Genomic DNA, 62,606 nt, shown 5'->3' on the forward strand with positions numbered 1-62,606 from the left:
ATTGAGATTCCAGAAGCAAAACCTCAATTTCTCAACCAACTCATCTTCGACAAAGCCTCCACCACCTACCACTGGGGAGAGGAGAACCTATTCAGTAAATGGTGCTGGGAAAACTGGCTGACCACATGCAGAAGATTGAAACAGGACCCCTATCTATCCCCATACACAAAAATTAACTCTAAATGGATCAGAGACGTAAATGTAAAACCTCAAACCATAAGAATCTTAGAAAATGAAGGACATACCCTCATGGAAATTGGAACTGGCATCCAATTCCTGAACAAAATCTGAAACCCACAGGCCATAAGAGATAAGATAGACAAGTGGGACCTCATTAAACTGACAAGCTTCTGCAAAGGCAAAGAAACCATCAAGAGAGCAGGGAGACAGCCTACAGACTGGGAAAAAATATTTGCCAACTCCAGGTCTGACAAAGGCTTAACATCTTGGATCTACAAGGAACTCAAACATGCTGAAAAGAAAAAAACAAACAACCCCATTATAAAATGGGCAAAAGATATCAACAGACACTTCTTGAAGGAAGACATCTGAGCTGTCAACACACACATGAAAAAATGTTCAACCTCATTAATCATCAGGGAGATGCAAATCAAAATCACACTGAGATACCACCTAACTCCAGCCAGAATGGCGATTATCAATAACTCAAAAAATAACAGTTGCTGGAGAGGGTGTGGTGAAAAGGGAACACTTCTACACTGTTGGTGGGAGTGCAAACTAGTGCAACCTCTGTGGAAAACAGTATGGCAATTCCTAAAAGCTCTAAATATTGACCTCCCGTATGACCCCACAATCCCCCTACTGGGAATATACCCTGAAGAACTCAAATCACTCTATAAAAAAGATACCTGCACACGTATGTTTATCACAACATTATTCACAATTGCAAGAACCTGGATGCAACTATGCTGTCCATCAAAAGAGGGCTGGATTTAAAAAATGTGGTACATATACATGATGGAATACTACGCAGCCATAAAAAAGAACAAAATCATGAATTTCGCAGCAACCTGGATGGAACTAGAGTCTATAATACTGAGTGATCTCTCACAGAAACAAATATCTGAGTATCACATGTTCTCACTCATATAGTAGACCTTGAACATCCAACGTAATACTGTAAGAAAATGACTGACAGTGGTGGGAAACTATGGGGGTGAGAGGGAAAGGGAGATGGGATTAAGGTAGTAAATATCTGTCTGGGGACGGGGAGCCACCTCTTATCAACAAGGGTGCCTGAACAGAGCATATGTGTATACCTAACCCTTAACTGTACCCCACAATATCATTTTAAAAAATTGATTAAAATAAATACATTTTTTAAAGAGTTGTAATTTCTCTTTTAATGCAAAAACCTACATTTGCCAAGTTTATTATACAAAGTTTTTATTATCTTTTGAGTCTTAATAACATCTAATTTTTATTATGTGTTCTTGGTAGCCTAAGGATCATTCAGAATATGCATTTTTTAGTTTCCAAATATTTAGAAAGAAAGCATTTCAAACTTTTATGTTGTGGGTGTGTTATAGGGATGGGGAGGGAGTTGACTTCATATTTTTATTTGTTTTGGTCAGATAATGTTGCTTATATGACATTAATACTTTGGGATTTGTTGAGGCATTAGACTGTTTCATGGTCTAAGAGAGTCAAAGTTTTAGAAATACTATAGACATGATTTTATTGAATGTGTTTTTATGTAATACCTGGGTGCAAAGATTTATACATTTCCATGATATTACAAATGCAAATTATGTGGTTCAAGTATTTTATATCCTCATTTATTACTAATTGAGATATATAAAACCTCTGCTACAGTTAATTTGCTAACTTTTATTTGTATTAATGCAAAATTGTGTTTTATGTATTTTGAGGCTCTGCTGGTGGGTACCTTGAGATTATTATCCTTTGCTGGTGAATGATTTAACCATAAATAAATTATTTATTTATTTATTTATATAGTGGCTCTTCCCCATCCCCTCATCCCCATCATGGTTTTGCTTTGAAGCCCATTTTGTCTAATAGTGCATTCATTTTCTTTTATTGTGATTTTCCTGGTATATTCTTTTCCACCTCTTCATTTTCATCCTTTCTGCGTTAGTACTTTAGGAATCTTTTGTAAATAGAATATACTTGGACATATTCTAATAAAGAATCTTTGTCTTTTAACTAGTAAGTTTAATTCCTTTATTTCTCCTGTTACTAACATTATTTATTTTGATTCTCAAATTGCCTATGACTTGGCCAGTGAGATCCCCTTCAAACAGGTTTCTGTGTCCTTTTGGTATGTCCTCACTCTTTGAGCATTTCCTTGTTTTAGTAATAATATAGATCAGGGCTGGGTGCGGTGGCTCATGCCTATAATCTCAGTACTTTGTGAGGGTGAGACAAGAAGATTGCCTAAACCAAGGAGTTCAAAACCAGTCTGAGAACATGGATATTTAAATCAAAAAATTAGCCAGGTTTGGTGGCACATGCCCGTAGCTACTTGGAAGGCAAGGCAGAAGGATTGCTTGAGCCCAGTAGGTCGAGGCCATGGCAGCCATGATCATGCCACTGCACTCCAGCCTGGGTGAAAGAGTGTGACTCTGACTCTAAACAAACAAACAAACAAATAAATAAAATAAGATAGTTCAGTATCATCTTGCGTTTTCCCTACTCCAGACCCGGAATCAATGTGAAATGTTGGTACTCCCAGGTCTTCAGCTCACACACAGAGATAGAAAGTCTGTGTGTGTGTGTGTGTGTGTGTGTGTGTGTATACTTACCTTTATTTTACACCACTATCTCTGATTCAACTCCAACACCATAGGGATCATTCTAGTTTTCTTTTTTTCCATACTTCTCTCTTTTCTAAAGATAAGAAAAATGGTTCCTGTTGTAAATAATCAATATATTAATTACTTGACTAGCCACCCTGTATGTAACCAGTTTTCTGTAAATGCTACTGCTTTGTGCTCTGTGTGAATGCCCTCCTGATCATTTTATGGCTTAGACATTCCCTAGACTCACCTCTGTATTCTTTTACAATATCTGATTATACTTTCAGACAGGAACCCTTCTCACTCCACCAGCGCTCTAATACAAGGTCCTGAATGTCCCACAGCATGTAAGCTTTCTTGCCCTTCAACAGTCCGTGCCAGACCGTTCTTGGAAATGGATGTCCTCCTCCTCCTGTTCAGCTCTGACTCCCCACCCCAACCCCCCACATCAGGGCTACCTCCTTCATTGTTCTCATCCCTCTTATTTTTGAAGCATATCATTCAGGATGCTTAAAAAAAGAAAACAATTTTATTGAAGTATAACTGACATGCAGTATAATTGTGTGTATACATATATGCATTTAAAGTATAAAATGTGACAAGTTTTGATGTATGTATACACTGATGAAAACATTACCACAGTTAAAACAATGAACTTATTCCCCCACTCAAGTTTACCTGTATCTTCTAATCTCACTCTTCTCTGTCCCTTCTTTCTATCTTCAGGCAATTACTGACTTGCTTTCTGCCAAATTGCTTTCCACTGTACACTCCTTCCATCAGTGTATGAGTTCCAGGTGCTGTACATTCTTCTTAACACTTAGTATGGATCTCTAAAAGACATTAGATATTTAAATAGGTTTGTAGTGTTTTTGACAAGCCTCTGGGAACAATTTTTTACATGGATTTCTTCACATAGGGATTCTGGCATTATATAATAACTTTTTTTCTTTCTTCAAACTCATTTGTGATTTAGACTTAGATATTTTTCTTGGAAGATTTGGAAATTAGCTTTCTCCTCTTCCTGAGGCAGTAATGGTTTTTTTTTTTCTGGCTCATGTTTCATCAAGCAAGGCTGCTTCTGAAGGCTTTGCTTCTTGCCCTTACATAGGGATGAACACTCAAACTCTTAGCCAAAAAAGCCACATACTAACTCAGCTTCAGTACCTACTATACTAGTTTTCAGGTTCCCTTTAGTTTTTTACTCCTTGGGATTTTGTAGCTTATTTATTAACTTGGTCATGAACAATAATTAGAAATATATGTATAACACATTATTTCTCTGTATTTGAAGCACAAGAGATCCACGTTCAGGTCACAGTGTTATTGAAACCAGAATTCTCCAGTTAGCTTAATAATACGTTTAATATGTGTAATCCTGGTATTTGGAATTGCAATGCTCAGAGCATTACCTATAAAACCTTGGTTGCATGGTGCTTGGATATGGCAATTAGGATAATACAAGTGTATTATAGACTAGATAGACTGATGGAATGGCTTAAGAAGTGAACCATGGGAAATTAGGTGCTGAATTCCAAACAAGGGGACTACAAGTAAAATTTGTATTTATGGTGTCGATGCACATCCATGTTTATTTTTTTGTGTGTGAGTACATAATGTAACTGTATATCATGATTGATGTGTACCGTAAGTGTTTAAAATTTATATTTACCTTTTTGGCCCTTTTGTACTAGAAATCCTGCAGAACAGAAAGTTTTCATTTTCTTGACTTTCTCAAAGCAAGTGTGGGAAATATGATTGGTATCTTTTTTTTCTTTTATCTTTAACATTTTAAATGGGGTTAAATATATACTGCTAACTTGAATCCAAAAATTATTTGTATTTCAGAAAAGAATGCCCGTCTAGGAAAAACACTGAACTCAGTGTTTTACAAGATGTAATGCACAAATCATTGTGTGACATTTTGGGTGGTCACAGGCAACATCTTTTGATAATTATGTATTTATCGTAACCTTTGCACCTAACACGTGAAGGTAGTGATTTTATTAAAAATATTTTATGAAGACACCAAATATAAAAATAGTAAAATAGAATTATTATTAAAAGTAGAATATGACAGAAATGATAGTCATACATCAAATTTTGAAGATTAGGAAGCACTGTATTATGGAAAAAATTTACTTTTTAGTAGCAAATTCAGCAATTTCAGGAATTTGTTACCTAGATGAGATGATATTTCTAGGAATAGTCTACAAAGCTGTCTTTGAATTATACTGTGTAGACAGCTCTGTTTTTGAGAGGCCTAGCAGGGTTTGGAGTAGGTGGGATCGCGCCGTAGGAAGAAGTGGGTGTGGCGTGGATAGATTATCCCTATCTTTTTCTTCACCAGTAATCAGAATTTAGGAAAAAAGCCATTTTTCTTTGATGGAGTAACAGTGTGCATGGTAATTCCAATGGCTGATGATTACCTCCTCCTCTAATTGATGGGGAAGTACCCTTTTTCCCATAGCCCTGGGAGAACATGTTGTTAAAGTTTGTGTCATCATAGATCCACTTTGTGATATTATCAGTTTCCCCAAATTGAAGAAAGGTGATCGTGCACATTTTATCCCTGCTCTCTGTGTCCAGGATTCACCCAACATGAGAACTTTGCTGCAAGCAGTGGCACTCTGGGGGAAAAAGGCCCCTTCCCACAGCATCACTGCCATCATGATCACTGATGATCAGCGAACAATTGTGACTGGAAGTCAAGAGGGTCAACTCTGTCTCTGGAATCTCTCACCTGAACTAAAGGTTAGTGAAAAGTATTGATATTGAAAGAGACGACACTCACAAAATAAGCACAACTTGCTTATTGTACCTGTAATGACCGTGAAAGTTTTGCATAATTGGTAAAAGATGCCTACTAAAGTAATAAATTGGCTTTGTCTCTGAATTTTGAGAAAGTAAAGTATTATAGGATGGATTAAGATTATATTTGAAAATTATATTATGAATATTGCTCATCTTAGCTACCAGCTGAGTGTTAAGCTACACTGAATTTTACTATTTTATACCCTGAATTATATGCTTAAGTAACTGAACTACAGACATATAAGTATAATTCTAAAAATTATGGCTCATTAATCTAAACAAAGGGCACTCTTGAAAACAACTATTAACTAAATGAGTAATATCTTAATTATCTGGGTGTTTCTACTGGTTTGGCCTTCTTGCTATTCTTTTAGTCTCTGCTTGTCTGTGATTTTTACAGATCACATCAAAATGCTTTAAATCCAATTTACTATTGTCGTCCTCCTATTTCAGAACCTGACCTCATCTAGGATTTGGCCCATTGATTAGCAATTAATTGTCCCTGTCCCAAGTCATAAACATTTAACATATTGGAATAGATATTTGCTTAACTCTAGTAGTCTTTAGATCCAATTTGAACATTTAAACTAATGATGTACTTAAAGTATACTGGCCTCATTAAGAAGCCTTTTAAAGATCAAGGACTATTTTTAGCCTTTAAAGTTTGTCACTTTAAAACCTAAATTAACAATTAATTGTAATTCTATTTTATAGTGTAATTAATTAACATCTCCCATCACTGAATAGTTCTACTATAGGACTGCTAAGAACTGCAGAGCAGACCAGCTCAGTTCAATGTTAATGAACACTCTTGAGTGAAAGAATGGGTATTATTGCAACAGTTGTGCTTTGAAAATGGTAGCCCTCATATTAATTTCCTATTATAGTTTAAACTCAGACTTCTAAATGGTTTAAAATGTCTTGCTACTCTTTTTAATGTTGGAGTGTATTATTTTCTAACCAGAGTACATTGTCTAGTAATATGTAGGTTGCTATAAACTTAAGAAATTTGGAATTCCAGCATCTGTATTTTTAAAAATATATTCCTGGTATATATTCAACATTTGTTCAACACGCATCTTTGAGTGCCTACTCCGTGTTAAGCAGTATGCCACAGATTCTCATTCACATGTTCAAACACGAATAATATTATGTGGTACTGGCTGCCCAGGAGGTTGCAGTAAGGTAGAGGAAAAACATAGGTTACTATGGTGCAATTAGGACATTAATACAATGTACTCTAAGTAGGGAATGGTCTTCATTGCCTATTCAGTGGGAAGTTATGCCATGCTTCTCTTAGGAGCAAGTTTTTTGCTTGGAATTAGAGTGGTGGTTCTTAACAGGGGGCAGTTTTACCCTCCCAAGAGATATTTGCTAATATCTGCAGGTGTTTTTTATTGTCACAATTGAAGGAAGAGAAATGCCACTAGTATCTAGTGGGTAGAGGCCAGGGATGCTATAAACATTGTATAGTACACATGATAACTCCTTATAATAAAGAATGTTTCCATCCAAAATGCCAAGAGTGCCATCATTGAGATATCCAAGGTTAGACATACAAGCTAAGAATGAGAATTAGATCAGCAGGAGTGGAAGAAAAAAGGACTTTCTGCGTTAAGGAAACACCCTGTGCTTGGAGAAAAGTAAGGAGCTCTCTTTTACTAGAGCCTATTGTGAACAAGGATCAGATAGAGCAAAGGTCAGAGAAGAAGATGGGGTCCTAGTTGTGGAGACGTTTAGATAACAAGTGAAGTTCATGTTGATTCCTCTAAGCAAGGAGAGTCATTGGGTTTTAAGTTGGAAATGAGATCAACTTTGTGTTTTGGAAATTCACTGTGAAGATATTGTGAAAACATTAATTATTGAGTAAGTTATTGATTAGTACAAATGTGACAGACTCCATGTGAAGGTTTTACGTAACATTTTCTATGGCTAACTATAGAACTAGAAGAAATGAACAACTTCTCATATTTCCCCATTAATCTTGTCCCTACATCACAACTGATCAACTATTATCAGGGAAAGTTCCAGACTATGCAAAAATCAAGGACTGTACCAACTTAATATTCCCATCACCAAATAAGGTATTATAATGGTTTCAAAAGGGTAATACTTTCTCTTGTATTATTTTGTAAGTTCATTTGAAATTCTGAAATCTGCACATTAATATGCTACTATCATTTGGGAACCATTTTGTGCATAATAAGCATCAACACTGACTTATTTGTATTCACAACCTAGATGTTGTAAGACAGGTCTGGCAATTTTGCAAGTTTCATAATGGATACCAAAACAAAATAAGCAAAATATGTGTACAACACAATTCCTCTACTTAGAAGTTCATTATTCTGAGGATTTTGATATGTCATATGTCAGTTTTCCTGAAACTTATGTACAGCAAACACATAATATAACAGGATTTCCTAATCAGAATTATGAATACTATATAATGTTATTTTTTTTTCCTTTAGTTTACAGTTATTTAAAAACTCACTCTCATTGTTTTCAGATTTCAGCGAAAGAACTCCTATTCGGTCATTCGGCTTCGGTAACATGTTTGGCAAAAGCCAGGGACTTCTCTAAACAGCCCTGTATTGTTAGTGCTGCTGAAAATGGGTAAGACGTGTGGAACTTTGCCCCATTCTTCACTTCTCTTCCTATTTAAAAAACTATGATGGGGTACAATTTTAGCTCTGAAGGAAATCTTTGTGATCAAAATGTGCCTTTTATATATAGGAACATTTAGACAGTGAGGTTTTGAATAACTTGTGTGATGGTACCAAAGAATGTAATCAATACTGTGACTTCCCACTCGATACTCTTTTTTGCTGGATTGTGACAAGATAAATATTTCAATATGTGTATCTACACTTGTGATACTCTGTGTGAAGGATAGTGACAAATGCTTAGTATTGTAGAATTCAAAATAGAAAATCTAGGTGCTTGTCTTTTTTCATGTAGTCACTCACTTTGAGTTGTTAAAAAAAGACCATTCAAGCTTTCATAGTTTTACAAAAACAATTCAATAGTTACAATCTTTGTGTTGCACCCTTGTCTGATGCCATCATAAAGCTAACAGAGGAGCGGACTCAAATGTGAGTAGAATAGTGGGAGAGAAAAGGGAAAAGAACATAGTCATTGATTTGGGTGCAGTTTTACAGAAGTGAGGCCTGCTCCCATGAAATTGAACTTAGCTGTAGGAAAAAACCCCAATGATAGAAGAATTACTATGAACTAGACTACTGATGAGTTATTTTCCAAGGTATACCCAAGAATGTGGCATTGATTCAGCATACTTTGTGAATGAGGGATTGGGTTGCTGGTTGAAATAAGAGAAGCCTCTCATTTGTTTTTAACCCAAAGAGAAATTATATGCCTCTGAATTCTGAGAACAAAAGAATGAGGAACAAGGTTCAACTTGTAAAACAGAAGAGTTTTAACAAAATGGCTAGTAGAACAGATATCAAAGAGGTACATTCTCATAGATTATAGTAAAGCAATAATTGTTATATTTAGAGAGATTGAACTTTGGCTGAGTCTAAAGTAAAATGTTCTAGTACATTTTTTAAACATTTGTGAGTAGCTTTCATACACCAGGGCTGTCACAAAGCCTGCCACACATGTGGGGATTTTTATTCTCAATCTAGAAAATTTGAGAGATGGAGAATTTTTTTCTGGGACTACATGGAGAGTTGAGAAAAACTTAATAGGTAAGTAAGAAAAAGATTTGAAGTTACTGAGTTCCAGGTTGAGGTTTTTGCCCATAGTAGTCTGGCTCCAAAAAAGAAACTAGGGTTAATGGATACGTTTTTGATAATCAATGAATTTGGCAGTATGAGCCCTGTAAATATGATGGTTAAAGAGCCAAGGAGTCTGATTAGCTGTATTCCTTTGCCAAAATGTTCTGAATTTTCTAGAACTCTCTTCTTCTGGGATTCACTGAAATTTATCCTGTATCTATAAGATACTTCTTAGGCAGTCCTTGGATTATTTAGCAAATTCTAACTTAATCCACTGGAAGTTATTACACTTACTAGGCTTGCCCTATAATTGTGCAGACAACCAATGTATTTTTAGCTTTGAAGAGTCCCAGGAAGTGACTGTGGGCTTAGCATTTCTGCCTCCATGATTATCAGAGGGAACTCAGAGTAGCTTCATGGCTAGTTTTTTATTTTTTCCCAAAGTATTATTTCATTTGTAGGCATAAATTCTCAGGTTCAGGAATCCTAAACAATTCCAGGATAATGAAAATAAATAAAAAATTGGAGACCTGATGTTGAAACTACAGAATGCAAAAGAAAAAAAAGAAGATCCTGGAAGTAGACCATGGAAATGGCAGATTATTTACAAAAGAATGCTAATTAAACTGAGAGCTGATTTCCCAATAGCAGGATGAAGACCAGAAAGCAGAGAAATCACTTCAGAAAGTGGGGAGAAAATATTTGTCAACTTAGAATTATATATCCAACAAAAATACCCTCAAAAATTTGGGCAAAATAATAAACTTTAAGACAAACAACAACTAAGAGTGTTTATTACCATCAGACCCTCTGTAAGTAGAAAAATTTTAAGTGATATTTTTCAGTAAGAAGAGCAATGATTTCAGAAGGAAGACCTAAGATGGAAGAAGAAATATCAAATAAAAATCAGCAAAGTTTCAGAAAATTTTTTTAAAAGCCCTTTCTAGAGAAACTTGAGGTGAAAATTAAAAGACTATAATGCATAATGTTTATATACACCCACCTACACATATATATGATAGCATGTAATAGTGTAGTGATTGGATTCCACATGTTCTGGAATTCTAGAGGTGGGTAAAGATGTTGATTAACTTTAGACTTCATGCTGTACGTATATATTGACATTTCTAGGGTAGCTATTAAAAGAATAGACAAAATAAATAAAAATGAAAGAAATAGTATAACTTACAATTTAAAAGAGTTGTTTAATCCAAAGGAAGCAAAAAAATCAAGGAAAATATTAGACAAATAGCACAAAATGATAAAGTTGAAATACATTTGAATAAAATAGTAATCTCAATTACATATTATTCGATGTATACTAATCAAAATAAAGTTTAATAGCTATATTAATATATTAATAAATATAGTTAACAAAACTTTAAGATAAAAAGTCTTGGTACTGATAGGGTTATTATTTATTAATAAAAGTTTAAATTGCCAGCAAGAGATAAGACCAGAAAGAAGGCAGCATGCTCCTTAGACCTGAGCATGCATCAGAATCATTTGCAGAGTTTATTTAAATAAAGAATTCTGGGCTTCACTCCCAAAGATAAACATTCAGTTGGTCTTGACTTGGATCTAAAACATGCATTTCAACCACATACCTAGGCATTGCTGGTCCAGAGACTATATTTGGAGTAGCAAGTGGCCCACATTTGGGGCAGTGAGAGGAAGTGTGGGTCAAAAATAACTTGGAAATTTATTAGTGACAATACCTTTCATTGACACAGGAACCAAGGAGGGAAGATACTGTGTTTCATTTTGAACACAAGGAATGTGAAGTCATACAGGTGGAGATGTCTAATTGCTAGTTTCATATGGAGATCTAGAGCATAGGTGAAAAAATCTGAGCTTCCAATAGCTTAGTAACACTACCTGAAGTCATGGAAGTAGATAACTCACTGAAACATAGAATGAAATGTGAGGATGTAAGAAAGTATGAGACAAAAATATCTAAGAAAAACCAATTCCTAAAAAGCAGGCAAAAGAAGAAGAGGAATCTGAGAATGCCAAAGAAAAATCAAAAAGTATAATGGAAGACAAGGGAAAAGAGAATTTGAAGATTGTGATAGACTTCCAATTTAGGATGACAATCCGAGTATTCATGTTTATCTCATCTCTTTCCAGATACTTCATTACAATTTAAGCAAAGCAATAAGTGTTATAAGTATACAACTATAAATCCAAGAGAAGATAGTATTTCTGAAAGATGAAAAGTATATGGGAAAATAATGTATTTATCCATTTAATGAATTTTTATTGAGGTTCTGAAGGATATATAGTTGAATAACACAAAAAAGGCCATTTCTTAAGAAACTTGTGGTGAAAATATTACAATTTTCAATTTTATATATTATATATACTTTCTTCTGTGTTGTTCTTTTTTATTGAAATAAAAATTTAAGAATTTAAAATTTTCTGAAATTTGTTAAATTTAACTTTCTATAATTGAAGATGATCTTAGCTGTGTACAAACTTTGGGGATAGTATTATAAAACAAAGAGTGTATGCATCTTAATAGTTAGATTTCATGTCTAATTGTTACACATGTAACTTGTACAGTTCCAGCTGAAATGTCAATGCTACTTGTGATACACCACAAATTTACTTTTTCAACTTATCTTCTATTAAATATAATTGATAGGCAAAGAGTCAATCTTTTCATTGTGATATTTTTGCATTTTTTTCAATTTAACATAGAAAATAAGATGATAAGCAAACAAACAGAGAAAGCATTGGAATCCAAGATGGTTTAAATATATTAGTATCACTGGGGGAGCCTTAACTGATGCTCAGGCACCAATTATGGAAAATGTAACAAGTAGCCTGATTTGATGCCTGTATTGTCTTAGTCATCAGTATTTTTTTTAATTGTTGAATAAATCTAATATGTAGGGAGGTCAACTGACCAGGAGCTTTTTAAAACCACAGAGCCATGGAATTAGAATCTCTGAGGGTAATTTTGAAATATCTTCAGGTGATTGTTGATGCATAGCTAGAGAGAAAAACAATAGTGATAAACTCAAATCCCTTATAGAGCTAAAATTTTAAAGTGTTAGCTATTTAAGGTTCAATTACTGTAGCTTTGTAATATAATTATTTACCTTATAGATGTATTATTAGTTTATTTACCTTTGAGATGCGTTATTTCAATTTCTACTTTTCTTCCAATTTTATTTTTGAGTACACACACACAGAGACACAGATTTCCCCCCATTCTATAGAATTGCATGCCTTTTCAGTTTTACCGCAAATTGTTTTTGGAATGAGGTTAGATATGAATAGAGGGGAAAAAATTGAATATTTTCGTTTTATATTTGAAATATGGCTTCTCAACCTCAGTACTAAGGACATTTGGGACTGGATAATTCTTTGTTATGGAGAAAGGTCCCATGTATTGTAAGATTTTAGCAGCATCCTTGGCCTCTACCCACTAGATGTCAGTAGTGAGTTCCTAGTTCTAACAACCAAAAATATCTCACAACATTGTCAACTGCCCTTGGAAAGTGGAGGGAGGAAGGAAGAAGCAAAATCACCATACTTTAAAAACTGATTTAGAAGATTGAGTTCCAATGCTAGGTTAGGAAAACAAAAAAAGCCTGAAAATCACCAAATGCATATAGTATTTAGCATCATTAGCCAATATATTTGTCCTTAATATCTATAAAATTTTAATTTTTCTTTCATGAAAAATTTTGCTTATGTGTTGAAACTGTCAAAACTAAAGAATATTACCGAACAACTCTGAAACAGTCATTCTGATTATTGTAGAACAGAAATCATGTAGATTTAAATTTCCCTGCAATGGATGTATTTTGTAACTGTATTTTATAACTGTATCTATGTCTTCATAAAGTCTGTGTGTATACATATGTGTGCGTGTGTATATTATAACCAAGTAAGTGTTTTCTAAACAATAATAGTTTTCTAAATATTAAGTGGCAATGATGATTTCAGGATTTCAGACCAAAGCAAAGAAATAAACCGCATCAATGATGGACCAAATATAGCCTCTTGGTGGCACTGTTTGGTTTTACAAAAATGTTACCTTGGCTCCAGAAGATGCAGCACTTGATGCATTACACTTTTTAGCATATGTAGCTTAAGTTCAGTGAAATAAAGCATTTTCAAGAGGATTCAGTTTCCTTGGAAAGATTATTGTGCTGTCACTAACAGGCCATGATAGCAGTATCCCCACAATTTGTTGTAGGCTAGGTTGGCCCTAAAGTAAGGTTTACAGGCTGGCTGGAGGCAGGGTGTAATTACCCTAACAAAAAGATACAGATACAGTATGTCATTCCTGCTAATGACCACAACATTTTCTTGCCCAGTAATCTGTAACAAAAAGCCACATAAATGATCAGGCTTCACTTAAGTGCGGCACTAAAGAAAAACTTGGTGGCACAAAAATTATTCCAGCCAATTGAGTGGAAATGACAGAGAATAATACAAAGTTATCTCTGCTAGGGAGATGTGTGTTTGGAATGTCATGAACGGACAGTGCGTGGAGAAGGCCATACTTCCTTACAGGCACACTGCAATCTGTGTAAGTACACTTACTTCCTACAGAGCATTTCTGGAATTCTACAACTCATTTAGAGTATTTGCTATATACATGTTTTTAAAAGTGTCTTCGGAGAATGTTCTTTCCTTGAATCTTTATTTAGTCATGAATGTAGACTACTGTCAGTAATTATCTGATACTTTGGTATTTTTATTTCCCCAAAGGTATTATTCAACTAGATTTTTTTCTGATTCTTTCATTTTTGTAGCTTTCTAACAATACATTTGAAAGGCAATTTCCATGTATTTCCTTAATGGCACAAAACACACACACACATGTGCACGTGTGTAAATATTCATTTTTAATGATGTGCTATTTTGTAATATGAGTTTCCTCCTCATTTCTAATTGTAACTTTTTTTTAGTGAATAGCTTCTTAATTTCTGATTTTCTTACTTATAAAAAGAGAATAAGAAGCATAGTTATAACCTTTACAATCACTTCCCAATATTTAAGTAGATCTTGACTTTTCAGCAGGTGAACTTCAAGCATATATAAGTTAGCTGCATGATGACATTAGTTCTGAAAGTGTATATAATTTGCATATTACAATATATATAATACGATATGCATATATGTATATATAATATAATATGACTATATAATATTTACATATTATATATATACTTTTTATCACATTGCTTTTTGTGCTGATGACTTGCATCACAACATTCACAAACTCCTTTCCATTTTTCTGGAACCAAAACCCAGAATAATGAGTGAGTTTATTAAGGATACAACGTATTACTTGATCTTTAATAAAAGCCATTTCCAAAATGTATTTGACACAAGAAATCCTCAAAAGTTATTTTATTTCTTCTTAACATGTGGCAGTGTTGCTAGGGTAAGAAACCTGGGTTGTGTTGTTTAGTTCTAAATGGCAGTCTATAAATAATATACTTGTGTGCTTTCCTTCTTCTGAAAGATCTCGCTTTCTCCAGAAAAATGATGAGATACAAATAAGACTAAAGTGTAAAATGTATACTTTAGGGGTGTGAAATAATGGAACTAAAGGTAATTTTAGTTGCTATTCAGTTACATACCTTAATTGAACAGATACTAAAACTAAAATATAGAGAAGTCTTGCATATACCCAAATATATGTTAATTGCTAGAGATAATTAAATTTTGACTGTGAATTCCATTTACATAGTATTACCACTGCTCATTCCGGATGATGGGAGAAGGCTGGCTTCTTTGTTGTGGAGAATATCAAGATATCCTTGTAATTGATGCCAATACTTTGGCTGTTGTTCACACTTTCACATCATCTCTGTCTCCTGATTGGATCAACTGCATGTGCATTGTTCACTCCATGAGAATTCAAGGTAATTATTTGGTATTGGATAACACGAAAAATTGCATCTAAAAATACCTATTTTTTATTTATTTGTTGAATTATTGGACAAGGGTGGAGTTCATAAAGAATGCCTGTTTATATTTACCTGTGAATGAGGACAACTCCATAAACTAGATCAAAGAAAACTGAGATCACTCGTACCAATGATTCAAGTCCTTGGAAAGTCAGCAAAGGTTAAGATGAAATGGAAAGAGGAAAGAATCTGTGTTTCCACGACCCAGTTCTGCTTGGTACATTTTAAGAGAGACAAGCAGGTTTTTGTTGTGGATTAGAAGGACTCTTGGATTTCACCCTGCTGTATCTTCTGGATATAGTTGTGGGAAGAATTCAGTTTCTGTAATGAGTGACTATACAGGAAAGTGGAAATTGGCTCCTTACTTATTTCTGAAATAGGAAGCTTTAATATTACCAACATGGTGCTTTGCAAGGCGGCTTTACTTTCAGTGGTGCTCTTCTTACACACATGATCACTTTGAAATCTTAAACTTGGAACATGATATAAAATCTTTACTCTTATTTATTTCAAAAAACCCTCCAAATTAAATATTTTCCACCAACACAGCCCTGCTTAATCCTTAAATGACTATGAAATTATCTTTTAAAGCAGCTAGTTCTATCAGTGATCAGATTATAGGTGACCTTTGTTTTTCTTACAGAAGATTCTCTCTTGGTGGTATCAGTAGCCGGTGAACTGAAAGTATGGGATCTCTCCTTGTCTATCAACAGCATTCAGGTTGGTTTGAAAACTACTCTTTTCTCTCCAATTTCAAACATAGTTATTGAAATTTTATGATTATAGGAATATCACATGATCATTGTTAAAAGTTCAAGTAATAGAGAAGTATATACATTTTACCTCCATATACTTCCCCCTATCTTTCTTCCTAGGGATGAACAGCGCTACATTTATTCTTCCAACTTTTTCTCTATGCACAGACTAATGTTTTTAGCTACATATAGACACACACACATACACAGATTACATCTTTAATTTTTAAAAAATCATAGCATAATATCTCTTTTTCTTTACAAAACAAGAGCTCCTTTGTTCTGGGTAAATGTGAGCAGTGGCAGGGAGATGACTATGTACAACTTGGGGGCATGTTTCCTGGGAGTCCATACATTTACCTGCTCCATGGCGTCAAAATACTAGTTGAGGAAATGGACAAAAAAATAGCCATAGTATTTGTGTTGGTGACGAAAATTATTTAGGATTCCCCAAGGAGCTCTGGATCCCTTTAGGAATTAAAGAACCCTAGACACTGTGTTGGCATGCTGAGCTCAAGTACACGTACAGCATTATTAGAAATTTATTGGAAACATAGTATTTTGTGTGTCCACGTTAGCTACTTTTCTGTCTTTTCAAAGTACTTTGTCATTTTTTTAGCAATTAAAATACTGTAGGGATGCTTTTAGTCATCATTTTACTGTTTTTTGTTTGATCTTTCTGCCATGTCTGAAAGTCTGTAACTTATTTTTATCTTTATATTCTCAGCACCCAGTATAGTTCCCCACAGAATGTTTGTTGAATGATTGCATGTAATGAATCCTTGAATCCAAGTGAAATTTCTGCTCACAGCTTCTACTGCAAAGTAACTTCTTAGTTCAAAACACTCAAAGAAACTTGAGTATTATTCATTTTATAATGGTGTGATCTATATCAGGTGTATGAGGAGCAGGTCTTCTCATGGTTGCATACAAATTACCCACAACTAGTACTAAAATGTTTTCTTTCATTTTGAAGGAAAAGCAAGATGTCTATGAAAAGGAATCCAAGTTTCTCGAGTCCTTGAACTGCCAAACAATACGTTTTTGCACATACACAGAGAGACTTCTATTGGTGGTATTTTCTAAATGTTGGAAGGTACAAAATAACATAATTACTACCAGTGATGTACAAATGTAATTTGTTTTTTGCTTTTTTTTTAGTGCAACAATGATAAGAACATGACTTAAATATGATACAAACTGTCTATAATAGTATTACCAGAACATGGAATGATGTGGCTTTTTGACTGATGTATCAGTTTTTAACTCCCTGCATTCAGCAGTTTTGTACCCCGAAAATATTATTTATGTAGTAATGTGTCCTAACTTCATTAACACATCATAATAATAATGAGTATTTATCTCTAAATTATTCTAAAAAGTTGGTGACTGCACTTTAGAACTAAAAATAATAATAATAATACTTTTTGCCTACATAGATTTATTTTTAGATGTTTTTATGTTTTGTCACTCAGTGGGGTTTTTTTTAGAGAGTATAATATTATTTTTCCTTGTGAATATGTTTATTGACATTTCCAAGAAGAAAGTAAAGCTAAGTGGCCATCATTTGATAGCATCCTTTTTCCTTAATATTTCATAAAAATGGCTTAGTTAACAAAGCTATAGTTTTACTCGTCTTACTTGCATGGTTATAATATATTTTTAAACAAAGATTTCAAGTATATTGTCTAAAAAAAGATTTCTGTTATATTCTGCTATAGATTTATATGTGTGTATAATAAATATTCAGATGTTAAACTTGTACTATCTATATGGAAATAATAAAATTATTTAAGCATTTGGGATTTTTGGTTTCCGTGTTTAATGAGCATATTCTGGAGTAATATAACCAGATAAACTTTATCCACTAAAACCTATCCTAGGATAAATGAGAGAAAATAAGTGCTAGTAAAATATCTTGATATATGACTATAATATGGTCTGGTATTCATGTTCACTATGCTGTTACATTATCACTATTCTCTAAATAGTCTTGGTAAGCATAACTTATCTGGTCTCATTGGCAGTTCAGAGTGTAAATTTTTGTTAATGTGCATCAATTTTGTACTTTAGGTTTATGATTATTGTGATTTTTCCCTTCTGCTGACTGAAGTTAGTAGAAATGGGCAGTTCTTTGCGGGTGGAGAGGTGATTGCTGCTCACAGACTCCTCATCTGGACAGAAGATGGTCACAGTTATATCTATCAGCTGCTGAACAGGTGGGCTCAGATGGGAGCGGCATACAAAACATTCAGGTAGAAAATGAACTTTGGGAGGTTTATTATGGAAAAATCCCTGCATGCTGCCCATGATCAAAAACCAGAACAAAACAACTTTGGCACTAGAAGATTTACTCTGGGCTTGGTAGGCTTCAGCCTTTGTATAAAACAGCAGGGGATGAAGGAATGAGATTAACCATGTATAACTTGTACAGCTGGTGCTGGGTTTTCAAAAAGTCACTTGTAATTATTAACCCAACAATTTCTAACTAGAGTTTAGAAACTTGAATGGTACCATCCGGCTTTTGAAAGTGGGAGGAGGGGAAAAAAGAATAAAGAGCCCCAAAGTTCTAAACTTTGCTTTTTATTTTTGCCACGCAGTGGGCTTTCAAAAAGCATATACCCTGCTGATGGACGAGTGCTTAAAGAGACCATTTATCCTCATTTACTGTGCTCTACTTCTGTGCAGGAAAATAAGGTAATGCAAGAAAAGAGTGACTGCCTCAAAGCTGTTTCACTCCCTTTCTTAGATAAATGTTGCTTTGTCTGTTACAGAGTCAGTCTTGAAAAAATTGAATCGAAGCATCACATCAAGTTGTTAACAAGAAAATCAAGTTTAATTGTTAATGGCTCTTGAAGAGAAAACTTTATCTTTAAAAATCTATAATTTTTAAGTCTTTGAGTTTGTAACAATATATACATACTTAATATAGAAAAATTATAAATGCTGAAAAAAACCAAAGGAATTAAAACATCTAGTTTTACCATAGTAAATATTCACTGTGAATATTTTAAAAATTGTTTTATGTATTTACTTAGTTTTATTGGAAAAATTTCAAATACTTGGAAAGGTATCAAATAGTACAATAATTACTCTTATGTGTTCTACCTCGATTCACTAATTGTTATCATTTCCCACATTTATTTTGTCTTTATGTATGCATTTATATATATACATATATGTACATATAGACATATACGCACACACCACACATTTTTTTTTGCTGACCCTTTTGCTAGATGGCTTAACAAAACATTGTTTACATCTTGATGTATCAACTTTAATTTTTAAACTTTATGGTTTTATATCTTGATCATTTTTATCTAACCATATATTGAGATATTTTTCACATGAATTTAGCTATCCTTATGAACAAACTGTCTTGTTAAATCAAATGTAATTATGATTTCCCTGGTAGAGAGTTGAGAATATAACTGTGAGATTCTTATATGACTAAATTATACCTATGACAGTGCAGGGAGCCTGAAAATTTAGGCAGTTATTTTATTTCAATAGTGTTACTTACCCACAGTGTTTGTTTTTTAAACCTTTGGACTTTGTGACCAGTTAATTATCTAGAAAGTTATGTCGTGGAGAGTGGAAGAGTTTTGAATTATTGATGTGTCAACCAAGAAAGCATGCTACTTTTAACAGAATGATGGTTCGCTTAATTAGGCAACATAGCTGTTGGAAATCCTGTAGTTTAGTGATTATCCCTTTAACATATCAGTGAGGTTTTGTCACAAAACTTGATTAAGAAGTTGTCAACCAAAAACTAGAACCTCAAGTGCCACTGGAGCATAGGCAACCTTTATAATTATGGCATGTATCAAGAGCTATTTCTAAAATTGTTTTGGGGCAGGAATAGGGCCTTGTTTTGCTGTTAATCACAGAAGCAATACTGTAGCTTACTCAGAAAGGCATATTGAGTTATTTTTTTAAAGGGTCTGCTCATTCTTCCTCATTAGCTTCAAAATGCATTTTTACGAAGCACAGTTTTCCCTAAAAGCCAAATATAAGTTGTGCCCTTCAGGAACTTCTAGTTACTTCATTTATCAATGTTGTACATAACCATGAGGAAAAAGTATAACGATGTTAAAAATAACTTCAAAATTCTAATTTTATGAGGATTTACCTTGTTTTGTTTCTCAAAATGTGAAGAGGATTTACCTTGTTTTGTTTCTCAAAATATGAAGAAATAAACTTATAGGTCTTCTACCAATAATTCTTGTTTAGACCACCATAATTGTTTCTGTATCTTTAAAGTGGAAAGTGCCTAGAAGTCACTGAAATATGAATAGAATAATCTGAAACTGAAAAAAGCTGGTCTACCTATCCTTACACCCTTTTTTGCTAAGGAATACATTGTTATTATTATTATAATCCAGGGAATAAATTGCAATCAGATATTCGTCCCCTTATTCCAATATCACCAACATTCACTAAACATGAGTCTCTAGTCTCTCTTGTACCTGGTAGGTAACAAAAGCATTGTGGTAGGGTGAGGAGATGAATTTGACACATTCAGTGAGCTTAGAAAAGGATGCTTTGTATTGGTCAGACTCATTTTTCAGAGTTTTACCATAGAATTAAATCTCAAAGTTTGACAGTAACATGTTCTCAGAATTACCATTTGTAAACACGCTGTGAACATCTGCTGATAGAGTTACAGTAGTCAGAATGGGGATTTGTCCTTCTTTCCAGCAGCTGTATGAGTGTCCCCTGACTTCAAATCAAGCCTGGTAATTCCTGAGGCATGTGGCAGAGGTCCTGACTATTGAGATGAGGAACTGGGCTTTCCAGGGTCTCAGTTGTGTAGTAAGGCTGCTGTGCTAAGGTGGAAGTAGACGGGACAGAAACAGTCCAAAGATTGCAAATAAGGAATATAAGTGCACGAACTAAAAACTGATGCTTAGAGAGGTTAATTTCAAGATTTGAACCCAGGCAATCCTTCAGCCTCAGCCTTCCAAGTAGCTGGAACTGCAGATGCACATCACCATGCCCGGCTAGATCTTTGTGATTTATTGTAGAGATGGGGTATCACCCAAGTTGCCCAGACTGGTCTCGAATCCCAGGCTCAGGCAATCCTCTCACCTCAGCCTCCCAAAGCTCTGGAATTACAGACTGAGCCACCGCGCCCAGCCAAGATCTCACTCTTAATGACTGTTTTATTGCCTCCTGGTGTTCCCTGTGATCAGTACCAGGTACTGTGATAAAAAACCAGAACTCATAGGGTAAGGGACTGTGAGGGGGTTTTCAGGTGAATCACAGAACTAGAAAGGAAACTATTGGGGAAAAGAAATGAGTCGTCAAAGGTGACCAATGAGAAGAGGCAGTGTGGAAGGTGAGGGCAGAGGGGATGATAACCACAGGGAACTTCAGCTGCAGGGGCAGAACACTGAGCTGGGAGGAGATGTACTGCCATCAACATCAGTAGCCCATCAGCGTCTCAGAGCCTCATTTTCAGATATAAATAACAAGAGAATTGGAATAACGGCTCTAAGGTTGGGAGAGTTTGAATAGCCAATTTAATCAAATTTTATCAGTATCACTTCTAATATTATGACTGTGAGATATGTAAGAGCCCAAAGTTCATTTAAGTCTAAAAAAAGATTCATTTAGATAACTGACTTCATTGGAACCATCTGTGATGCACTCATTTCTTGGACTACAGAGAATTATATATCTTGGTTGTATGGCCTTGTAATTATTTATTATTTTCTGTCTTAGTTTTCTTATCTTCATAGCATGATAATAACAATATTTACCTACTACATATTTTTGTTGTGAGAATTAAATGTAGTAGTGTTTTGCCCTTAAGAGCCTCTAAAAATGTATTATAGAATTTTCCCACTAATATGTCTAAATCCAGGGCTGAAAGCATGTATTATCTGACTAGGAACCGTCACTTTCCTTGACTTCTTTAATTCTAGCACTGGCAGTTGGCTTTCTTTTCAGGATGCCTTTTATTTGTACATCAAAAGAGGTTTTTGTTTTTGTAATCACTTAATCATTTTGATCCCTTGTGCATAATCTCCATATACAAGCCTGTCCAAAGAACAACTACCCTGCTCTGAGGTATTAGGGGAGACTCTAGATGCATTCCCTAGTGAAGGCATAGCTTTAAGAGCACTGTGCCTGATCTTCATACTCTGCCTCTCTGCCTCAGTAAAATTATAAATTATACATGTGTATCTAATTTATATACATAATATATAATATTATATATAATATATAATGTATAATACATTATATATATGTTATAAATTATGGAATAATTTTCCTTGCGGTCACTTGAGACATTTGAGACCAAATATGTTAATCTGAAAAATAGTCAACAGAAAGTGCAAAGCGTATTAGTAACACAAAATTGCCACACAAATATTAGTTGTTATTTTAACTGACAATGGGAACTGAAGGAACAGTAAATAAATGAGGTTTTCTTGGGGGACAGTATTATCATCAAGATATTGGCTCCTGAGTCAGAATTACTGGACTCAAAGCCCACTGCTGTTTCAATCACCTTAGATAAATCAACCTCTTCACTTCCATTTTACTTGTCTATAAAATAAAGACAATGAGAGTACGAATTTCACTGGATTACTGTGAGGATTATTTAACTGAATATGTGTAAAACCCCTTGGAGTAATGTGTACACATAGCGTATGTGCACATATATACATAACATGGTCAGCAAATGTTAGGTACTCATTAACTCTCTGAAGTCTATGACTTTACTTTTTGTTTTATGAAGACTGTTTTGTCCTACTTGATAATTTTGAAATAGTGGGAAATAAGTTGAAAATATTTATTTCTGCGATTAATTCTTTTTTCTCCATTTAAAAACAGTACCCATCTCTCTATAGGTAGAAATTTCCTACATAACTCGCTTTTTGTTTCAAAGCAGAGTTTTCCATTTGTTATGGGCTACATGAATGAAAGGAAAGAACCTTTTTATAAGGTACTGTTCTCTGGAGATGTCTCAGGAAGAATTACTTTGTGGCACATCCCTGATGTTCCTGTATCCAAGTTTGATGGTTCTCCTAGAGGTAAGACAGCTTCCATTTCTAATCACAAGTCTTTTGTGAACTGATTTCTAATTAACTCAGTGTCCTTCTAAAATGAGTAACATGGGGCTACAAACAAGAACATTTTTGTGTGTGTATGTACTGTTATGTATTAGATGCACACATAAAAGTAGGAATAAACAGGAAGTTTATAGATCTTCTACAATAGTATAACAAATATGATTCAAATTAGCATCAACCGAACATAACAAAGGATGAATGCTGGCGATATGAATATGGGTAGGCTGTTGTACTATATTCATGTTTTTGAATGAGGGATGTCTTGATAATATTTTCTGTATCCATGATGAATTCATAAACCAAGTTATCTTTTCACATGTGTTTTCCTTTTAGAGATACCAATAACTACTACCTGGACTCTTCAAGATAATTTTGATAAGCATCATACTGTGTCACAAAGTCTTACTGACCATTTTTGTGGGGTTAAAGACGGGACAGAAACTGCTGTAGTCACTTCATCAGAATATGTTCCAAGTCTTGATAAACTAATATGTGGCTGTGAAGATGGGACAATTATCATTACACAGGCTTTGAATGCTGCCAAAGCAGGACTTCTAGAAGGTGGTTCTTTGTTAAAAGGTTGTTGAATTTCATTTGACTCTCTTTATTTGCTCTATTTAAGTTGCAGTTTCGACACGTTGCAGTAAAGAAGGTTTAAAGGCCCAAAGAATTTGTAGGCATTTGCTGATAAATTTGTACATATTTTAATGTTAAACTAAAGCACGTATATAGGTTTTTTAAAAAGCTTAAGCAGCAGGTTATACAATGAGAAATAACTTTTTGCTTTTACTTGATCTTCCAGTTCCCTTCACCAAAGGCAACTGCTAATAATAGTTTCTTCACACCCTTGTTGAAATTTTCTATGCATATACAAGCACATATTAGCAGAGCAATGTACATTCTTTTTACTATATTGCACAAATAGAAACCTACTCTACATACTTTACTAAAATGCCCTTAAACAAATCTTAATAAAATATTGTGGAGTTTATTCTTTATGAGCTCACTTTAAATGATTAATAATAATCAAATTTTAATTTACTCTCATATTGTCGTGTAGGTTTCCAAATCTTTAGCTACCATGGTCAATGCAAAATGGCTTATCTTTATACATATCTGTGGGTATATCTGTAGTATTAATTCCTAAGAGCAGAATGACTGGATTAACGTTTGTTTGTATTTTTAATTTTGAAAATATGCCTAAAATGTCCTGTAAAGAACTTTCATGGCCTATGAAAATCCTTTTCTTCCCAAACTTTACTGACTTTGTGTGTTATTAATTTTTTAAATTTCTGTTAATCTGGAGAAAAATACTGTCTTCCTGTTCTAATTTTTATTTCTTTGCTAATGAAATATGTGTTCTAATACATCTTTGTACTTATAGCAACAAATACCTATTAAATAACGACCATTAAGCAGTAAGTTGTCTTATGTAAAGTAAGAAAATATAGGAAGATATTGCAATTTTAGAGTATGTAGATAAAATTGGTATAACTTTTTAAAAATTATATGAGTCCTATTAAAGTATAAGACCCTTAAGAGTAAAGGCTAAATCTCAATTTTAAAAAATCTTCTTACGTTGCCTACTATTGTTCTCAGCTTACTTTGGCTACTTACTAAATGTTACTGATTTGTGCCTCAGTGACTGAAGTAGGGGAGTAAATGGCAATGAGCCAGGCAGAGGTAATGTACTGGTATACAGCTAAATGGCTGCTGTTAAAGTTAGTGCAAAAGCTAACACCGAGCATTTTTTAACTAGGTTGATTTATCCTAATATTCAGCAAACAAGCAGAAACCTGCATTTGACTTGTAGCATCTGAGTTGACATTCATCATGGTTTGTTAGGAGATAAAAAGTGAGGATGTGCCTGATGGACTAGACATAACTGAAGTAGAATTATGGTTCTTTGGAATTTATTTTCAATTTAAATAAAGAGAGTTTGTGGTTTATGGAGCTCTCCAATTTTGAGAAGTTTTGCTAGTGATGAAGAAGCAGTGTGGTTAGTGGGAAGAGCAACCCCGCAATACAGTAATGTGTCAGTAGCCCTGCATTCTTGTACAGCTATGATTTGAAATGTGCTTACCAAAAACAAAGCAGAGTGCTAAAAAAAATTATGGATATTATCTTATTTATTCCACAAAATAGTCTTGTCTGAAGTAAGCACTATTATTATCCCAAATTTTAACCTTCATGGTGACACATAGAATAAGTGATAGACCCAAGGGAATAAAAAAACAGATTTTATTTTTTAAACAGCAAAGCTATGTTCTTAAATATTATGCTTTGCTTTATCACACTTGGATGCAAGTTGCTTAACCTTTTTGAGCTCAGATACTTTATCTGTAAAGCAAAGAGATGGAACTAGATTACCTCTGACATCTTTCAAAGCAAAAATATTCTGTGAAGTGTTGCTGTTCTTGTGTACTTGACTTAGTCATGCTAATTTAAATAACAGCAGTGATATTTTGAACTGCTTTTTATGGAGGAAAAATGTATGAATTGTTCACTGTTAGAACAATGTTTACTATTTCATGGCACTGGAATTGGTAACTTTCTAATGTCCTTAGAGAAATTATAATACACTTTGAACAATCAACTTTAGTGCTTCATCAAAAGCATAATCTGGCTTCCATGAGGCATTTATCTTTTAATATAATCTAACGGATTGTTTGCTACTTTTCCTAGCCAAGGGCATGCTTTAATTATATGTAGTTTCCTTATGTTAAAAATTTATAAAATAAAATCTCAAGACTATATCTTGAACAAAAATAATATCTGTATTATTTGGTGTTTGATTGTTTTCCAGATTCCTCTCCTCACAAAGTTCTTAAAGGCCATCACCAAAGTGTCACTTGCTTACTTTACCCACATGGTCTGTCTTCAAAATTAGACCAAAGTTGGATGGTGTCTGGGGACCGAGACTCCTGTGTCATCTTGTGGGATATTTTTACTGAAAAAATTTTGCATAAATTCTTTTTGGAAGCTGGTCCAGTAACAAGGCTTTTGATGTCACCAGAGAAGTTCAGAGTAAGTTAAGACAGAGTAAAACATATATAACACATAAATTTGAAAGTTATGTAGCATTACAGAACACTTAATAAAATAAGGACTATATATACATAGTCCCAAGATTAGAAAAACAGTTTCTGTGTACCCATGATACAACTGGATAACTTTTATATTTTTGTTTCTAATCTTTTTATATGAATTGTATAATTATAATTTACATCTTACTGATAACTGAACTTCAAAGCAAAGATTTAATCAATTCTTAGCTTTACACAAGTCACTGATTTGTGTAAAGCCATTGTTTCTCTTCAAGTAGCTACACATTTTTCTTTTCTTTCTCATTATATATCTTAATTTGTAATGGATTTATCTTTTTATTTTTATATTTTTTACTTTTTTTTTTAATTGGAGTCTCACTCTGTTGCCCAGACTGGAATGCAGTGGCATGCTCATGGCCTCCCCAGCATCAACCTGCTGAGCTCTGGTGATCCTTCCACCTCAGCCTTCCAAGTAACCGGAACTACAGGTGCACACCACCACACCTGGCTAATTTTTTTATTTATTGTAGAGATGAGGTTTCACCAAGTTGCCCCAGCTATTCTCGAACCCGTGGGCTCAGGCAATCCCCTCACCTCGGCCTCCCAAACTGCTGAGATTATAGGCTTGAGCCACCATGCCAGGCCGAATTTATCTTTTTAAAATTTTTAAAAGTAATGTTAAATGCAAAAACAATTCAAACAATATAGAAATATATAAACTAGAAATTAACTTTTACTTTCAGTGATTTATTTTGTAATAACACTGATGAAAATAGTTACATTTTCTTTTTTTTAAGTCAGGGTCTCACTTTATTGCCCAGACTGAAGTGCAGTGGCACATTCACAGCTTCCTCTAACCTCGACTTTCTGAACTCAATCCTCTTGCCTCAGACTCCTGAGTAGCTGGGACTACAGGCACGTGCCACCACTCCCAGCTCATTTTTTGACTTCTTGTAGAGACGAGGTCTTGCTATGTTGCCTAGACTGTTCTCAAACTCCTTGGTTCAAGTGATCCTCCCACCTTGGCCTCCCAAATTTCTGTGATTACAAGCGTGAGCTACCACACCCAACCACATTTTATTTTTCTTAAACAGATTTATATTTGCTCATTCATTTAACAGTTAATGAATTTAACAAATTTATGAGAATCTATCTTCTGCTGGGCAAAATTAAATAGTTTTAGGTATAATTTTCTCATGAAATGGCAAAATTAAATAGTTTTAGCTATAATTTTCTCATGAAATGGCAATTTTAAATTCAGCTTTTGTAGAACTGATGATTTTTTAAAAATGTAAACTATCAATTTTTGAGTTTCTTTTGTAGTAAAAGCACATAGTAACATAGGTAACATGATTTTGTAAATTAGTTCATTGGCTTATAAACATTATTTCTCTATAATATTATTCTAAAAATTAGCTCCAGATTAAACCAGGAGAAAATTTACACCATATTTTTGTAGTAAGACATAATGAAAGCAAAATTTCAGCAACACAAATGATTACACAAAACAGGAAACAAAGTTAAGTGATTTTTTTTTAACTTCTGTTTTGTAATTTGGAATGCCTTGATCTACCTTTTATTCCTAGGGCTCTCCTCCTCCTTCTTCTCTTCCCCTTCCCCTTCCCCTCCTCCTCCTCATCCTCTTCCTCTTCCTCCTCTTCTTCTTCTTCTTCTTTTAGTTCCAGAACAGCAGTCCAAGTCATTTCCAGTTCTGACCCCTTTTACTTCAGTCACAGATTATTTCACTCCAAGGACCATTTATACCAAGTCAAATAAAAAGGGAGTTTGTTAAAAGAGTAGAGAGGCGATCCTTCAGACATCCAAAACAAAACACTGCAGCAAGGTCTCAGTGGAATTTGAACTATAATTTCAGAAACCAAGGTCTCCTACCTCAAAAGATTCTGTTTTTCTGTGATTGCTTCCTTTTCTTGCTTCTTCCTATGAAGTCTTTTAGCTTTATAATTTTAAATCTAGAAAGCAGAATTTGGCCTACCGTGGATCACTAGTCTATGTCCTCTCTGGCCATAAGGTTTGTGTTCACATGGCATATGTGTGTATGCTTATATAAGTTTCCTGAAGCACATTGAGCTGCCCATTCTAGAAGCTGTGGGATGGGCAGGGACTCCAAGAGGCAGAGGAAGAAGTGCCATATGATCCATTCTACAAGTCTAGGTTCCAGATCTATTATGCTTGCCATTTTGTGATTTTTTTCCTCTTCCCTCGGGATTTGTGTAGCCTACTTAAAATGAATTAGAAAACAAAACATGTACCCTAATGCCCCCACAGAGTGAATAATAATGAGTTCTGGGAATCTTAAGGGATCTCAACTGGTACTTTAAAATAAACACAGCAACTAAAATTCTAGCTAGATCATTAGCACCCAGCATACATGGTTATTGTCCTAAACTATTCAGGGTAAACACATACTGACTTTTGAAAAAGTGTCTTAAGGATTGTTGTCCTATGAGCCTATTTTGATCCTCGTGTCTCTGAGGCTATATATTCAGTTGGAACTATCTAATAATGCTTACTTCTTTTAGGTTGTGTCTACACTGGATTTCCTCTTTGGATTAGAATATGTATAGTTTGGAGAACGCACCAAAACACAATTTGAGGCTATAAGTGGAAAATATCAGTCGTGATACCCTTGGACCTAAGCTTGTGTCTACAAATAGCTTATTTTTGTGGCAACAAATTAGTCCTGGGGTTTATTTTATTCTGTATTGTTTCCTATGTCTGCCTCACTGTCTGAATTTGCTGAGTGATGGTCAAGTCCTTCATTTATCTTTTAAGTAGATCTGTCCTGGAATTCTCCTTTTTGCTTGTATATCTTGACCTTCCTGATAAGTTGTTGAGTTTAAACTCTGCTCAGTGTTTAAAGCTCTTCTGTGGAGTGTTTATGTGGAGAGGTGCTGTAGAAAGCAGAAATGTCCTTTTGTAAATGGGGCTTTAATAAAACTTTTTTATGTTGCTAGGGGAAAAATCTGATTTAATCATAAAAAACCATTTGGTTATTTACTTACACAAGCACTTTTTTTTTCTTTCCACAGCTAAGGGGTGATCAGATTATTTGCTGTGTGTGCAGTGACCATTCTGTGGCTCTGCTTCACCTTGAGGGGAAGAGGTGCCTCCTGCGTGCCCGGAAGCACCTTTTTCCTGTGAGGATGATAAAATGGCACCCAGTTGAGAATTTTTTAATTGTTGCATGTGCAGATGATTCAGTCTACATCTGGGAAATTGAAACAGGTAAGTTGGCATTTTACCCCTTTTCATCCTTTATATATTTATGCTATACAAGGATTTGGCCAGATGGAAAGTTTCAAAGAAGAATGGTGACGAACTCACTTGCTTTAACCTTTGGTTGGGCTGCATTTAATGACTTTGGTTAAAAGCGTGTGGAAAATAAAACACAATGACCTAAGTCAGATCCTGACCAACTGATGATTAGCTGACAGGGCAGTGCACAGGAATAAGCCGGATATTTCTGGAAGCTATAAATAAAAACATAAGTTATCTACTTTAATTATTAACAAGAGAGAAATTTAGTGTCTTACTGGTCTCAAATTATCATTAAATTCTGCCTTCTTCAGCATGCTCACCATCTCAGCAACATTTTGAACTAATTGATGATCAGTAATAATGGAATATAATTAATTATAAAACTCCAAAAAGTCGAGTCAGGGAAACTGAAAACTGAGTGGCTCAATTGAACTTTTCATATCAAAGGATAGAGAATGTAGAATTTGGACTGTAAAGTTTTTTTAAAAGTTTTACTACATAACTAAAGATAGAGGACAATATATTTCAGAAAATGCTTGGACCATATCAAATAAGGTGAGTTAATTAATGCATGTGAGTCAGGGGAGTTCACTTGAGAGTACATTTCACTGAAACTATTGCATGATTTTTATTGATTAATCAGTGGTGGTTTTATGTTGGATGTTATTAACAGACTGGATAGTTTATAATGATATAGTTTAGAGCCATACTTCTCCAAAAATAATTGTTTTCTTTACATTTCACTGTCTGTGTAAGTGATGATGACTAATGTACTAGTGTTTACAGGATGCCACATAATACAGCCTTATATTTATAACTCATTTAATGGCTTTGATGGGATTTCCTGCTCATTTTCCCATTAGACTTTCACAGTTTCTGGGGTAGGTGGGAGAAGTATTATTCACCATTTTACTGATGATAAATTTGCAGATCTGATATGTAAATGTATAAGACTGCACAGCTGAAAAGTAGTGAACCGGTTTGAAACTGCTGGTTTTTCTTTTCACAATACACACAAAATAGGTGAGGTTTAGAATTTTTAGGTAATCTATTGGTCTGAGTAGTGGTTGACTATAATACATAAAAGAGGCTCTAAAGCCTGTGCTTACCTCCAGAACCTGTGAGTGAAGAGCTGTATGACCTTGAGCAAATTACTTTGCTTCTCTGCTGGTCAATCTCCTCATCTGTGAAACAAGATAATAATGCTGCCTTCCAAAGGAGGCCCAAACTTCACCTATACGATGACCACTTACTTGTATACTTAATCCTGAATTGTACCCCACATCTTTAAAATAAAAAAAGATATAAAATTATGATAATAATAGTGCCTTCCTGTCAAATTTAAATGAGCTTATACCTACAACGCTTGTAAACAATGCCTGTAGGTGGTCAGCCCTTAGTAATAGCTAATTATTATTGTCATTATCAAAGAATGCCACAAAATCGTTACTTCTGCTTGTGAAATCTGAACTTGTAAATAACATATACTTATAAATATGTGCAATTGCTTTTATAATTGTTAACATATTTTTCATAGATAATAGAATCCAGCAAAAATAGAGAAATATCTGGGCACTTACAAGTGTTCATGGTCTCTTTGCTTTGTCAGGATACCTTCAGGCTATGCAACTTTTTATTCATGTATTTTTTGATAAGATAAGAAGTAAAGGAGGAAAGCTGAACCATTAGTCCATCTTGAGATTATATTTATTTTCTTTATGTATTTTAATTTTATTATTTCTTTTGTATATTCCCCCAATACATAATCCAATGTTACAAAACATTTGAAAAATAAACAAAAATAAACAAATAATCTCATCCCACCACCTAATAAGTGCTGTTAATATTTTGCTCTACTTTCTGTCAGACATCTTTCCATGTCAATAAATAGATGTCAATATTATATTTCAATCACAGTCCTGGGAGGAAACTGAATTCAACCCAGATTAGTCTAATGAAGAGACTTTAATAAAAAGACTACTTATAGAGGTGTGGGTAGGGATCAGGGAACACAAGGAATGGGTGGGAAGGCCCCAAGCACCCAGGCACTGGCAGCATCAGGAAGCTCTTTCAAAGCAAGAGGAGAAAACAGTGTTACTGGAATCCAGTGAGACATGAAACAGAGGAGGAATGGTCACTTCCTGAGAAGTCATGGAAGAGAAACAGCTCCTGCCAGAGATGTGGGACTGAAGCAGAGAGTTGGAAGAAATTGCCTTTTTTGTCCTTCTGCAGTCACCTCCACTAGTTTAATCCAATTGGAAGTGAGAGGGAAGGCCGTTCAGTTCTAGGCACCAGCATCCCTGTGCACAAAGCAGAACACAGAAGAGTAGGAGAGGATGGGGTGGGCTGTCACATTTGTCACATGTATAATAATTGAATGAGTGGACATTATGGACATACTATACTTCAAGAGCTTCCTATAGCTGGTCATTTATATTATTTTCTATAAAAAGTTTCTTTTAGAATTCTCATATCAAATAATTTGTTTATGTTTAGTGCCAAATTAACTTATAGAGTATTTGTCCTAAGCGAGGCTATTTATCTGTTATCTCCATGAATAGTTTAAAAAAACAGCAACTCAACCTAAGATGGAAGTTATAGCTGGTAATAATATTAATAATTCTACCAACGCCTTCACATTTGTGATGTAACTTCACTTTTTCAAAGCATCATCCCACTCACCACCTCATTTGAGCCCCACAGCACCCTGATGGCCCAACTTTCTGCATCACACTCATTCCTTTTGAATAAATTTATGCTGTTGCTTTTAGTGTTGTGTTTGACCTTGGCTTTATTGTAGGTTGCCTTTAATCTCCACAATTCCAATTGTGCTTAAAACTTAAAGAACAACTTTTTATTTTCCAAGCTGGATTTCAGCTAAGATGTGTCTATCATATTTACTGTACTTAATTTCTGTTTTATCCTTTTCCTATAAATGTGGAACAATCTGGGATCAGATTGTTTTCATAAAGTTTTATGAACAATCCATTTATGTTTTCATAAAGTTTTCATAAAGGAGGAAAAATACCAGCTAATAAAGGCTGAAAAGAGTTCTATGAAGGTATAAGATGTCCCCGTTCATGGATGGTTTGATACATGAATAAATGAATGGATGATAAATGAATGAATTAGTGAGTGAACTACCCCAATGTTCTTGTGTCTCAGTAGATTGAGTATGAGTGGGTTTACCTTAACATTGGTCATTTGTGGGTTCTCTCAGACCATGGTTGCCCAAGTGCAAGCATGTCCTTAGCTTTCTGCTGCAAGTCTCTGCTGGGGTTTCTGGAGTTCACAGGTATATCTCACCTCCTCAGGTGAAAGTCTGTGTATTTTCTACTCCAATTGATTTTTTCCTGGGCCTTCCTTAGCTTTAGCTTTGCTTATAGCTATTTTCTCTACAGGGTTTAAACGTAGTTCCATGTATAAACAGATTCCTAGTTTCATTTCTCCAGCACTCTGTCTTCTCTAAATAAATGAAGGAGGAATACATTGACGTGAAGTTATTTATCAGATCTTTCTAGAGCAACTCCAGAGCCCATAGAGAGAAAATAGGAGGAGTCAATGGGATAAGAGTTTTGGGGAAAGCAGTCTAGAAAGAAAAGACACAGGAAGGCAAAAATAATTTGCCAAAAGTAATTAAATCTCATCTTGCCAAAAATTTGCCTTGGTGGAAGTTCGAGGAGGGACTGTGGGATATAGGGAGTGGAGGATAAGATGTGAGGCCTCTCTTCAGTTTTTCACAAATAGTTTATAACAGCCTAGTCTTACTTTACTTGCGTGTCTCTTTGGTAGATTACACAAAGTATATTCTAAAGTCATGTACCTCCATGCCCATTTTGTCCCGAAATGGTAAGGGATGTTTCTTTCTATGATGGGTGGCACAGTCAGATGCATGCCAGAGTAAAGCTCGGAATCATAGGTGGGTACACTCACTTCACGGAAAAGGCAAACAACTAAAGGAAGGCAGTCTTTCTCTAGTACTGAGTGCCCTTGTCTTCTGGCTAAAAATGAAGTGCTGCCAGGTTGGAAGTGATGAGGGCATCCAGTTTTGCTTATTGATTTGCCGGATGTCCCATGATGTTTAGGCCTGATTAGGAAGGGAAAAAATTGGAGATGTCATTTTGATTAATATTTGAGCTCCCACAATTATTTGGCACTGACAACTCTGGGTGGCTTGGTCGCCCTCACTGCTGTGAGACACAATAGGGATAATGTAATACTGATTTTTTTTCCCCTTAAAATACATACCAGAAATAAATCTTTACTCTGATCTAATTCTTTTTTTAAGAATTGAATTTAAAATAATTCTGAGCACTATTCTATTCACAGTAATGGATTTACATAGCAGATAACTTGTGTAATAAATTTCTTATGTTATTAATATAACCATTATTATTAATTGAAGATCTTCTGTTAAGCATATGGGCTATGTTGTGAAATATGCCATCTTAAGCCACTGTACTTTTTGTGGGACAGTAAACTTGTTTACTTGAGAACGAAACATTTCTTGATAAGATGGGTCAGAAAAACATTTTTCTATACAGTTTTGGATAGCAAATACTTTCCCCTTTGTGGGACATAGCATCTCTGTTGCAACTACTGAACTCTGTCATTGTAGTGTAAGAGAAGTAATAGACAATACATAAAGGAGTGAGTGAGGCTGCGTTCCAATAAAGCTTTATTTGCAACAACAGGAAACAGGCTACATTTGGCCGGCAGTTGCAGTTTATAAACCCTTGAGCACAATAATTGTTCCTTTTAAAGACATTGTTTTCATAATAACTCATTCTTAAAGTAGTTTATAATTTTTAATCCACTGTACCTCACTGGCTTTTTGTGGTAAGCAGGATGGGTATGGTTTTACCCATTTTCCTAGAGAGGAAATGGAACACAGAGGTTTTGTGAGTCTGAAGGTCCTCAGGCTAGGTGTTGGCACAGGCACTAGATCATATGTCTCCTTCCATTCTGGTGTGTTCTTCACTTATCTATCGTACAATAGGAGCACCTCTTACAGATGGAGGTCAGCTTTTTGAGACTGTCAAGCAGGGAATTAGATAAGACAAACTCTGAAAGAAAGGAAATGGCTGCCAGGAAACCTGCTACAAGCTCTCCTGAAGGAGAGGGTCTCTGACTATCTCTCAGAGATTGGCTCTAAATTTACGCATAGTTCTAACAGCCCTGGTCATCTGATTTCTCAGATGACAGATTAGAAACAGCAAATTACAAGTGGGGAGGCTGTTAGTGGCAGGCACTCTGATAGCAGAAGCGACAGCTGACGGGAAGGGCGGAGAGGTAAAAGCTATGTATCATTGCTCAAGACAGTCTTTTCTTAGCTCATAGGAAGGCAATAACCAAAAAAAAAAAAATACTGAAATTATTTCCCTGGCTCAAGAAGCTCTTACGTATATGGGCACAGGCCATAGGCAGCTGCCAGTTCATGTCCCATGACTCATGTTGGAGAACCAGGCTTTCTTCTTCTGGGGAACTGCTGGGCTCCAGGAGAAATATTTAAAGGTATTATATTCATAATACATTCCAGGTTTAAGGAAATCTCAGAAGCAACTTGGGGCTTGGAGTTCAAGGGGACTGAAGTCTTTGACCAATGAGTTGGTAGAACTCAGGGTCCATGTGTGTTTATTTTTGTTAATTTCTTTCAGTTCCTGCTCAGGTAATGTGGAGTGTGTGATCTTGAGCAGAAAGCTTCACTATAATAAAATGGCTTGAGGACCCAGCTACCAATTATAACATGGTTTCTGTGGGAAAACATGTTTCAAGTTTTAAAACAACCACTTTATAAACAGAGTGTTGGAACAAGACCTAGTCATACGAAATTAAGGACGTAAGGAAGAAGATAACTACATTTTAGACTTATTTTCACCACAGGTGTTACATTTTCTGTCTCTTAATTTCTCTTTCTTGCTAGAATTAATAGAAATTAGCTGGAAAATTAAGTCTACAATGATGTCATTTCAATGTTCTTCCTTGGTTTGAAACTACATGTCTTAGAAGGAAAACGTTTTTAAAATTAAGAAAGATGAGTTTTGTCAACTAGTAACTTATAATAGACCATGTTTTTAGAAAATATTCAGTGTGTAATTTTCTACTATAGATTTTAGTTTGCCTTAATAGTTTAGGATGAAGGATATATAGAATATGTGCAAGATGCAATTTTCCAGAAATATAACCATATTTGCCTCAATAGACTAAAATTGTGTGGTTACACTGTTATTTGACACACTAAAATATCAAAAAAAAAATTTTCTACATGAGTAGTAATTTTCCAGTCCACAAGTTTTACTTGGTCACCTTTTATAACACATGCTGCTGTCTAGTATTGCTATGCATATAAAATAAAAAATTTTTAATTACACTAGTAACCAACTATACCATTCTAAGGGACCATATTGCTTGGCTTTCTCATCAAGGTCACCACTTTGTAGATACAGGGGCAAAGTTATGTTGTGTTGACTGCCTTGTCAGCATTACTGGCATATAACTTTCATTATATGTATGTTAAAGGTAGGCTTGAGGTATGCCGCATCCTGCAGGTAATAGTCCCACTAGTATGTCATTTTCTCAAAGCCAGGTTATTTTGTTGTGGTAGATTACAGATGGAACCCTTTGGGGATGATTGGTTTTAGAAAAGAAAAATAGGATACATTAAAGTATAGGGAGGGATTTTTTCCTATGTCACCTTTTCCAAGCCCCTTTCTTCTTTATTATAATAATTACTGATGTTATTACTCAACATATGTTTTAAGTTTACTGCCTATCTTTTAAATCTTCTTTCTCCTTGGCCCTAGCACAGCTACACTATAATTTGTTATTTTGATTCATGTCTATTTATATGAATAACTGTATGTACATGAGTGCATGTGTATGCACACGCTTACGCATATGCTTACGCAAATAAACTTTTTTGCACTACTAAATATTTGTACAGTTATCAAAATTTGATCTCTTAAGGAGGAGGCAGTGTCTAGGGGTTATGAACATGAGCTCTGGGAGGCAGACAATCTGGGTTTGAACTCTTGCTCTTCCCTTTTCATTCTGTATTACATTTGTCAAGTTTTCAGTTCTGAAAAACACCATCTGTTAATGGCAGCTAGCACGGAATAAATATTAACTATTATTTATTACAAATCCTTCATAGTTACCACACCAGTTTGTACTTAAGTTTTCACTGTTTGTGACTCCTTAACTCCCTTTCTCCATTCTAGTTGCGATCAATGATTATTTCTTGTTCGGATGAAATACAGACCACTGTGAAAGACGCTAGAATTGTCACATATGGCCTTCCTCCTTAAAGAACGTTCAATATAATCAGGGAAAGTTTTACTTTAGCAATAATTTTTTTAAATGTAAGGCAACACATAAAAGAGTAGTGTATGAAATATGCTAAAATATCCAAATGTACTGATGAGCATTTTTGAGGGCAGATTTTTATTACTTGTTCCCATAGCATAATGTACTTCCCTTCTCGTACTTTTGGAGTTAATATCTGTCCTCACTAACCTAACAACACCTTGCAGGCAGGAGTTGTGTCTGTCTTATTCACTGTTCTATTTCCAGAAGCTAACACACAGGAAGAACTCAACTATTTGTAGAAATTAATTGAAGATGAAAAACAGTGTAACTTCCATAAGCAAAAATAATGCCACTTGACTCATTACTCACCTTTATAATGTGTCAAACTAATGTTGTTGCTTGGTATTTAGAGACAGAAGATTTCGCCACCGTTAATTTGTACACTCTTTGGCAAATCACTAAATTGATAAGTGCTAGTTTCCTCATGGTAATGATGATGTTTTTGCGGAAAAGATGTAAGAAGTTATTATATGTGAGAATACAGAATATATATATACACATATATTTATATATAGTATACTCACATTTACCACAATAGAAAAGAAACCAGAGCAACAAAAGAAAAAATAAATTAATTGGAATTTATAAAATGTAAAAGCTTTTCTCCATCAAAGGACATTATTAGGAATGTGAAAAAGCAATCTATAGATTGATAAAAATTATTTGCAGATCATGCATCTGATAATGGTTTAATATTCAGAATATATGAAAATTCTTATAGCACAGCAATTAAAAGACAAACCAATTTTTAAAAAAGACATAGAACTTGAATAGATATTTCCCCAAAGAAAATATGCAAATGACCAACTAGCACATAAAAAGATTATCAACATTATTAGCATTCAAGGAAATACAAATCAAAGTTACAATGAGATAGCACTTCACATTTAGTAGGATGCTTATAATTAAAAGAGTGGACAATAACAAGTGTTGGCAATGAGTGGAAAATAGGAACCTGAGTATATTTCTGGTAAGAATATAAAATGGTACTGCTACTATAAAAAAAAGTTTGGCATTTCATCAAAAAGTTAAACATAGAATTATCCTACGACCCAGCAATTCCATTCCTAGGTTTATATCTAAGAGAAATAAAAACAGAGAACTACACAGGAACTTGTATACAAATGTTTCCAGTAGCATTAGTCACAATGACTAAAAGGTAGAAAAAACCCAAATGTCCACCCATGGAGTAATGGAGAAACAAATAGTGGTATATACATACAATAAAATATTATTCAGCCCTAAAAAGAAATAGCATACTGGTACATACTACAACTTAAGTGAACCTTGACAATATTATGCTAAGTGAAAGAAATTAAACACACACCAAAAAATCATATACTGTATAAACCTTTTATATGAAGTCTCAAGAATAGGCAAATCCATAGAGATAGAAAGCAAATTAGTGATTGCTAGGCTATAAATGGGGAGAGAGAATAGGGTGTGATTACTTAATTGGTTCAGAGTATTCTTTTGGGGAGATGAAAAAGTTTTGAAACTAGAAAGAGGTAGTGGTTCCACAACATTGTGAATGTACTAAATGCCACTGAATTGTGTGATTAATGTGATTAATGTATAGTATGTCAACTTCACCTCAATTTTTAAAACTCCACAAATACAGAAAGTGTAAAGACATTTTAAAAAGCAGTAAAGTCCAACATTTGTAAAAATCATTATTGAATTTTGGCATATTATACTTCAATTTATTTTTCTTTTACATGTTAACATATATAGGGGAATGCCTATTTTTTTATATTGTGATTTAAATATTTTGATGATTGTATTTCAATATAATTGATATCCTTTGTAATCCTATATATTTTACTTACAAATTTTAAACAAAGGGTTGAAAAATTGCAAAAAGGGTTCACTGGCTTCCCCAGATTGATGAAGGGATTCATGGCGTAAAAAAGATTAAGAACTCCTGTTAAGTCTAAAAGACTTTTAAAGTAGGATGCATCAGCATTACTCAATGTATCAGTACAGTTGGGGAGTATAAGTCAATATCTGCTTTTTCACTTGGCAGGCTGTCTGCATTTGCCCTCTGTATAAAGATTCTTTTGCTAAATATCAGAGCAAAAATACTATAATAATAAAGAGTCTGACCTCATTTCCAACCAAACTAAAACTAACAGTTAACTGCCGAAGAAAGACATATATATAATTGTGTATATATATATTTGCTTCATAGCAAATCCCTGGTGGACATCCTTACATGCATGTTCACGCAAATGCTCCCACCCCACAATTCTAGTACAGTAGTCATCTGTATTTTCATCTGATGAACATGGACTTCTACTATGGAGAAATTATATACATGTCAATTTGATCTTACAATTTTACAAAACTTTCAAAGTGAGGAAATTCCAAGGATGAAGTAGTGAAATGATCTACATGAGGGAGTTTCTGCTGCGCTTTATAAAATCCAGATATTACACTGAAATGCTGTCAAAAAACAAGCACAACTAATTTTCTTTTCCCAAATTTGGATTTGCTGTTTTTTTTCTTGTCAGTCTTCAGCAGTTATAGACATTTGAAGAATTGACTACATTTTATTTCTGAGTTATACATTATCTAAACATTGTTCTATATTGTTTTCAGTATCATGATTTGTTAAAATTCTACATTATATGATTAACTTTTATTTTGTATTTGTGTGTATGCGATTTAAGGTATTATTCAACTCTACCTGTTTTTGATTCTCCTGGCATCTTAATATACATTAGGCATATTATTGTGGTATTTTCAGGATGTCTTTGGAACATTTTGTATGCTCAGAAACAAATAGGAAAATCAATACAATCTCATTCTAATGATAAAAATAAATATTGTGTGCTCTTAAAATTACTTTCAACAATTAAGTCCCACCCTTTGCTGCCTTTATTGTTTCCTTTGGCAGTCGCTATCTTCCTGGGTTTTCTTTAGCAAAGAAAATACTGGCTGTAATCAGTTTTAGCGATTCCTGTGGTCTGATTACATTTTTTAGATTGATCCCTGGCAGACTAGTTTGTTGTGTATCTGGTGTCTGCATTTAATGTTTTGGGGGTCTATTCTACAGCAGCAGAAAGAGGAATGCATTAGGATGGCAGCTCATTGAGTCCTCCCTAGTTAGGTAGACCCTTTTTGCAAGCATTTTATATGGACACTTGGAACATTAGTGGGTTTCACAGCTGCAATGTTTAGTGGAAATAAACCCAGAGGAGCCATCTGCCCTCCCCACGCTGCCTCCTTTCAATTCCCTAGCAACTTCCCAGTAGCCAGCTGCCACAGAAACGATTGGAAAAGCAAGACTCAGTGGACTGTAATGATTGTTATTCTCTGGGAAAGTAGGTTCTCTGATTTGGCTGAGAGATAAAGGATATTGGATGCACTTGATTCGTCTGACTGTATCAATAATATCCAACTTCTACCATTAACTTACTTGTTAGGATTTGATGGGAAAGGTCTTTTGCGTTTCTAGGAATGAACCACATGAAAACAAATCCAAAGGTCAAGTCCTTGGCTTGGAAGTGGTGAGCAGAGAATTTGATGGTGGGAATGTTGTCAGATTTTATCTTGTGTGCTGCAAGTAATGTTGGCTGCTGATCTCAGCCTTGTCAATAAATCCCAGGTGTAGATTGGCCCACCACATTCCCCAATTCTTTTCACCTTTAAGAGAAGCAGATTCTATTCCACTTAGGCTCATATGCTGAGAAGACAAGGGACCTGCTTCAGCCACTTGGAGCATCAGAGTGTCAGAAACTCCACTTAGGGGCACAAGATGTCATCTTGCAATTCATCACTTGAGCAGATAGCAAGTCGCTTTTTTTGAATTTAGAAAATGACTTGTACTTTATGCTGATCAAAATTGAGAAAATGTGGGGTGTCGAGATTTCACGAAGAGAACTAGGATATGATTTGATAAAAAACAATTTACTTTTAACCCATGCTTTGCCCTGCATGTTAACTTTCTTTTGTTACTACATTTTTCTTACTTCCAGAAATGTCAACCATAAGTCCAGTTTGAAAATCACAGTTACATGTTCCTTATTATCATTTAACAAAGAAAGTTCTCTCCATTTCTTGCAACTATGATCTGTTAGCAAAGCTATCTCCCATCAATGATTTTGTAAAGGAAGTTGTGCTTCTTTTAAACGTGGGATTTAAAAGAATCTTTAGTACATTATGATCTAATTATAAATGGTATAGGTAAAACAATCAGCTAACTGGAAGTTGGGACTGCATTACTAAGCTTACTTGTATAGCTATAAGGAGAAGATAAATTCATGATCTAATATATTGCATAAAACTGAGCATCTTAACTCTTCTATCTCAGAGAATATCTCTTTGTTTAACTCTGGCCACCTAGCTTCCAATTATTTTGAATATGGGCCCACATTTTCTTAGCCAAAATTTACTAATCTAAAAATCTCTGAAAATAAAAAAGTTTTATTAGTTTGTATAAAGCCACAGAACTAAACCTTAACTCACTAGAGGTTATTTATTCTGCTAAATGTACATATTCTTCTTTTTCTTTATTTTTTTATTTTTGTTGCAGACATCTGACATGTTTGATTACTGTCTGCTCTCCTGGACCCTGCTCTAGGAGTTACACAAAATGCATATATGTATTATTTTATCCTACAGAATCTGAAAAATTGTTAATTCTGAAACTCTATGGTTCCAAATGTTTTGGGTAAGGATTGTGAGATTCTATTATTCTTCTCTATTATTCTTACCAAAGTAATTGATAGCTTTCTACATTATCAATTTCTATAGTCATCTATGCTCTGTTTTCTTGTCTCCCATAATTTAGCACAGTTTAATCTGGCTTCTGCCTAGAGTGTTCCATTGGCATTATTCTTCCTGAGGTTACCTCACTGCCATGTTCAGTTGATATTCCCTGGGTCACAGGTACTTGACTTGTTTGCAATCAATGTCATCAATGTCCTTCTTTCTCCCTCTCCCCTCAGTCTTACATAATACTACTTTCTCCTGAAAGCCAATAACCTTGTTTTCCAGATTGCCCTATTTCTATATGTTATTTTTATTATTTCTTGGACTTATTCTCAATATACTTCTCTTTTTCTTTGTATTTTCCTTGGGCTCTCTTATCAACACAGATGCTTTTGTATTATTAAGGTTATAGTAAAATTAAAGATGTGGGATCTTTGCATACCATCATTTTAACCATTTTTATATGTATAGTTTGATGGCATTAAGTACACTCACATTGTTGTGCAATCATCACCACCATTCATCTCCAAAACTTTTTTATCTTCTCATAATGAAATATGAACCTACTGAACAGTTACTCCCTCTTTGTCCCTTCCCCAGTTGCTGATAACTGCTGTTCTATTTTCTGTCTCTATGAATTTAACTAATCCAGATATTTTTATGAGTAGAATCATGCAGTATTTTCTCTTTTGTAATTGGTTTATTTCATTTAGCATAATGTCTTCAAGGTTTAACCATGTTGTGATATGTGTTGTCAAAATTTTCTTCCCTTTTTAAGGCAGAATAATATTACATTTTAGGTATATTTACCACATTTTCTTTATTCATTCATTCCTTGATAGACACTTGGGTTTACTTCCATCATTTGGCTGTTATGATTAATGTTGCTGGAAACATGCATGTACAAGTGTACAAAGATCTCTTCATGTCCCTGCTTTCAATTATCTTGGGCATAGACCCAGAAGTCAACACAGGTGCTTTTAACCACTATCTACATATCCTGAGAGGCGAGCATTGAATGAGCAGACACATAATGGGATCTTTACCAGACAGGAAGCCACAGAATGGAGGAAGAGCAGGTTGTTCACTTATTCAGAATTGGGTAGGACAACGACAGATGTCAGAAGACCTATTTATATTCTGCAAGATTCCTTCCATGGTACATACAAAGTATACTTAACTACATACAAACCACCTAAAGAAAGTGGCATCAGAGATCATCAGCTACAGAAACAAGGATGGTACTGAGAAGGGACAGGATAGCCTGCACTGGGTAAAGAAAAAGAAAAAGGAAATGGCATTGTAGAATTAAGAGCCCACCTAAGTCCACTGGCTATATAGAGAGCCTATATAGCCATTCCATGAGAGTCCTTATTGGTAATTCCACTGGTCATTCCTGTTTCTTAGCACCCAATATCCTCAATAATATCTAGTGATAAAGTTGGATCCATTTGAAAGATAAACTATTGCTACATTTATTTTGTAAACCTCCAGTAAAACATAGAATTATATGTTTCCAGAGGTGTCAAGAATATTTAAAAATAAAATGTTTTAAGGCCAGGTGAATTGGAATCTTTAGCATCTTTTACTTGAACTACTGAAAAATTTTTAAATTGATTACATTGCCAGTCAATTATTTCTTCAATTCTCTTCTTCATATTGCCTATCAAACATTCCCTATTTTAAATCTAGTCTTGAACATGCCAGTCCCTATGGTCTGTGTTGGAAATGTAACTATACCATATGGCATTACAGCCATTTTCTAGCTTTTTTAGTCAAAATACCTTCCCTAATCACCTTCCCAACCACAGGACACACAGATACCCTGTCACTTATTCTTCCTGAACTTCAGTTTCTTTGTACTTTGCGTTATTGCTTTAAAAATTAAATGACACTTAATAATACTCAATTAGTGGTAGGTAATGGCAACTTTTATGATGATGATAACTACAGAAGAGAAGGATGAGAAAATCATATTTTATCTCTTACACACAATTCCTTTGGAAATAGAATGTTTTGAAAGGAGTTTTTGATGGAGTATATGATTTGCCAGCCATTTAGTGAACATCTGCATGACTTATAATACTCAGAGTGTAAAATTATGAGAAGTATAAAACATCTAAGTTTGCATGCCTCTATGCATTTAGTTATTTATTGGGTTTAAAAGGCAAGACTTTCAGAATAACAGTACTGCCACAAGTCATGGTTGTATTAGTTTCCTATTGCTGGGTAACAAATTACCAAAAACTTAGGAGCTTAAAACAACACCCTTTTATTGTCCTGGAGCTCTGTAAATTAGAAGTCCTGATGAGCTCAACTAGGTTCTCGGCTTAGACTCTCACAAGGGGGGATAAAAATCTCAACCAAGCCGGGCTCGGTGGCTCAGCCTGTAATCCCGCGCCTTTGGGAGGCTGAGGTGAGTGGATTGCCTGAGCCCGCGGGTTCGAGACCCGCTTGGGCAGCGAGACCTCATCTCTACAATAAATAAAAAAATCAGCCGGCATGGTAGTGCACGCCTGTAATTCCGGTTACTTGGAAGGCTGAGGTGGAAGGATCGCTGGAGCCCAGCAGGCGAGGCTGCGGTGGCCGGGAGCGGCCACTGCACTCCAGTCTGAGCGACAGAGCGAGACTCCAACTCAAAAAAAAAAAAAAAAAAAAAAATCTCAACCAACTGGGCTTTTATTTGGAGACTCTGGGGAATTCACTTCCAAACTCATTCAGGTCCTTGGAGAATTTAGTTCTTTATGTTTGATTGTAGGTGTGAGGTCCTTAATGACTGTGGCTAGGTTTTACTCTTAGGTCCTGAGGTCACACTCTGATCCTTATCCATGGCCTCCTTCTTCTTCAAAGCCAGCAACAGTACATCGGATACTTCTAATGCTTTAAATCTCCTGACTTCCCCTGCAAGCAACTGAAGACTTACCGCTTTCAAAGGGCTCACTTGATTAGGCCTGGCCTACCCAAATGGTCTCCTCATTTTAAGGTCAGCTGAGTGGAAACCTTAATTATATCTTCAAAGCCCCTTTTGCTGGGTAACAACAATCACTGGAGTGCTACCCCATCATCACTGGAGTGCTACCCCATCCTCTTCACAGGACAGGACTCACATGACGATGAGGATCCTTGTGGATTATTTTTAGAATTCTGCCTATCACATTGGTGCTGGTATTGGAGTTACTGGAAGTCCTCATTGGTGAGTCATAGAATGGAAGAGTGAAGAGACAGGAGAGCCTTTTGGGGTCAGTGAGTACAGAAATTCAGTGAATACTGAATTTTACAGGTGTCATGGGGGAGCCAAGACTATAGTGAAGGTATGCTGAGCCTTGGTGCTTTTAAAACAGGACCCCTATCTATCCCCATGCACAAAGGTTAACTCCAAATGGATCAGAGACCTAAATGTAAAACCTCAAACCATAAGAATCTTAGAAAATGAAGGACATACCCTCATGGAAATCGGAGCTGGCCTCCAATTCCTGAACAAAACCCAAAACCCACAGGTCATAAGAGAGAGGATAGACAAGTGGGATCTTATTGAACTGACAAGCTTCTGCAAAGCCAAAGAAACCATCAAGAGAGCAGGGAGACAGCCTACAAACTGGGAAAAGGTATTTGCCAACACCAGGTCAGACAAAGGCTTAACATCTTGGATCTACAAGGAACTCAAACGTGCTGAAAAGAAAAAAACAAACAACCCCATTATAAAATGGGCAAAAGATATCAACAGACACTTCACAAAGGAAGACATCCAAGTAGCCAACAGACACATGAAGAAATGTTCAACCTCACTAATCATCAGGGAGATGCAAATCAAAACCACACTGAGATACCACCTAACTCCAGCCAGAATGGCAATTATCAACAACTCAAAAAATAACAGCTGCTGGAAAGGGTGTGGCGAAAAGGGAACACTCCTACACTGTTGTTGGCAGTGTAAACTAGTGCAACCTCTGTGGAAGGCAGTGTGGCAATTCCTAAAAGCTCTAAATATCAACCTCCCATATGACCCTGCAATCCCCCTACTGGGAATATATTCGGAAGAACTCAAATCACTCTATAAAAAAGATACCTGCACACATATGTTTATCGCAGCATTGTTCACAATAGCAAGAACCTGGAAGCAACCATGCTGTCCATCAAAAGAGGACTGGATTAAAAAAATGTGGTACATATAGGAATGTATGGAATACTACGCAGCCATAAAAAAGAACAAAATCATGAATTTCGCAGCAACCTGGATGGAACTAGAGTCTATAATACCGAGTGACCTCTCACAAAAACAAAGATCCGAGTATCACATGTTCTCACTCATATAATGGACCTTGAACATCCAACCTAATACTATAAGAAAATGTCTGACAGTAGTGAGAAACTATGGCGGGGGGAGATGGGATTAACGGTAGCAAATATCTGTCTGGGGATGGGGAAGCACCTCTTATCAATAGGTGCCTGAATGAAACGTATTTGTAATACCTAACCGTTACCTGTACCCCACAACATCATAATAAAAAATATTGATTATAATAAATAAATAAATAAATAAATAAATAAATAAATAAATAAATAAATAAATAAAACAAATGCTGACATGCTTGCCAGAGCTTTAGTCACCCATTATTTGTCTAAGGCAAATCACTGCCATGTCCCAAGGGAATATTTATTTCAGTTCAAATACTTTTCTCCTCCCATTTCTACCATTTATTTTCCCTCCAGAAATAAAAAACAAAAATAAAGCCTCTCATATGACTTCACCCCTCATCCAGTACCTTATTCAGGATACCATAATCTAAATTTTCCTTTCCCAATACTCGTCCTCTTTCCAGAAAAATTTCCAGATCAACTCAGGAAGATATTGATCTAATTAAGTTAATTTACACCAGAAGGGACTAAATGACAGACACAAATCTCTTCAAGGATATTGTTCCAATAAGTAACTTAACCTTCAATTAGGAGCATAAGAGATCAAATGTACTTTCAAAATATTTTAAAATTAAAATATAAGCTTACTTGTAAGAAATTCAAATAATGCAGTATGAATGGCATTTTGTAATATTTAGAAGTAATATAATTTTAATGTGTTATATATGACAATTATAAAATTAATTAAAAATATTATTTACATCATACAACAGAAACACTTTTCTGTAAATATATCCACCTCTTAAATTGGTTGTCAATTGTGTTTTGTCTTAGAGTGAGGTTAAAAATGAAAATTTAGTCATAGAAGATTCTATGCTATTAGCATGTGCTTAAGGAGAGGGAGTATTTAATAAGTAAATATCTTATCAAGAAAACCCTAATTTAAAATTTGTTTAAAAATTAATTTTTTTTTAATCCTTATACATCCTAGCAACTTTAAATTTCCAGATGTTCCAATCTTTTTTTCCTTCACGCCCCTCCCAGCCATCCCATTTCTTTATTTTGTTTTCCTGGAGGTCAGTGATCAGAATTAGATGTAAGGGTCAATGTGGCCCAGCTGATAAATCCCAGAATTGCCCTAAATGTGCTGGAGGCTGTGGCAGAGCTGGGGTTAAGGTCGTGGTGGTCAGAGACTTTTTAAAAATGCATTCTATATACCCTTAAGGTATAGAAGGTTGATGTGAAGCCAATATTAGAGCCTTTATATAGTTCAAAACAAGCCAAGTCTTTGACATGCTATTTTAAAGCTGAATTAATTATGCTTAAAAATATTTAGGAATAAAGGTAAGTGTCTTTTTGCCTGATTTAATATTTTTCAGATTCATTTCCTTTCCCTGCCCTTCTATTCTACTCTAGTTAACTAAGTTTGATATCTCCAGGGCCCCTGTTCCTTGTCAGAATCCCCAATTATGTATTTCTGGAGTAATATACAGTAACTATGAAATGGTTTTGTTAGGAAGGGGGCACTGGGTCTATCTTCATACACTTCTCTGAGCAAGGCAATGAACTTCATGAGAAATTGAAGATGAATGATAAATCTTACCAAAGACCCAATGGTCAAATTCTTTAATATGTGAAATTTGATTACAACTGTCAGTCAGCTGTTTTGTTGAAACCTGATTTTATGAATTTGACTATCAAAAGTGGTAATGAGGCCATTTTCTATAAAACCTTTTTTCTATATGAGAGAGAGTCATTCTGCAATATAACTGTGCTCTTAATCACTACCTGATGTGGGATAGATTCTGTTAGAAAATGCCTGGCTTGATATGGAACAGACCTAAATCTATAATGTATCCACTCACATGGTTGTGCTGTTACATTTTGTTCATTTAAATACCATATTCACTACTAATCACATAATAGGAATTATTTAGCAAATTCTGCTTTTTAAGTAATGCAGTAATCAGAATATTTAATAAAAATGTCTCCCTTTTTAATGAAAAACTGACATTTGTTGGTTTACAGTGTACGTTCTTTTGGTGACCTGGAAGAATTTTATATTCCTATAGTAATACTATTTCTACAATGTTCTGAGGGAAAGCATCACAAGTTATAGTAAGTCAATTGCCGTCTCAAATTATTGATGTATAATTTAAAAATACATGAAATGTTTCTGTAAAACATGATAAAATGTTAATCCATCTGAGTGTTTTTGAGTCTTAATTTGTTCTTGATTATTTGCAGATGGGTTTTAAATGAGTCGGATTGTTAAAAACCATTTCTTTCCCTTTGAAGATAGTAGGGCTATTTATTTTTTCACAGATTTGGTGGACCTAGTTGTTAATTTATAGGATGAAGTTGGTCTGACTTGGGGTTTTAAATATGTAATTTAAAGTTATTTATTAGTTGATAGTAGGCTATGATAATTTTGTTGATGTTGGAAAGCAAATATTAGTGGGAGTTGAAAAAATATTTAAGTAGAAGACTGAAAATATTAAAAATATGGGCAAATTAGAAGGAAAATAAAATCAAGGAAACAACTGGTTGTTTGGAAGGGAAGTAAAAGTGTAGAATATCACTTTTCCCTCTTCCTTTTCTGTATGTAGATATTTAGGTATTTACATCATTAAAGAAGATTTATAAGCATACTCTTGACTCTGCCTTGCTCTTCTACTGCTATTGAAGACAACATCCTTCATAATACATGTCTCCCTTTAAGATAGCTAGATACTTCAAATTACATCTCATAACAGGCATATCACAAAGTGATTATTTAAAAACAAAGCAAAAAACTGTCTATAAACATTGATAAATCTAATACACTAACAACATGGCTGTGTTTTAGCAACTTGACTAATTTATAACAGTTTCTGAACCTTTCTTCTTTTTTTTCCTATTTGTACAGAAACAGGGGGTTTATGCAAGTCTCCTGAAACATCTCACTCCAAATTCTCTTGGGGATGGCATTGTTTTTATTACTATTACTATTATTATTATTATTATTAAATCTTCATCTATTTGCCTATGATGCTTAAGTCTTTGTCTCTGCTCTGATCTCTACCTAGAACTCCACATAGTCTATTTGAGTGATCTCAAACTTGGCCTTTACCACAATAGGAACATCTCTATCCTGTCCTTATTTGGGTCGATATTAAGCAACAAGCAGTAGAAACCAAGTAAAGTCAGTTTTATCAGAAAGAGGTATTTATTGAAAGGATTTAGTGGTGTATTACAGAGACTTTAGGGGCACTGTATCTTAGAAAGGAACTAGACACAAAACCAGAAAGTTGCAAGCGCTCTCTCTCTCTCTCTCTCTCTCTACCTCTCTCTCACTCTCTGTCTTCATCCTTCCCTGAGTCCTCTCTTTCTCTTTCCTTTCCTCTTCTTCCCACTCCATATCTACCTCTCTCTGTTCATTTTCTTTCTTTCTTTTTAAAAAATATCTCATGTTAGACTAGATTCTTCTGCTCCTCAGTCCATAAGGCAAGATATGACTGGTCCACAGGTCAAGTTAACCTGTCACATTTTGGCTGGGCATGATGGCTCACGCCTGTAATCCCAAGACTTTGGGAGGTCAAGGTGAGAGGATTGCTTGAGCCCAAAAGTTCGAGACCAGCCTAAGTATAACATAGTGAGACCTCATCTCTACAAAAAATTAGCTCGGTATGGTGGTATACGCTTGTAGTTCCTGCTACTTGAAAAGCTGAGGTAAAAGGATCTCCTGAGCCCAGGAGGTTGAGACTGTAGTAAGCCATGATTGTGCCACTGCTCTCCAGCCTAGGCAACAATGTGAGACAAAACAGTGGCAGCAACAGCAAATGGACAAACAAACAAAAAATGTCAGTCACAGACTGACTTGAAGTCTCCAAGTCTAAATTTTTGTGCCATTGGAAATGATCTCACAACATAGCTGCAAACCAGGTCAGGTGTCAAGCTTGAGAATGCCACCTTTTCCAGTGTCGGCCTCTTCTGGGCTCTAGGGTGTACATTTATAGTGAGTACAATTTGGTGTTAACTCTTGTCACACTGAATCCTCAGTATGCTCTGATGCTTTATAGCCACCTCTTTTCACTGCCTACAGGGAAAGGGTAACATTGAATGTATTTATTTCTTCAGTGCCTATTTGTAGGGACCTGCTTTGTACCAAGACCATAGAACACATACTTGTCAAAAAGAATTTAGCATCTTGTGGGGAAGCATCCCAGAATCTAAGAAAGCAAATAAAATATACCAATTACAAATGTGGTAAGTCTGTAAAGAAACTGAATTAGAAAACAACGCACGACAGGGGAGGAATCTATTTTAGAAAAGCCACTCTGAGGAGGTGAGATCATTAAGCTAATTCCTAAAGAATGAGATCGAACTAGTAGGAAAGAATTTGTTTTCAAGAGAAGAAAAATAAAATTTGTGAACTAGGGGAGGATGAAATGGGAGAAAGCAAAGCAGGGGTGAGAATACAACTTGTAGGTCAGGGGGTTTGGATTTAATCCCAAGTGTAACCACAGTGGAAAAAAAAAATCATTAGCCAGGTTGCTGATGTCATATAATCCATTAAGTAGTATTATCTAACCTTTAATTTATGCCAGACCCCATTCTGGTGTACTGAAGAGGATTAAAAAATAAGTCAAATATATAATCCTACTCTGATTTTGATTATAAATTAGCCTGTGAGGCAAGGCTAATTGAGGAGGTTCAGCTCTCAGGTAGGAGGCAATGGGGGCCCTAGCTGGCCATATGCCCAGTGATCTTCGGCCTGGGTGTCAGGCAGATTCCAGAGCCAAAGAGCTAAGGAGGTTTGTTAATCAGTTCAACAGGGGCTGAGTGAGACTCTCTAAGTGAAAGAGGGGACTACCATATAACACAATACTCAATCGTGTGCCAGAACTTCTATGCACTTTTCAAATATCTATTCAATGTAATTCTCATAGTAACCCTGTAAAATAGGAGTTATTATTTTCCCCATTGTACAGATGAGGAACTGAGACACAGAGATGCCAAGGGCCACACAATCATTAGAGGTACAACCGAGAGTTTATTATAGTACAGTCTGGTGCCAGAGTCTGTTCTTAACCACTATGCTGTGATGTCTTCTTGCTGTCACACAGATAGGGAGAACATCAAGTACACACAGGGCTGCCCACGGGTTCATAGAGAAAACTCTGGTTTTTAAAATATTTGATAAGTTGTGCTACTGGGTGTGTTGAATTGGCAGTGAAAGCAGGATTTACAAGTGAAAATATTGTCAGTATGGGTCTAGGCATCTGCAAAGAAGAACTGAATGCTCCTTCTATTTCTGGGCACTAACTTTTTGAATAACAGTGGATCCATAAAAATTGATTTATTGTTCACTTTCTATCAAGATCTTAATTGTCGTAAGCCCTCTTTTCTTATATAATAGCCTCCATTTTCTAATGTACTGTTGTATAGTTTAGGACAAAAATAAACCATAACAAAACTCATTGATAAAATAAATAATAAGAAATATTTACTGGAAAGCATCTTATACAATGAATTCATATTTTTGTATTTTAATAAAATACAATGCAATATTTTAGTTGCATATTTTTTGCACACCTACTTGGAAGGGGATGGTATTATAACTTTCAATAATACTTAACTCACATATGTCTCTACATCTTATTATGTTCAGATTGATTCAAATGAAGAGTAACTGTGAGTTAACTCATATTATTGATGTAGTACAATTAAAAAATTCTAATTATCATTGAGTTCACTTTGGAAAACATAAATTCTGCAGCTGGAATTGGAATCAAGCAATTTTGTAATACTTCAGTTTTCTTACATATCTTTAATATCAGGAAGGAGTGACTATTCTGTCTCTTTCCCAAGGCAACTTATTAGAGTTGCAAAGTCACTTCTTGTTGGAAGCTTCCCTTCTGGTCATAATCTCCCTCTTGAGTTACTGTTTTTGACATAGACTTCCTATAATAACTTGAATATATCCTTGAAGTGTTATAAATTCCATAGCTTTTGAGGATATGTTTCAAGAAACTTTATGTAACAGAGGTGATTTATTATGGTGTATTAATTAAGGTACAATCAGAAATGATGCAGTAATTTGAACAGAGGAAAATTTAGTGTAAAGAATTCTTAACGATCACAAAGAGTTTGAATATGAGGGATTGGCTAGTAAGAAGTAAAGAGAACTTTAAAGGGTTTAGGGACAGCAGATATAAAGGACAAGCCCTACCCCCAGAACTGAAATATCTTGGTCATGGAAGAGCTTCCCCATCCCCAGGATAAGTTCCTGACCTTGCTGGACAGTATACGATTGGTGTGGTGCTGATGGGACTTCCAGAAATATGTCCTCTAGGGCACCAGGAAAGCTGTTCCCAAGGAGATGTCTTATTGGAGGCACTCTCACAAAACTATCCAAAGAATATGCCAAAGGAAGCTACTGACTGCCAGGTGGTACTGGCCCTCGAGCACTGTAGGAACCTTGTCCTGGCAAAGCCACTCACACTGCTGCAAGAGTACACACCAGAACCAAGGGAAAAAACAAACAAACAAACAAAAACCCTTTCTTCTCCCAGGTCTTTCCAGCACCCTCTATCCACAAAGACTAGCATTTCACCACCTTATGAATGAAAAATGTTTGTCAAACCCATATTCATTCTCATGGAGCAGGCAGTGAAGGGTGAATTTTAAGAGGCAATAAATGGATAACTAGCACAGGTGAGGAGCCCCATCCAGTTTCAGAGTTTTGACCAAAGGCTTTCAAGAGCCATTGTTCTGAACTTACTACAAAATTAACTTAATGTTTCGAATATGTAGCTTACTTATCTTTCTGTCTGTGATAACTTTTAAAGAAAATGATTGATACAAACCCTTCCTTATGTCACATGTATGCTTCAATCAGTTCTTTGAAAAAAATATTTATTATTTTACAAATACTTTATAATTAATATGATAGAAACTATTGTTCGCAAAACCAAGTATCCAACATTTTGTTAGAATGGGAGATTTTTAGTTTTGAGTAGAAATAGTTTGTGTTACTTTAAATAACATAGCTAATTAGTTTTCAGAAGTTTCTTACCCTTGTGCTGTCATTAAGTTTTTTAAAAGCTCCAGGGGGACTTGGACTGGGTCATTATTATTTACTATACATCATTGTCATCTGGCACAGTGAATGGCACAGAGCAGATGCTCAGGCAGATTACTTATCTGTGCATGAATGAAAATGGATTACAGCTACCTAAGTTTATATGCAAACTGTTTTCATCCCTGAAAGTACAAGAAATGTGTTGTGTTTGTGCAAAACGTTAGATATATGATCAAATATAGGGATATGCAAAGTTTGTAGTATAAGGCACATACCAGTTAGATTAAAATACAATAAATTATTGCCCAAGAATTCTCAATTATCTTAAAAATATCATAGTTTGCAGAGCCACAGAAAACCTGTGAGAAGAACATATCTGTGGTGATACCATAATAAAAAAGAGTCTTCTTAGAAACACAGTGAATTTTACCAGGTGACACAGTGAAAAGTTCTGGAATGCAGTCATTTTCAAGAAGCAGTAATGATTATCTTTTCACTTGCAAAACTTTACTTGTTGTCAGTCTTGAGAGAAAATATTTTCTTGGTTTTGCTGCCAGCTTCATTTGTTGAAGATAGATCTGTCTTGAAAAAAGAAAGCTTAGAAAAATAACATGTTCATACCCTTTTTTTTTTTTTTTTGAGTTGGAGTCTCACTCTGTAGCCCAGGCTGGAGTCCAGTGGCCTCTCCCAGCCACCGCAGCCTCGACCTACTGGGCTCCGGCGATCTTCCGCCTCAGACTTCCAAGTAGCTGGAACTATGGGCGTGTGCTACCATGCCCGGCTAATTTTTTTTTTTTTTTATTGTAGAGACGAGTTATCGCCAAGTTGCCCAGGTGGGTCTCGAACCCGTGGGCTCAGGCAATCCACTCACCTCAGCCTCCCAAAGTGCGGGATTACAGGTTGAGCCACAGAGCCCGGCTTTGTTTATACCTTTTATCTGTTAAAGATGTTGATTTATGAGTGTAGAAATGCTATAATGAAAATATATTGTTGTTAAGGGACTCGAAACTAAAGTTCTGTGTGGTATTTTAGCATAGTAGCTGTTACTGGTTCAGAATCTAAGTACCATCTAATAGTAGTTTAGTTGCCATAAAAGAAGGATTCTGGAGGGGGGAGAAATCAGAAAGAATAGAATAGTCATAGTCTTCAAACACATCTATGTATCTACCTACCTATTGAAAGACAAAGTGGTCTGCAATTATTATTTCTGTGTTCTTATTGTAATTACTTTAAGTTGATATTTTCTTAATACTATTAATAAGAATTAATTATCTTTTAATTATCAAATAGTACAGTTACTTCTTTCTTATCAGTAGGAAAGGGATAAGATGAAATAAAATCTGTGTTTAGGTATTATTTGTCATGTTAATTTTCCTTAGTTTCTTTATTCAGTAGATTGTAAGTTACATATTTAATATAGCATGAATAATGCAAATGAACTCATAATTGATATGAGTCAGAGGCCGATTAATTCATGTTTATTGAGATTGCACTGTGCATATGGCATTGTATTTTATAAAAACATGTAACTATTTGTGAATTGCTTTCTGATACTTTGCCTCTATCTTATACCTGTTCTTTTTAACTTTATATTGAACTTAGCAGCACTCTTAAATTCTGAAACAGGAAGAATGGTAGAGGGCAGAGTATCTTTTTTTTCCCTTTCTAATAACATAAGAAATAAAAGCCAACGAATATAATGGCAACAATACCAACAATAAAACAACAACAAGAGCCTGTGAGGCACTTGGGTGAGGGAGGTAGTACACAGAACATCCATGTTCTTACTTGCCTGTTCCTTTAAATTATATGTTACCAGTAGAAACATTTTAAGCCTGGGAATCCAAGCAAAGCATTGTGAATTCTCTGTTGTTTGTGAGTTGGAACACTAGGGGACAGCACTAAAATATTCCATAGTTGTGTGTTATGGATCACTTGCATACTGTATAATGAGAGATTTTACTGTTAAAGACTATTCGATATCCTGTTGATGTCAGTGGGTGAAAAAGCACAAAGAGGAAGATGAGCTTTCCAAACCCATAATTTCAGCCTTTACCAGAGGGTGTATTGAATAATTTCGAAAAATTTCCCAGGCTATTTTTTGGTTGCAAGAAGATAGTAAGGCATGATAACTTAAAGAATTGTGATTCCTCTGTTAAGAGTGTTTTGTTCTGTCTTTTGCTTCTGTTGAGGTAAATATTTTGTTGAAATTTTTATTTCTAATCTTGTTTTCCAGGCACTTTGGAAAGACATGAGACAGGAGAAAGAGCACGAATTATTCTTAATTGTTGTGATGATTCACAGCTTCTGAAGCCCGAGTCTGTACTTCCAGCGGCCTCAGAGACACATAAGCACAAAAGTATAGAACAGAAATCCTCCAGCTCCTATCAGCTTGGGCCAATACCTTGCCCTGCTCTGAAGGCGGAGTCTTCATGTAAGGTGAGTTCAAATCAAACTGCTGCTTACAAAGAAGATTATCAACCAGTTAAGAAGTAATAGTGCTTCCATAAATACGCGGCACTTAAATATCAACATAAAAACAAGAATTCAGAGATGATTGCATCTACCAAGTGCTCTTAGGTCAATCAGGGTAAACTTTTGAGTGACTGTTATACTTGTTATGGCATTATTTTTAACAAGATAGCTTCTGGCTTAACAAAATTGAGTCAGTTTTATATTAACAAATTCTAAGTGGTGTCCCATGGAGAAGGAAAAAAAAAACTATGTTCTGTAGTTTGGATCTATTTTTTTTTTTTTAGTGGAGAGTATTTGACCTCTTGTAAAAATGCTTATTGTGAATGAACAAAAGGTAACAGTAAAACTAGATAATTGTATAGACAGTTCTTTTGATATACTTAGCATCTGTAGGCTACTAGCTCTTTAGGATTCCAAGCCTCAGTTACTACACAGTGATGGGGCTTGCATTTATTTTCATAAACAGAATAAACCAGCTTAGCAGAAATTGGAATTATCTTTATTATTTTTTACTTCTAAATATGATATAGTGATTTAATCTGATTTCTGTAAGGAATTCCTTTTCATCTTTTTATCTTTACATTTCCAGCTATTTGCTCAACATGTCGTTGTAACTAAGTCATTTATAGGCACGTGTCAAAAGTATTTTTTATGTAAACATTTTCATATTACCTAATCTGTATAAAATTTATTTTTTAATGGCTGCATTATACTCTATGTTGTTTTGCTACTATTGCTGACATAAATTGTTTTCCTATGGCTCGATATATGGGTTGTTTTTTGTGTTTCACTTCTGTGAATAACAATAAACCTAAGACTTTTTTTCATCAGGGTTGTTATTTAAAGAATATATTTTTGGAAATGGGATTTTTAAGACAAAGTTTAGCTGATTTTTCTCTACATGTTGTTAACATATTTTGTTACTTTAACAGTATTTGAAAAATGTTAAAATACCATTAATAAGGACTTTAAACAAGACATCATTATATCTCATATGTACATATATATAGTTAGGCAAAAGAATGCATCATCAATAAGAAAGGCTGATTGACTGCTCAAGCCTTACCTCAAAGCAGCAGAGTTGGGGGCAGAGGTGCCAACATTAATCTTTACCTTTTTACATTTAGAGACTTGATTTAGATTTTATTAGTGAGTCCAGGATTTGTCAACCTTTTGAGAACCGAGTCACAGTAACCAAACACCTAAAAAATGAATGAATTGCAGGGCTCGGTGGCTCAGCCTGTAATCCCGCGCCTTTGGGAGGCTGAGGTGAGTGGATTGCCTGAGCCCACAGGTTCGAGACCCGCTTGGGCAGCGAGACCTCATCTCTACAATAAATAAAAAAATAAGTCCAGCGTGGTAGCACACGCCTGTAATTCCGGCTACTCGGAAGGCTGAGGAGGAAGGATCGCCGGAGCCCGGCAGATCCAGGCTGCGGTGGCCGGGAGCGGCCACTGCAGCCCTGCATTCCAGTCTGGGCGACAGTGAGACTCCAAATCAAAAAAAAAAAAAAAAAAAAAGAATGAATAAATTAGAATAACAATTCTTTAATTTACAATGAAAAATATAGTTTGTTCATTGCTCAGCACATTCTCAATGTAGCAAAGCTGGAGGTGTGGGAGGCAGAGGCAAGAGGATTGTCTGAGCCCAGGGGTTTCAGACCAGCCTAGGCAACTTGGTGAGACCTCATCTCTACAATAATAATTAAAAAAAAATTAACTGGGCATGGTGGTGTGCTTGCAGTTCCAGCTACTTGGAAGACTGAGGCAGAAGATTCGCCTGAGCCCAGCAAGTTAAGGCTGCGGTAGCTGTGAGTGTGCCACTGCACTTTAGCCTGGGTGCTCCAAATAAAAAACAGACAACAACAAAAAGAAAAAAGTAATTTTTTTAAGGACAAACTTTTATAGATGCAGTGAAGTTTCAACATTCACAACTGAACATAAGGTCGGAAATTGAATCATGCTTCCAGCATTATGTATCATATGGTGGGGGTAAATAAAACTCAGTGGGTGAAACCTGCTGACTGCCAACACATTCCCCTCTTAACATGTATTTGTTGCTCTCTAGTCATAATAAAGTGTGCATCTTAGGGTGGAAATTATATACTAGAATAGTATCAGAGTGAGGGATGTCTCCTGGCCCCATGCATTTCGGATAGCTAGGGTCTGCAGGAGCAAATCGCATTCACCCAATTCCACTTCTACTAGTTTAATTCCCAGAGGGTAAATTATCTACAATTTCCAGTATCTTGAAGAACTTAAGAGCTACCCTTTAGGTAGTGGTAAAAGTATATATAGATTTCATTGTCTTCGTATAATTTTGTTTCTTTCTTGATTTCAGGAAGCAATAAAATGTCAGTGTCTTGTTTTTCTACTTGTAGGCTGATTTCAACTTTATTTTCTAACTGTTGCCCTTGACCTCCGATGACTACAATTTCCAACCTTCATTCTTTAGAGTTGGAGAAGAACTGAATTAGACAGAACTATCACCTCCTTTGTCTTACATACTATACTTCTATTATCATTGAATTTAGTGTCAGCTGGAGTTATTTATATTTGTGTTTCTCCAAAGTTATATTTTCTCCAGTTATGTACTGGACAGCTTAATTGTCTATCATACATACTGTTGTTCTCTTAGCATTTCATCCTCTTAGAGTTAGGTTGTTGAAATTATGTTATCTTAATCTTCTTTAATTTAAAAATTTTGTAAGCAGAAATTTCAAGGATGTTTATAAGTTCTCCATTATCCTTATTATTAATATATTAAAATGCTCATTAATTTTCATAAGAAAAAATCAGTTTTAAAGAAGAAGATTTGAATCAAACTCATTTTATATGTGGGAAAATGAGGGCCTGTGAAATTTAGAATTGTTTAAGGTTACTTTGTGTTTCAGGATTTTGTGTGTGTGTGTGTATTTTAGTGAGACACAAGTAAAATATTTTCCAACAATAGAGTGAACTCTTTAAACAAAAGAATAGCATGTGAGCGCTATTCAGTGAGTTCTTTGTGTTTGCCTGTATTTGAACTTTATTAGAATGCTGTATTCAATTTTTCTTCTCACATTTGAAGAGTGCATATGGATTTGGGGAAAGGTTTAAAAGAGAACAACAAATACAATAAAACATTTTGAAAATAGGTCCAATTTAAAATGCTAGAGGGGTTGAATATGTGCAGCCAGACAAAGAAAAATCTTTGGGATAGAAGAGGAAGGCCAGAATTGTAAAGGATTTAAAGGAATACAATATTATATTAGTGATGGGGAGCTGCTTTTCCAGATTCATCTGAGGATAAAACAAGATAGAACCTTTTTAAATTGTAGTGGGAGGAATTTAGCTTCAAGGGAGAGAATAAACAATCTTACTAACATAATCTCTACATGACAGAATTCTTTATAGCCTCATCATATTTTAAGAAGAAAAAGGCTGATTTTATCTGTTGGTTGCTTGGTTTTAATTTTTTTCCCTGCATTTCTTGTCTTTAAAATAAGTAAAAGAATAAACAAGGTTATTTTAACTATCACAATTTAGGTTTATTTTAGTATCCTGGGAATGCCTTTTTTAAAAACTGATTTTTTATAAAATGGGCCTCCCAGTTATTACTTATTACCTCAGTGTCTAATATGGTGGCCAGTAAACATTTATACTTCCTGAGCACTTGAAATGTGCCTAGTACCACATGTTGATATATTTTGGATATATAAGATTAAATACAATATGTTATTAAAATTAATCTCACCTTTTAATTTTTTTAATATGACTGCAAGGCAATTTAAAATTGCAAATGTGGTTTGCATTCTATTTGTTTTATACAATTGTGAACTAGACTAGAAATAAGTAAATTTTTTTTAAAGGACTTGCTATGGTTTGGATATTTGACTCCTCCAAACCTCATATTTAAATTCGATTATTGATGTTGGAGGTGGGGCCTGATGGGAGGTATCTGGATCATAGGGGGAGATGCATGGTGTTTGGATCTCCCATGAATAGACTGATGCCTGGGGTGGGAACTGTGAGTGAGTTCTCTGGAAAGCTGGTTGTTAAAAAGAGCCTGACACCTCCCTCCCCTCTCTCTCTTGCTTCCTTTCTTACCATGTGATCTCTGCACATGGTGGCTCTGCTTCACCTTCCTCCATGAGTTAGAAGCAGATTGAGGCTTTCACCATGTATCTAGTCTTTGAGCCAGCCAATAATTTATTGTGTGCCAAATAAATCTTTTATAGTAACAGTAATTAGCCAATAATTTATTATGAGCCAAATAAGTCTTTTTTCTTTTTAAGTTACTCAGCCTTGGGTATTTTTTTATAATGACACAAAATGGGCTAAGATGGGACTAGATGGTAAATATTTTAGGCTTCGCAGGCCACATATTTGCTGTTGTACCTAAACTGTGCTGTTGCAGCACACAACCTTGAACAATTCTCCAATAAGGGTGGTTATATTCCAATAAAACTTTATTTACAAACACAGTCAGTGGACCAAAGCTGATGTGTTGGCTATAGTTTGCCAATTTATGAACAGTCTTCACCAGACTTGGAGATCATGAGGTGTTAGGAGAAACTGGCGAAATAGTCAACATCTTTCCTTTCCTCCAGTCTGAATTTTATATAAAACAACTTATCCCAATCTCTTCCACACTCTTATACACTGTATGGAATATAATCCAAAAAGGCCTGTATCAAGTCTATTGTCTAAAAGAAACCAGGAGCTCATATGTACTTAGAAAATCACACTTTGTGGGAAAAGAAATGTACAAGTTATGGCTCCCAATTTAAGATTTTTTTAATGGAATTTTCTTTAAATATGTTTACTTACATGTATACCTTACTAAACATATAAAACTGATTATAGAGCATTTATTTGCATTTATTTACTAGTTGAGCTTTCTAGAAATATGCTTGTATTGTATTTTTAAACTTTGACCTTAGTTTGATATCTGTTTGGTACCATTTGATGAAAATTCTTATTAGAGCTTTATCCTGCTACCTCTTGTCCAAAACAGATGGTACATTAGTAGACCACCAATTGAAAATTGAATTCTACATACTACCTATCATCTTATCAAAATGAATAGTTCTTTTATATTTTACAACACACAAAAAAACAAAAATAAAACGTGTAGTTTCTGAATTGTGGGATTTAAAATTTTCACCTGCAAATTTACTTGTAAAAATATTAAACAAAAATTCATGGGGGCAGCATTACATGTGTGGAATAACTTTTTTTTTTGAGTTGGAGTCTCACTCTGTCGCCCAGACTGGAGTGCAGTGGTCACTCCCGGCCACTGCAGCCTCGACCTGCTGGGCTCCGGAGATCCTTCCGTCTCAGCCTTCCAAGTAACTGGAACTACAGGCGCGCGCTACCACGCCCGGCTAATTTTTTTATTTTATTGTAGAGATGAGTTATCGCCAATTTGCCCAGGCGGGTCTCGAACTCACGGCCTCAGACAATCCACTCACCTCGGCTTCCCAAAGCGAGGGATTACAGGCTGAGCCACCGAGCCTGGCCCGTATTAACTTTTTATTAAACTATCTTTATATTGTTATAAAGATTGTATCACTACGAAAATAACAACTACTTATTTGAAAACAATTAATTGAATTATATAGGAATACATCTTACATATAGAATAAAATTTTTCACTTTTTTGAACAACAGATTTTTAAAGGGATACATCTTACAGATAGAATAAAATTTTTCACTTTTTAAACAACAAATTTTTGATGTACTCTTAAATGAAGTAAACAGCTTGTAACTAATTTTCTATTGTGGAAAATATTTTGTTTCAATTTTATATAATTTTAAAACGAAACAGATTTCTAATACTAAGCCTGCAAGCACTTGATATAAGTATATTGATATCTCTTTGTAAACATTTAATTAGATTTTTGTTTTAACTCTTTTGATTTAGTAAATCCCAACTTAAAACAATACTTTCGTGCCTAAATGATAACACCCTTTCTAGTAAAATAAAGAAATATACAATAGGGGGGAAATACACAAGGCAATTTGCTTTTTGGACACATGATCTGATGAAAATTTTTTACAATGTATATATAATTTAACTACTGTAAGTTAAAAAATTCTGTAATACCCAATATCTTTTTTAAATGAAGAATGTCCTTTTTCTCACACTTTATGGCAGGAGCTTAAGCTTTTTTTTTTTTTTTAAATTAAAAAGTTACCTCAATCATGAAGAAAACTCTGAGGCATATATCCCAGCTTTGTTTCAAAACTAATTTAGGAGGTCTGAGTCACTATGAAAAGTAGGAAACGCACCATTAAACGACTGCAGCTGTCCACCTCGCACCCAGTAGCAACTCCACATTTCCTCACAGGACTTCAAAGCCAGCTTGTATCTAAACCTTCATCGGCCATGTAAATCAGGGGCACAAAAGGAGAATGCTCCTATTTCATGGTGCGCGACTGGTTTAAGTCCTGCATTGTGCAGCACGTGCCAGTGGGGAGTGCCAGCAACAGAAGGACTCTGTTCTGACTCGTGTGACAAATGTAGTTAACACCAGATCCATATTAATGTTGTCAAGTTCTCTTGATGTATTTAAACAGATTTTAATTATTTTCAGCGTCTAAAGGCCTGAAATATATAGCCTAATAGTTCTTCAAAGAAAGCTTACTTAATGTGTGAATGTAAAACCTCTCATAAAAATGAAACTTTTATATTGGCCTTAGTCATTGACATAGGTTATTCATCAAGTCAGCAATTTGTGTGGCAAAGTGCCATTTGAATAGTGTATTGTTAGGATACTTATGGTCCACTTGACAAGGGCTCTTGCTGTAAATAGTGCAATTTGACTCCAGCTGTTAAAGAGTGGCTTTGACAGCAGCCAAATAGAATGGAGATGCCTTACTGCACCGCCAAAAAATCAATATTGGGTTCTTGTTCATAGTAACCTGTTCTTTTCTCTTCTGTAGATTTATAAACGACTATCAAGGGTTTATAAGTGGAAGCTTAAATATTAGTTTAAATGTAATACACTTGGAAGTTCAAATTAAGACTTGTGATAAAAGGTACAAATGTGGAGTTTTAGGATATTATTTTCAAACCCTGGGTTGTGTTTAGTCACAATTATAGTTAAGTTGAATTTGGATTCTCTAGGGTCAATAGAAAAGAATTAGTGTAAAACATGGACTCAAAATTGTGTGTCGATTGTATATTGCCAGTCCAA

At 35.0% G+C, this 62,606-nt stretch overlaps 1 protein-coding gene across 1 annotated transcript; it reads left to right on the forward strand.

Annotated features, from left to right (window-relative positions):
- Positions 1 to 5,381: 5,381 nt before the first annotated feature.
- On the forward strand, positions 5,382 to 55,387 carry WDR72 (WD repeat domain 72; the record flags this gene model as incomplete). Its single annotated transcript, XM_008051983.1, has 13 exons — positions 5,382 to 5,534; positions 8,104 to 8,210; positions 13,805 to 13,883; positions 15,054 to 15,228; positions 15,917 to 15,993; positions 17,005 to 17,124; positions 18,102 to 18,247; positions 18,629 to 18,725; positions 22,933 to 23,077; positions 23,450 to 23,695; positions 25,923 to 26,143; positions 29,214 to 29,409; positions 55,185 to 55,387. Coding segments are annotated over exons 1-13 (1,965 nt in total), but the record flags the coding sequence as incomplete, so codon positions are not given.
- Positions 55,388 to 62,606: the final 7,219 nt, after the last annotated feature.

This window comes from Carlito syrichta, unplaced genomic scaffold (genome assembly GCF_000164805.1).
Source record: "Carlito syrichta isolate Samal-C Ts95f unplaced genomic scaffold, Tarsius_syrichta-2.0.1 Scaffold249948, whole genome shotgun sequence".
Lineage (NCBI taxonomy): Eukaryota > Metazoa > Chordata > Mammalia > Primates > Tarsiidae > Carlito > Carlito syrichta.